The following is a 72,089-nucleotide window of genomic DNA, read 5'->3' as shown; positions in this document are numbered from 1 at the left end:
TATGATTAAAGTATTGAATGCAATAATATGTGCTCAAATATTATTTTGCACATTTTCACACAAAGTCTAGCATACTCAATTTCCAAACCAAACGTTTCCAAACCCACTTTCCCCACACTTAATTCATGAGCACTTTCACTAGTCTAAGCAAATCAAGGATTCAAATTAAGGACATTATTATTTTTCGCTTAGAGTTAGTGATGAGCTAAAGTAAAGAACAAAGGGGTATAATAGGCTCAACATTGGTTTGCAAAGGATAATGAAAGGGTAAGGCCATATGGGTATGTAAGCTCAGTGAAATAAGGCTTCAATCATATAAGTGCATGCATACATCAAACAATAGAAATATAGAATTAAGCAAGACAAAGATCACAATTTTAGAGAGAAAAACACAAAAAAATATAATATATTGGTTGATAAAATGCAACCAATCAAATAGGCTCAAAATCTCACTGGTTTTGTGTGTTCGAGCTCTAAACCATGTTCTAATATAATATTTATTCAAACAAGTTTTTCAAAAATTTTAATTCAAATTAGTGAAATGCTATAAAAATTTTCTTGAAAAAGAAAATGTTACTTCAACCAAGTGCTAAAATATGCACAAAATAAAACAGACATGCAATCAAACATGCAAATGCAACAATGAAAAACAAAAATTGGTGTTGAAAAGGGACTAACTAACCCGTGGAGATCGGTATCGACCTCCCCACACTTAAAAATTGCACCGTCCTCGGTGCATGTAAAGATGTGCAGGTGGGCGGGGGTTGTGGTTCCTCAGCCGGTGCTCGTTGTAGAGTCTTTCTCTTTACTCTTCCTGGTGGCCATCCTGAAAAAGGGAGAAGAGAAAGGGACATGAAGTCAAAGGGATAGAGCAAGGGAGAGGGCAGTACTAGTAAGAATCATGCCAAAATAAAGAAGAATGTCGTTAACACATGGTCGCGATTCCATTAAATTAGGACATCAATGGAAGCATAGCATGATAAATTAAGGAAATTAAATGCAAGATGTTTATTGGCATGCTGGCAAAGGCATGTGTAGCGTAAATCAAGCATTAAAAGCCTTAATGTATTATTAGTCCTGAGAAACTAACAATAACGTTTGTATTGACAATTATATTTAATTAATAAAATATTGAAAAGGGTTTTATGAAAAATAGGCATTAGAGTAGAAGGATAGAATAATTAAGAATGCACAATGCCATATGGGCTTTTTCACAAACACAAAGCATGCATATTAAATAAGGTATAGAAAGTATTAAATTGAACATGCAAGCACCCTTAAAAAAAATAATATATAATTGTCAAGCAATTTCTTAACAATCCACAAGAAAAATAATGACCCAAATAAATTTCTAACACCAATTGAAAGGAAAAAAGAAGAAAAAGAAAGGAAGGAAGAAAGAAATAAGAAGGGAAAGAAAAGATTTAGATTTGGGGAAGAAAAGATAAGATATTTAGCTGATTTGGATAAGTTGTGCGGCGGAGGCGACGCGAGTGCATGGAGCACGCGATCGCGTGGGTCGCACTTTGATGAAGTGACGCTAACACGTGTGGCATGCGGACGCGTGACTCGATATGTGCTAGGGGCGCGAGTGTAGCCTCGTGTTCGCACAACTCTCTGTTTAAATGCATTTTGCCAAAAATCTGGGTGGCGCGGTCGCGTGGGGGACGCGATTGCGTGGATGGCCTATTTTGAAAAATAACGGGTACGCGTGGGGCACGCGTTCGCGTGGTAGGGCTTGTGCTTCTAGTACGAGTCCAGCCCGATTCCAGCTCAACTTTCGGCCATACACCCTTTTTACGTCGATTTTGAGACACGCGTTCGCATGGGTGACGCGGACGTGTGGGAGGCATTTTTCCCACATGACGCGGACGCGTCAGCGACGTGGTCATGTGGACCAATTTGTGCCAAAGGCACGCCTCCAGACGCTTTCGCGTGACTCTCTGTTCACTTTTCTTTTCATCCCAACACACATATGACACGGACGCGTCAGCGACACTGTCGCGTCGCGTGCAAAATTTTTTTTTATTTTTCTTTTCTAATAGATGCAAAAATGCAGAATGCAATGCTAATATGAATGTTATGCATGTTTCCAGGTCCAATCAAAACTCAAAAACAAACAAAACAGACTAGAATTAAAACTGAAAAGGGACAATTATACCATGGTGGGTTGTCTCCCACCTAGCACTTTTAGTTAAAGTCCTTAATTTGGACATTCTAGTGAGCTCCTTGTTATGGTAGCTTGTGCTTGTATTCATCCAAGTATCTCCACCATTGTTTGGAATTCCCACAGCCTCCGGGATCCCAAACTAGGCGCAAAAAGCCTTCAAGCAAGCTAAAGCAAGTGACAAGGCCCCACGAGTATTGATTTCTAGATTGAATTCCGGGGTCCCAAACTTTGCTTTTGCACCCATCTTCTTGTTGATCATTAGTGTTCCAACCGGGTGGCAGGCAATCTGAATTCTCACTAAAGCGGCCAAACAACTTCGTAGATCCATTCAGTTGAGCTTTACACTAACCTTTGCGTTTAAATTTTGAGCACACAACCATGTTGAACCTTGCAGGACAACTCTTACCACTAACCATCTTCCTCTTACTCTTGATTCCACAGAGAGCTCTAAGTTGACCATCCGTCTCCAGTAGCCCATATTCAAGTGGGAAAGTAAAGGTCAAGGATAAGAATTTTACCCACTTGAATGTTGTGTTGGACGGTAATGGCCTTGGGAGAGGTGTTTCTAATGATCTTGCAAGCTCCACTCCCTTGTGCTTTACTTTGACAACTTCCACCTCTTTGCAATCTCCTTCAATATCAACCTCTTCTTCTTGGTAGATTTCTTCCAATTCAATCTTTGCTTCATTATTCACCAAGGGCTTGGGAGGTTGTGCTTCTTCTTCTTTCATCTCCATGTCAATTCCAATGGGAGAGGATTCAAATGTAGATAAGAATTCATTAATGATTGAATCCATCTCTTGATCATCCCCTTTAAAGTCTTCAACCATGATATGCCTTGGAGGTTGTACACACTCCTAAACATTAGTTTGAAACTTCTTTGAAGGAGGCTCTATAACTTGACTTTTCCAAGGAGGTTCAACATCTCCTAAGTCTTGAACCACTGCCTCCTCTTCTTCTTTAATAATTCCGGCTTCCTCCACTTGTTCCAATACCAAATCGTGCTGCTCACTATCCACCGGAGTGCCTAACTTCTCCTTCCTGCTACGTTCTTCAGTAGATTCTCCACATGAAGCCATGGGGGTTCTTTGAATGTCCGAACGTCGGAAAGGTAATCGATTTATTGCTTGATCCAGGTGTTTAAGTATGAAATCATATTCATCCTTGATGATTTCCTGTTCAACTATTTCTTAATCTTCAAGTACAAAATCCTCCTTGTTGTCTTCCTTCACTAGTTCTTCAACCGCGCTGTCAACTTCAAGGGTCTCTACTACCTTCACCTTTAGTGCCTCCTCTAGCTCCTTATGAAGTATGGATTCGCGAAGATGATCCTCTCTCTCTTGTTCCATGTCAATAGTATCAGTGGGATCATGTTGCTCTTGGATTGATGGATGTTGGTGCTCTTCCATGGATGGTGGTGATGGGATTGGTGGATCATTATGTGGTTGAGATGTAAGTGCATTGGAGCTTGAGGGTTGAATATTGGGGGTAGAGGGTTGGTCCATGCCGGATATAAGTGCTTGAAGAGTAGAGGTGAGACTAGTGATAGAGGTAAGTGTGCTCTCCATGGAGGTTTGGGGGCGGGTATGAGGGTTCATTTGTTGGGAGAAAAGGCTCATAACACGGAGGTGGTTCCTCTTGATAAGGATATGGAGATGTTGTATATTGAGGTGGTGGTTCTGGGTATGGTTCATATGGTGGTTGGTGTAATGAATAAGGATTGGGGTCATATGGAGGTGAATGGTGGAAAGGGGCTTGTGAGTGTGGTGGTTCAAAGTTATGTTGTGAGGATGGTCTCTGAGCATACGGTGGGGCTTGTTGGTAGCTACTAGGCGGTCCACCATATCTATCAGCTTGGTATGCATTGTAGAATGGTCTTTGTCTGTGATATCTAAGATTGTGTTGTTGCCTAAAGGGGTGATCAGATCCTCTTGGCTCCATCCATCTTTGATTGCTTAGACCTTGATGCATAGTCCTGTTATAGCTTCCATTCCTTGCAACAAAAGTAGAACCAAACTCAAAGCGAAAGGGGTGAGAATTCATAGTAGCTATCAGAAAGAAGAGGGAAGAGAAGAAACAAATAAACAAGTAAAAGAAAAATATTTACAATAACCAATAGTAAGGCACACGTTTGTAATTCCCCGGCAATGGCTCCATTTTGACATTAGGATTTTTGCTAGTAAGGAATTTTGTAAAAATATAGTCGCATTGTGAGTATAGATTCTAACCCAACAGAAAATCCCTTCGTACAAACGTTTTGGTTGTCACAAGTAACAAAACCCAATAAATTTATAAATCGAAGTATTCAAACATCGGGTCATCTTCTCAAAGAATTGTAGGGAAGTATGATTTATTATTGGTTATGGAAAAACAGTGTTTGGGTTTGTAAATGGTTTTAAGCAAGAGAAATAGATTGCAAGAATTAATAAATTAATAACTAATAAAACTCTTGGCAAGGTATGAAAACTGGAAGTCCTATCCCAGTTATCCTTATCAATTGTGATGAGAATTGGAGTTTTCTCCCACTAAGTTAACATCTAACTATGAAGGTAAGTAAAGTGGATGGAATAAATTTGGTTCCTCAGGTCCTAGTCTTTCCTTGGAAAAGGCTAGAGTTATTAGAACTCGAGTTAATTCTTGAGGAATTCCAATTTTCAGTCGACAATGAGTTTGACAACTCAAGAGTTACCAATTAATCAATTAAAGCCAAGAATATAAAAAGCTAAATTGAAATCATAAATATCCGGAATACCTCAAATTATATTGAATGAAGATGTCAATTCTAACATGGACAATATTCATAAGCCAATCGGACAACATAAATCAAACACAAATAAAAGCTTCAGAGTAAACAAAAATAGAAGAGAAACATAAATTATTAAACCTGGTATGAAGAAACAATCCTAATCCTAATAGAAATCCTAATCCTAAATCCTAAGAGAGAGGAGAGAACCTCTCTCTCTAAAAACTACATCTAAAACCTAAAATTGTGAGTAATGATTGAATGATCTGATTCTGCTCCCCACCCAGCCTCTAATTGGTATTTTCTGGGCCGAGAACTGAGTCAAAAACAGCCCAAAAGACACTCCCAGTGCTTTCTGGTCCGTACAGGTCGCGGCAAAGTGACGCGGAGGCGTCGTCCACGCGTTTGCGTGGATTGAAGTTCGCAGATGCGATGCGGGCGCGTCATCCACGCGTTTGCGTCACCTAACTTTGAGGCAGCTATGGCAAATTATATATCGTTGCGAAGCCCCGGATGTTAGCTTTCCAACGCAATTAGAACTGCATCATTTGGACCTTAGTAGCTCATGGTATGGTCGTTTTTGTGCAAGAGGGTTGGGCTGACAGCTTTGCAATTTCTTCAACTTCTTGTATTCCTTCCACTTTTGCATGCTTCCTTTCCATCCTCTGAGCCATTCATGCCCTGTAATCCCTGAAATCACTTAACACATATATCACGGCATCTAATGGTAATAAGAGAGGATTAATATTAGCAAATATAAGGCCAAAGAAGCATGTTTTCAATCATAGCACAAAATCAGGAAGGAGAATGTAAACCCATGCATTTTGTATGAATAAGTGTATGAAAGATTGATAAAATCCATTCAATTAAGCACAAGACAAACCATAAAATAGTGATTTATCAACCTCCCCACACTTAAACATTAGCATGTCCTCATGCTAAGCTCAAGAGAAGCTATAAAGGAGTGAAGATGAATGATAGAATGTATGAAATGCAACCTATCTATATGAATGCAACTACATGCAAAGATGATTCTACCAACTTGGTGAAAAAGTAAATAAATCTTTCAAGAACAAATATGAACTGGATTTCACTAATTCAAATCACAAAATACAATACAAATAACTTGCAAGAAGAAGATAGCTCATGAAAGCAGGGAACATAGAATTAAGCACTGAACCCTTACTGGTAGTGTATATCATTCTAACTCTCAAGTGTCTAGGGTCAATTCTCTCAATTCTCTATTCTCTACTAATCTTGCTTCCTATAGCTTACTCTTCATCTAACAATCAACAAAAATTTAATGCACCAATACACAAATCAAGAGGTCTTTTAAGGGTTGTAATGGGGTTAGGGTCAAGGTAGGATTGTATTTGGCCAAGTAGACTAAAATATGAATCCTTAATTAACATAAACTTTCCATTTAATTAACATAAACTTCAGACAATCCATTTAATTAAAATACAAAATCTAACTTCCCATTAACTGTGTTTTCCATATATTCATGCATCCTAAATTTGAGTTCAGTACATATGCATTGATACCAACACTTACTTTGGGGCATTTTGTCCCCTTTTATTATTTTCTTTTTTCTTTTCTTTTTCACTTTTTTTCTTTTTTTCTTTTTTTTTTATTCTTCTCAATGCATATGATTAAAGTATTGAATGCAATAATATGTGCTCAACTATTATTTTGCACATTTTCACACAAAGTCTAATATACTCAATTCTCAAACCAAACGTTTCCAAACCCACTTTTCCCACACTTAATTCATGAGCACTTTCACTAGTCTAAGCTAATCAAGGATTCAAATTAAGGACATTATTATTTTCCGCTTAGAGTTAGTGATGAGCTAAAGTAAAGAACAAAGGGGTATAATAGGCTCAACATTAGTTTGTAAAGGATAATAAAAGGGTAAGGCCACATGGGTATGTAAGCTCACTGAAATAAGGCCTCAATCATATAAGTGCATGCATACATCAAACAATGGAAATATAGAATTAAGCAAGACAAAGATCACAATTTTAGAGAGAAAAACACACAAAAATAAAATATATTGGTTGATAAAATGCAACCAATCAAATAGGCTCAAAATCTCACTGGTTTTGTGTGTTCGAGCTCTAAACCATGTTCCAATATAATATTTCTTCAAACAAGTTTTTCAAAAAGTTTAATTCAAATTAGTGAAATGCTATAAAAATTTTCTTGAGAAAGAAAATGTTACTTCAACCAAGTGCTAAAATATGCACAAAATAAAACAGACATGCAATCAAACATGCAAATGCAACAATGAAAAACAAAAATTGGTGTTGAGAATGGACTAACTAACCCGTGGAGATCGGTATCGACCTCCCTACACTTAAAGATTGCACCGTCCTCGGTGCATGCAAAGATGTGCAGCTGGCGGGGGTTGTGGTTCCTCAGCCGGTGCTCGTTATAGAGTCTTTCTCTTTACTCTTCGTGGTGGCCAGCCTGAAAAAGGGAAAAGAGAAAAGGACATGAAGTCAAAGGGATAGAGCAAGTTTGAGGGCAGTACTAGTAAGATCATGCCAAAATAAAGAAGAATGTCGTTAACACATGGTCACGATTAGATGAAATTAGGACATCAATGGAAGCATAGCATGATAAATTAAGGCAATTAAATGCAAGATGTTTATTGGCATGCTGGCAAAGGCATGAATAGCGTAAATGAAGCATTAAAAGCCTTAATGTATTATTAGTCGTGAGAAACTAACAATAACGTTTGTATTGACAATTATATTTAATTAATAAAATATTGAAAAGGGTTTTGTGAAAAACAGGCATTAGAGTAGAAGGATAGAATAATTAAGAATGCACAATGACATACGGGCTTTTTCACAAACACAAAGCATGCATATTAAATAAGGTATGGAAAATATTAAATTGAACATGCAAGCACCCTTAAAAAAAATAATATATAATTGTCAAGCAATTTCTTAACAATCCACAAGCAAAATAATGACCCAAATAAATTTCTAACACCAATTAAAAGGAAAAAAAAAAGAAAAAGAAAGGAAGGAAGAAAGAAATAAGAAGGGAAAGAAAAGATTTAGATTTGGGGAAGAAAAGATAAGATATTTGGCTGATTTGGATAAGTTGTGCGGCAGAGGCGACGCGAGCGCATAGGGCATGCGGTCGCGTGGGTCGCGCTTTAATGAAGTGACGCTAACGCGTGCGGCATGCGGACGCGTGACTCGATATGTACTAGTGGCGTGAGTGCAGCCTTGCGTTCGCACAACTCTCTGTTTAAATGCATGTTGCAAAAAATCTGGGTGACGCGATTGCGTGGATGGCCTATTTTGAAAAATGACGCGTACGCATGGGGCACGCATTCGCGTGGTAGGGCTTGTGCTTCTAGTATGAGTCCAGCCCAATTCCAGCTCAACTTTCGGCCATACACCCTTTTTACGTCAATTTTGAGACACGCGTTCGCGTGGGTGACGCGGACGCGTCAGCGACGCAGTCACGTAGATCAATTTGTGCCAAAGGCACGCCTCCAGCCACGCTTTCGCGTGACTCTCTGTTCACTTTTCTTTTCTTCCCAACGCATATATGACGCGGACGCGTGCGAAATTTTTTTATTTTTCTTTTTTTAATAGATGCAAAAATGCAGAATGCAATGCTAATATGAATGTTATGCATGATTCCAGGTCCAATCAAAACTCAAAAACAAACAAAACATACTAGAATTAAAACTGAAAAGGGACAATTATACCATGGTGGGTTGTCTCCCACCTAGCACTTTTAGTTAAAGTCCTTAAGTTGGACATTCTGGTGAGCTCCTTGTTATGGTGGCTTGTGCTTGTATTCATCCAAGTATCTCCACCAGTGTTTGGAATTCCCACAGCCTCCGGGATCCCAAACTAGGCGCAAAAAGCCTTCAAGCAAGCTAAAGCAAGTGACAAGGCCCCACGAATATTGATTTCTAGATTGAATTCCGGGGTCCCAAACCTTGCTTTTGCACCCGTCTTCTTGTTGATCATTAGTGTTCCAACCGGGTGGCAGGCATTCTGAATTCTCACTAAAGCGGCCAAACAACTTCCTAGACCCATTCAGTTGAGCTTTACACCAACCTTTGCGTTTAAATTTTGAGCACACAACCATGTTGAACCTTGCAGGACAACTCTTACCAATAACCATCTTCCTCTTACTCTTGATGCCACAGAGAGCTCTAAGTTGACCATCCGTCTCCAGTAGCGCATATTCAAGTGGGAAAGTAAAGGTCAAGGATAAGAATTTTACCCACTTGAATGTTGTGTTGGACGGTAATGGTCTTGGGAGAGGTGTTTCTAATGATCTTGCAAGCTCCACTCCCTTGTGCTTTACTTTGACAACTTCCACCTCTTTGCAATCTCCTTCAATATCAACCTCTTCTTCTTGGTAGATTTCTTCCAATTCAATCTTTGCTTCATTGTTCACCAAGGGCATGGGAGGTTGTGCTTCTTCTTCTTTCATCTCCATGTCAAGTCCAATGGGAGAGGATTCAAATGTAGATAAGAATTCATTAATGATTGAATCCATCTCTTGATCATCCCCTTCAAAGTCTTCAACCATGATATGCCTTGGAGGTTGTACACCCTCCTTAACATCAGTTTCAAACTTCTTTGAAGGAGGCTCTATAACTTGACTTTTCCATGGAGGTTCAGCATCTCCTAAGTCTTGAACCACTGCCTCCTCTTCTTCTTCAATAATTCTGGCTTCCTCCACTTGTTCCAATACCAAATCGTGCTGCTCACTATCCACCGAAGTGCCTAACTTCTCCTTCCTACTACGTTCTTCAGTAGATTCTCCACATGAAGCCATGGGGGTTCCTTGAATGTCCGTACGTCGAAAAGGTAATCGATTTATTGCTTAATCCAGGTGTTTAAGTATGAAATCGTATTCATCCTTAATGATTTCTTGTTCAACTATTTCTTCACCTTCAAGTACAAAATCCTCCTTGTTGTCTTCCTTCACTAGTTCTTCAACTGCGCTGTCAACTTCAAGGGTCTCTACTACCTTCACCTTTAGTGCCTCCTCTAGCTCCTTATAAAGTATGGATTCACGAAGATGATCCTCTCTCTTGTTCCATGTCAATAGTATCAGTGGGATCATGTTGCTCTTGGATTGATGAATGTTGGTGCTCTTCCATGGATAGTGGTGATGGGATGGGTGGATCATTATGTGGTTGAGATGGAAGTGCATTGGAGCTTGAGAGTTGAATATTGGGGGTAGAGGGTTGGTCCATGCGGGATATAAGTGCTTGAAGAGTAGAGGTGAGACTAGTGATAGAGGCAAGTGTGCTCTCCATTGAGGTTTGGGGTGGGTAGGAGGGTTCATTTGTTGGGAGAAAAGGCTCATAACACGGAGGTGGTTCCTCTTGATAAGGATATGGAGATGGTGTATATTGAGGTGGTGATTCTGGGTATGGTTCATATGGTGGTTGGTGTGGTGAATAAGGATTGGAGTCATATGGAGGTGAATGGTAGAAAGGGGCTTGTGAGTGTGGTGGTTCAAAGTTATGTTGTGAGGATGGTCTCTAAGCATACGGTGGGGCTTGTTGGTAGCTACTAGGCGGTCCAACATATCTATCAGCTTGGTATGCATTGTAGAATGGTCTTTGTCTGTGATATCTAGGAGGGTGTTGTTGCCTAAAGGGGTGATCAGATCCTCTTGGCTCCATCCATCTTTGATTGCTTAGACCTTGATGCATAGTCCTGTTATAGCTTCCATTCCTTGCAACAAAAGTAGAACCAAACTCAAAGCGAGAGGGGTGAGAATTCATAGTAACTATCAGAAATAAGAGGAAAGAGAAGAAACAAATAAACAAGTAAAAGAAAAATATTTACAATAACCAATAGTAAGGTACACGTTTGCCATTCCCCGGCAACGGCGCCATTTTGACGTTAGGATTTTTGCTTGTAAAGAATTTTGTAAAAATATAGTCGCGTTGTGAGTATAGATTCTAAACCAACAGAAAATCCCTTCGTACAAATGTTTTGGTTATCACAAGTAACAAAACCCAATAAATTTATAAACCGAAATTTTAAAACCTCGGGTCATCTTCTCAAGGAATTGCAGGGAAGTATGATTTATTATTGGTTATGGAAAAATAGTGTTTGGGTTTGAAAAAGGTTTTAAGCAAGAGAAATAAATTGCAAGAATTAATAAATTAATAACTAATAAAACTCTTGGCAAGGTATGAAAACTGGAAGTCCTATCCTAGTTATCCTTATCAATTATGATGAGAATTGGATTTTTCTCCCACTAAGTTAACCTCTAACTATGAAGGTAAGTCAAGTGGATGGAATAAGTTTGGTTCCTCAGGTCTTAGTCTTTCCTTGGAAAAGGCTAGAGTTATTGGAACTCGAGTTAATTCTTGAAGAATTCCAATTTTCAGTCGACAATGAGTTTGACAACTCAAGAGTTACCAATTAATCACTTAAAGCCAAGAACATAAAAAGCTAAATTGAAATCATAAATATTCGGAATACCTCAAATTATATTGAATGAAGATGTCAATTCTAACATGGACAATATTCATAAGCCAATCGGGCAACATAAATCAAACACAAATAAAAGCTTCAGAGTAAACAAAAATAGAAGAGAAACATAAATTATTGAACCTGGTATGAAGAAACAATCCTAATCCTAATAGAAATCCTAATCCTAAATCCTAAGAGAGAGGAGAGAACCTCTCTCTCTAAAAACTACATCTAAAACCTAAAATTGTGAGTAATGATTGAATGATCTGATTCTGCTCCACACCCAGCCTCTAATCGGTATTTTCTGGGCCGAGAACTAGGTCAAAAACAGCCCAGAAGTCACTCCCAGCGCTTTCTGGTCCGTACAGGTCGCGGCAAAGTGACGCGGAGGCGTCGTCCACGCGTTTGCGTGGATTGAAGTTCGCAGATGCGACGCGGGCACGTCATCTACGCGTTCATGTCACCTAACTTTGAGGAAACTACAGCAAATTATATATCGTTGCGAAGTCCCGGATGTTAGCGTTCCAACGCAACTGAAACCACATCATTTGGACTTTTGTAGCGCAAGGTACAGTCATTTTAGTGCAAGAGGGTCAGGCTAACAGCTTTGCAATTTCTTCAACTTCTTGTATTCCTTCCACCTTTGCATGCTTCCTTTCCATCCTCTGAGCCATTCATGCCCTGTAATCCCTGAAATCACTTGACACACATATCACGGTATCTAATGATAATAAGAGAGGATTAATATTAGCAAATATAAGGCCAAAGAAGCATGTTTTCAATCATAGCACAAAATCAGGAAGGAGAATGTAAACCCATGCATTTAGTATGAATAAGTGTATGAAAGATTGATAAAATCCACTCAATTAAGCACAAGACAAACCATAAAATAGTGGTTTATCAATAACATAACCATACATCAACAACTAAAGCTCATACTATACCAAACCATAAGGATAAAGAGGTTCCTTACCTTACCCAACGAGATTAGGGATAAAATTCATCAATTACCCATTACTAGAGATCACCTAAACAAGCAAAACCACAAAATCTACTCAAAATCATAACCCAAAAACGTGCAGAACTTAGGGCTGGAAACTGGGAATTAGAACGCAATTCCTTACGAGATTTCTTTAGATAGAAAGAAAGAGCTCGTCGAGAGCTTCGCATGGCCACAAACGGCTCGTCAATCGGAGGTCCGTAGCTCAAGTTATGATCAAAACAAGGTTTGGGTGAATAGTAACCCCAAATCTCTTCTCTTCTCTCTTCTCACCGTCTCTCTCTCTTTCATTTCTGAAAATGAGGCTAAATGCCTCTTAGTTGGGGAATTTATATGTTGGACTTGGACCCACTTGGGTTCGATCCAACCCGCTAAGTATTTTTGATCCATTTGTCTCACTTTGGGCCAAAACTTTTAAGATTAGTGCCCGGTTTTCAATTCTTAATTATTTTTACCTTTTAAAATAATAAACCAATTTTCCAAAATATTAATTTTCTCAAAACACAGTACCGGACAGAGTTAAACCGGTTTGACCGGTTCGGCTACCGGTTCACAGCTTTTCTCGGTATTTCTCAGAAAATACATTTTCTGACTTAGAAAAATTCACTGAAACCAAATTTCACCTTTATATTTTCAAATTAAAACTTCTAAATTTTGAATCCATCTCGGGCACTTAAAATTATTTTTAAAACAGTTTTACGTGAAAATGCGGGTTCTTACACACCTCCAGTTTGATCCAACAAGATGGCGTCCCATACGCCAATTTTTAAAAAGTACGAAGCTTGAAATGCATTCAACATTTTGTACACCATTTTGAAGTGTTTGGTACACCACTGGTGAGCGGATATTTTATACGCTTTTTGGCATCATTTTTATATAGGTTTTAGCATGTTTTGTTTAATTTTCATTAAGTTTTCATAGGTTTCGGTGTTAAATTCACATTTTTTGATTCTACTTTGAGTTTGTGTGTTTTTGTGCAATTGCAAGTATTTTTTGGCTAAAATTGAGAAGTTAGAGCAAAAATCTGATTCAGAGACAGAGAAAGTACTGCAGATGCTGTCCGGATCTGACCTCCTTACACTCGGAAGAGCTTTTCTAGAGTTACAGAAGTCCAAATGGAGCGTTCTCAACGGCTATGAAAAGCTACAGAAGTTTGAATGACCGCTGACCCGGCGTTTGATCTGAAGCAGAGAAGATTAATGACCGTGGCCGTACGGCGTTGATCACATATAGTCTGCCATAGAAGAAATCATTCATAATTGAAGAAAACAGTAATACCAGAGCTAATCCAGAAGAACAAAGCATCTCCAAGCCTTAACCACCTTCTTATCATAGTTTACACAACTTCTGAGTTCTGATTACCCTTTTTCATTCCTTTTATGATTTTAACCAAATTGAAACCAATAACTCTTCTATTCGCCTAACTAAGACCTGCAAGATAACCATAGCTTGCTTCAAACCACAATTCTCGTGGGATCGACCTGACTCGCTCAGGTATTACTTGGACGACCCATTGTACTTGCTGGTTCAGCTGTACGAAGTGTGGATATTCATGCACTAGCCACCAAAGATGCAACCTCTAAGACTTCATTTTGAGCAAGAGTTTGAGTATTATGCACATCACTTTTGGGACTTAAAATGCCAAGTTAATTTACATAAAGCCCAGAGGATTGAAGCCCATAATTCTCAAGTCAAAGTTCCCACCAACGCAGAGGTTCTAATTGAAGAAAGGAAGATCATTAGTGATAGCTAGTTAGAAAGTTGAATTTGATTGTAATTTGAATTGCATTTGAATTTGAATTTGAGGATAGTTAGACTAAAGTATAAAAAAAAACCCCAAAGAAAGACATTAGAGGGGGATCAAAACTTTCAATTTCATCACTTCACTTTTTTCTTCTCTCACTTTTCATACCCATTTTGTAATTCTCTGAAATATGAGTAGCTAATTCTCTCTTTGTTGAGGAACGGAGCTCTATTACTTCTATTGGATTGATTATTCTTCATCTCTATCTTGAATTCATGCTTTATTATTTCTTCAGGAAGAGTTTTTGTTCTTCATCACAACGATCCAAATCTATTGGAAGATAGTTTGGATCTAATTTGGATTTTATGATCACATGGAAGGGTGAATCATAGAGATCAAGCTTGAAAGCTCTTTCTCTTAATTCTTATGATCTTAGATTTGAATTTGATAAGTGACATTGAATCAATCTTATCTAGATCTTGAGAATTGTGTGGCTCTAAATCAGAGGACATGTTTCATCTCTTCTCATGAGCAATTGATCAAGGAATTGGTGATTGATTAGGTTAAGAAAAATTGAATTACCAAGGAATTAGGATTTAATTACCTAAGATTGCCTGAGATCTATAATTGCATGGTTGAGATAGAGGTGAAATTCATTAATCCAAAGGATTTAATATCTCTGATCCTTAATACTCTCTCTCATCTTATCTTCTTAATTTGTTTATTATTGCTTGCACTTAATTCATCGTTTAATTCTTAGTTCCTTTATGAGCTTTATTGTTATTTCTTTTCTATTTCCAATTAGTTCATTTGTAGTTCATTTATTTCATTGCTACGTCATCTAATTCTCTGTTTATGTTCTTCGATTACCTTTAATTACTTTAATTCCTTTCATTTTATTGCTTTCATTTACTTTATCGTCAAGTTATTTAAATTCTAGTTTACTTTTCTTGATTAATCATCATTCAAATATTAATCGTCTAACTAGAATAATCAATTGATCATTGCTTGCTTAATCCATTAATCCTAATGAGAATGATAACCCACTCACCATGATATTACTTGATGTGATTCGGTACACTTGCCGATAGTTAGGCATGAATCTAATTTTATGCTATCAAAAACCACTTCCAGTTGGATTTATTCTCCACATGTACAACAACCCAGGAAATTGGGTATATATGATTGTTTGCATCCTGACCCATGGCGCACAACAACCAACCTCCATGATAGGTCTTCAGAAAAGCACCATCTAATCTTATCAAGGGTCTATGGCCACTCACAAAACCCTTCTTACATCCATTCAAATAGACATAAAACATTTCAATATACCTACTCCATTGGGTGTCGAGTTGACACCTAACTTGACAATTGAACCAAGATTAAAGCTCAAAACTCCTCTATATACTCCCTTAGTTTAGCATATTCTGCAGCTTCATCACTTCTCACGATCTTTCTAATATCATCCAAAGCTCTTGTAATTGTTGTCCTAGACAATTATATTCTAGTTTTTGTCTTAAAGTAATTAAAAACTTCACAATATCTAAAAGTGGGCAACTTCCTAACCTTCTTAACCAGTATATCAGTCACCCAAGACCTAGTTGTTCATGTATTCTTGAAAGTTTTCTCACATGTATATCAGTCAAGCTTTCTTAATATGCCAATATCCATTCTTTTTGTTATAAGATCAAAATACCAACTAGGGATATTCCACATTCTTGCATACCACTTTACAAATTGTAGTATCATTCTTCTTGTACTTAACAGCTCTACCCTCTTGCAATGTATACTAATAGTAAACTCTATACCAAGATCTAACCTCACATGTCCAAACTTGGCAACATCATTAAAGATGAAATTCACAGCTGGGTCTGCTTCATCTTCAGAATCTGGTAGAGTCTTTAGTTCATCAAATTTTGAAGAGTCATCAGAAAATGACACTACCACACAAGTTCATGCATTACATCAATGGGAAAAAAACAAATAAATGCATAATTAAATAAAGTTAGCTATAATTTACATACACTATAGGTCTTTCCTCCTCGTCATCTATCTCTTTCTCATAATCAGATGCATCCACAGGGGAGGGAGATCATTAATGCGTGAGCATCTTGTACCCATTTTACCGTTATTTTCTAGTCATTTTTAGTTAGAATATATTAATTTTTTATTATTTTTAGTACAAAAATCTTCTTTGGATGCTACGTTGAGTTGTTTTGGTGTTTTTATTATTTCAGGTAAAATTCGGGTGAATTTGGCAGAGTTTTATGCAAAAACAAAGAAAGAAAGTAGATGTTGTCAACCCTGACCTCCCTGTGTTCCAACGAGCATATCTTGAGTTAAAAAGGTCCAATTGACGCGGTTCTAATGGTGTTGAAAAGCCAAATTCTAGAGCTTTTCAATGATAGATAATAGTTTATACTTATCTACTGAAATCACTGCCAAATTTGGTGCTAAATGCCAAGCCTGGTGTTTAGCGCCCAAAGAGGACAGAAAAACACTAGAACTTCCCCTTGCCAGCGCTAAATGCCAGAAAAATGCCAGTAAATGCCAAAATACGGATCAAACTCACCCAAGGGAGTATCTTTAGTGGGATTTAGCTTTTAATTATTATCTTTTATCTTATTTTTGTAACGTTTACTTACAAATGAAATCTTTTAGATTTAGAATTGAATATTTTATTTTAGTTTCAAAACAAATTAGATTAGATATAAAAGAGAAAAGATTCACCCTTTAGGGGGCCTCTTAGATCTTCTCTCTTCTGCACGTTTCACTTTTGGAAGAACCCTAGTTTTCTCTGTAAGTCATGAGCTACTAAACCTCTTTGGTTAAGGTTAGGAGCTCTCTTTATCTTCTATGGATTAAGATTATTGCTTTTCTATTTTAATTAATGTATTGATTCCGTTTCAAGGATTGTTTTGTTCTTAATCTTATGAATCTGGGTGGAACGAGAGTATGACCCTTATTTTACATGAGTTCTTGTGATTCTCGAGAGAGCTATCTCACTTGAACAATAGCTTGAAAACAAATTCCTTCTAAATTGCTAATTACATGAACTAATTGGGATATGCGACATATAATCCTGTTAGCTTTGGGTAATTAGGATTTTTGTGGCCATAAACTAGTTTCGCACTTAACCCTCTAATCGGAATTAAGTGACTACAAGGGTGGCGGTTAATGAAGGTTAGATGAGGCTAAATGACTAAGAGGTTAGAGTTTAGTCATTTACAGTTTGCCATGGAATGAATCATGCATTGTTAAAATAGTTGGTAAGAACTTTTAATCTAAAAAAGTAAACATCTCCGAAGCCTTAACTGTTTTCTCTCATTATTTTAGACCAAACCTTTTAATTGCTTTATTTACTCTCTTATTTACTGTTTTATGTTATTTCAACCAACAAACAACCTTTTCTGTTCACCTAACTAAGTCAATTGGATAACCATTGTTGTTCAGTCTGACAATCCTTGTGGGATCGACCCTCACTCACCTGAGGTATTACTTGGATGACTTAGTGCACTTGCTGGTTAAGTTGTGCGAGTTCACAATTTGCGCACCAATTTTTTGGAACCATTTCCGGTATTGTTTGCGATTGACAATTACTAGTTGTCTGGTTACTTAGATTAGGTATTTTTCTTAGTTTGTTTATTTACCTTTTCTTTTCTTTTTTTATTTTTAATTTTTTTATTTCCCTTAATTTCTGCTTTTAAATTTGGTATCCATTTAGTGTTTTTCTCTTTTTTATTTATTTTATAAATTTTCAGTGTCTTTTACTTTTTAGTTTTCAAAAATTTTTAGGTCATTTTCTCATTCTTATTTTTGAATTTCTTTGTTTAATTGCTTGCTTTGTTTTCTTTTATTTCATATAGGATATCTCACCAGGAGCTCTTTATACTTTGACATAGAGACTCCCACTTTTCTATGTCTCTTGTTTGTTTATGAGAAGGAACAGGGATAAAGAACCCCTTCTTGAGTTTGATTCTGAACCTGAGAGGACCTCGAGGCGACATTTGCAATAAGCTAGAGCTTACAAAGCCAGAGAGAACCTCGGGAAAACTTTTGAGAAGGAATCTATGGAAGCTAATGGTGGAAACCCGAACACTAATGAATATGCAAGGAGACAAATAACTTTGCCGTTGGTGCAAATAACTTTGAACTTAAGCCTCAACTGATCACTTTGGTACATTAGAACTGCCAGTTTCATGGACTCCACAGGAACATTCAAACCTATTCATCTCTAACTTCCTACAAATCTGTGACACTGTAAAAACAAATGGAGTGAATCCTGAGGTCTACAAGCTCATGCTCTTCCCATTTGCTGTGAGGGACAGAGTAAAGCAGTGGCTTGATTCTCAGCTCAAAGAGAGCCTGACACGTGGAACAAGGTGGTCACTGGATTTCTGACCAAAATTTTTCCACCTCAGAAATTGATTAAGCTTAGGGTGGATGTCCAGACCTTCAGACAGAAAGAAGGAGAGTCCCTCTATGAGGCCTGTGAGAGATACAAGCTGATGATTAGGAGGTGTCCTCCTGACATATTTTTTAATTGGACCAGGCTATATAGATTTTACGATGGCCTCTCTATGATGGCCAAAATGTCATTGGACAACTCTGTAGGTGGTTCTTTCCACATGAAGAAGACGCCTGAAGAGGAGAATGAGCTTATTGAGATGGTTGCCAACAATCAGTATCTATACACTTTTGAGAGGAATCCTGTGAACTCTGGGACTACTAAAAAAAAGAGTCATGGAGGTGGACACCCTAGATGCCATTTTGGCTCAAAATAATATCATGTCTCAGTAGATTAATATGATCTCTCAACACTTAAGTGGAATGCAAGTCTCAGCTGTAAATATTTAAGATGCAGCCCATGACATGATTGGAAGCTACAACCAAGAGGACACTTATGGCTATGCTCAACCCACCACTGAGCAAGTAAATTATATGGGAAATTTCTCCAGAAGTCCCAATAATGATCCCTATGCCAATACATTCCATCAAGGATGGAGGAATCACCCTAACTTTGGGTGGAAGAAGCAGCCACAAAGGCCCCAACAAAGCTTCAACAACAACCAGGGTGGATCAAATCAGAACAGGATTAACAACCGGTAATTCTAGCCCTCCCAATAGCAACAAGGACCCTCTCAGAGCCAAGACACTCCTGACTTAGCCACACTAGTTTTTGAACTTTCCAAGACTACTCACAGCTTTATACAAGAGACAAGAGCTTCAATACAAAATTTGGAAGTACAAGTGGGTCAGTTGAGTAAAAAGATACCTGAGAGACCTCCTAACACTCCTCCCAATAACATATAGGTAAATCCATGAGAAGAGTGCAAGGCCCTTACCATGGCCTAGGAAGTCGAGCCTAAGGAGGTGCATGTTGCTAAGGAATTGCAAGAAGAAAAGGCTAGGAGCACATTGTTACATACCTCACTAGTGGCACAGGAGCCTGAAGTACCACACCCTCAGAAACTTTTAAGAGGAGACCAAAGATGAGCAGATCTCTCAGTTCTTGGAAATATTTAAAAAGTTGTGCATCAATATTCCTTTTACTGAGGTGTTGGAGAAGATACCTCCCTATATGGCCTTCATGAAAAGCTTACTCTCTGAGAAGAAGGCCTTTCAGGGAGATGAAACTGTAGTCTTGACCAAGGAGTATAGTCCACTGATTCAGAAGAAGTTGACCAAGAAGATGCCAGACCCTGGAAACTTCTTGATTCCCTGTACCATTGGGAATATCACTTTTGAGAAAGTACTGTGTGATCTTGGTTCAAGCATAAATCTGATGCCTCTGTCCGTAATGAAGAAGCTGGGAATCCATGAAGCACAGGCAACAAGGATAACCTTGCAAATAGCTGACATGTTTCTGAAGCAGGCATATAGGCTAGTGGAGAATGTACTGGTCAAGGTTGGAGAGCTATTCCTCCCTGCAGATTTTGTGATACTTGACATGGGAGAGGATACAGATGACTGCATCATCCTAGGAAGGCCATTCCTAGCCACTGGAGCCCTAATTGATGTAGATAGAGGCAAACTGGTGCTGAGGTTACATGAGGATTGGATGGTTTTCAAGGTTTTCAAACCTCCACCACTCTCTGACAAAGGAGGTACTTGCATACAGAGTGCACTGCTAAAGCCTCCTCCCTTGGTTAGAACTAATTCTATTCTCCCTAACATCAAACCTAAGTTTGGTATTGAATGTGCACTGTCCAACAATGAAGGAAACCCCAAGAAAAAAGTACGCAAAGGCTAGAGGAACAAGAAGATTCCTACTGAGAACTTCTCACCTGGCATGAAGGTAGTGTTCACTAGAAGTCCAGTCATACTACATACTGTGAATAGGATCCTGTCCCTAGAGCATGTTTAGATGATTCATGAGAGCACAGGAAAGAAGTTCACAATGAAAGGTGAAGATCTGAGCCCCTATGATCCTCCTCCTTAGAGGAGCTGACCGTCAAGCTAGTGACGGTAAAGAAGCACTTGTTGGGAGGCAACCCAACCATAAGTATCCTTAAATTTATTTCTGTTTTACTTAAGTTATATTTTAGTTTGATTTCATATTTTCATTGATCTTTAGAGTTTTCTTAGGTTTTCTAATGTTTGTGATCATGTACAGCACTTAGAACAAGGATAGGAAGAATTAGACAGAAGAACAGAACGCCTTGGAGCAAAACAAGCTTAGGCGCTAAACGCCAGGGAGGGCGTTTAGCACCAGAAGAGGAGCAGAGCAGGGAGCTAAAACGCCAGGGAGGGCGTCTAGTGCCAGAAGGGGAGCAATGACTTGGGCGTTTAACGTCCAATTTGGTCGTTTTCACATTTTTGGCACCCCCTTAGGGCACTAAACGCCAGCCCCAGGGTGCTCGTCCTCTAAAAAAAGAAAATATATATTCTGATCCACTACTGGCGCTAAATGCCAGAACCAGCGTTTAGCACCCAGATAGCAGATTTCGAGAATGAAGAGAGGTTTTGACCAATGGTTAAACCCCAATACCCCAACCACCTTCACCGTTCAAACTTATCCCTTTTTCTCTCCCCCTTATCCACTTTTTCATCCACATTCATCCATCCCATCACTCATCATTTTCCTTGATTCTTTCAACTCACCTCCGACTCCACCTAATCCACTCTCATTTATCCCATCTATCTCTCCTCTCAAAAACCCAAAATTCAAATTCAATTTCCCCTACTCATACCCATTAACTGAACTCCCCCCCGCCACCTATAAATACCCCACTTCACTTTCACTTTTACCACATCTCCAATTACTATCCCTTCTTACTTACTCTTCACTATACATACTCCCCATTTTCCTTTTCTTTCTCCTTCTTAGCCAAGGCCGAAGCCCCTCTTCTCAACTCTCTTCTCTCTTTCTCTCTATTATTTCTAGTTTATTTTCCTCTCCTTATTTTCTTTTTTTACTTGCTCGGAGATGAGAAAATCTTTTAAGTTTGGTATTAGGTACTCCACTTTTTCTTCATTTTACTATCTCTATGGCATCCAAGACTGGAGAATCCTCATCAAGAAAAAAGAAAGAGAAGGCTCCTACCTTCGACCCATGGGACTTCACCCGGTTCTCGTCTAAGAAACATAAGGACCATTTTTATGAGGTGGTGCACAAGAAGAAGGTGATTCCCGAGGTCTGCTTCGATTTGAACTTGCATGAGTATCCGGAAATCCAATACCAGATTCTAAGACGGAGTTGGGAAGTTCTGGCCAACCCCGTAAGGAGGTTGGAACATTGATGGAGTGAGAGTTTTACACCAATGCATGGGTTACATACAAGCATGTCAGAGGTGTGAACCTGGAGCCAAAGAACTGGCGTACCATGGTCAGAGGGCATATCATGGATTTTAGCCCGGAGAGTGTGAAGGTGACACTATAGTTACCACCATCCGAAGAGGACCCTCATTCATACATTCGAAGGGTCAACACTAACCAGAGTTTGGATCAGATTCTTGATGACATTTTCCTTCCCAGAGTTCAGTGAAGGATGGACTCTAGAGGTCATCCATACCTGCTGGGTAGGTATGACCTCAAGCCAGTTACTCGAGAATGGTTAGAGTTCATCCAACATTCCATTCTCCCTTTGAGTAACCGTTCTGAGGTTACAGTTGAGCGTGCAGTGATGATCCACTGTATTATGCTCATCAACGAGGTAGAGGTGTATGAGGTGATCCCTCAAGAGTTCTATAGGATGGCTGACAAGGCCTCTACCTCTGCGAGACTGGCTTTCCCTCACCTCATCTACCGCCTATGTGCAACAGCTGGATCTCACATTGATGGAGATACCCCGATCAACATTGATAGGTTGATCACTAGGAATGGTACGGAGCATGTTCACACTAGAAAGCTCGGACATGGACCACAGCAGAAGCCAGTTCCACCGCCTCCGCAGGATCTTTTGGAGATGCCTCAGGAAATCTATTTCTCTCTCTGTAACTACTTGGACCAGTTGACCACATCCATAAGGGAGCTGACATCATATGTCGATCAGCTGTGGATAGAGCATCAGGATCATGCTGCTCTCCTCCACTAATTGGTGGAGGAGCAGAGGAGGCACGGGTACAACATAAAGGAGCTGAAGTGCAAGAGAGAGCAACAACCACCATGATTGAGGTGGTTGAGTTTTATTCTCCTCTCCTTTATCTTATTTCTATTTTTCAGTATTTCATTCTATTTTCTATTCTCTATTCTGAGTTGTATGATGACTAGTAGGATTTTCTTACTTTCTAGTTTAGTTGTTTATTTTAATACTTTATATTTATCTTTAAAAGATGTCTCATGTATTGTTCACTGAGCTTAAAAAAATCAAAAGAAGAAGAAGTAGTAAGATGCATGAAATTTTGAGTTATATATTATGAGTTTTCTAGTTACTTTGATGTGATGGCACTATCTTTATCTCTGAATGTATGAATTAATAGTGCTTATTTAAAATTGGAGTTAAGAATATTGGTTCTTTAGGAATGGAACTTAGAAAAGTATTATTGATTCTCTGAAATAAGAAAAAGATTGATTCTTGAAGCAAAATAAATAGCAAAAAGAAAGAAAAAGGAAAAGGAAAAATAAAAAGAACAAGGTCCAAGGCTTTGAGCATCAATGGTTAGGAGGTTCAAAACTGATCTAAAGCTCAAAAGAGTAGTTTTTCCTAACCATATGCTTATGGTGCTGTCAAGTAACCATTGAGACAAAGCACCTAAAGTTGTGACCTATTGCTATTACAGAGTATGCCTAATGCTCTGAGCACCACTGTCTGGGAAGAATAAAAAGAAAAAAAAACTTTAGACTCAAGGAGTTCCCCAGTTAAGTACTTATAGTGTTCTTGTTTCAAGTTAAGCTTGAAGACAAAACACTTAGACATGGCTAGGCGCAAGGTGCAAAGCACCAAAGAAAAGAAAAGAAAAAGTTGTGTTCAAGGACTAATCATAGCTTCAAGAGAAAGAGAATCCATAATATCATTCGAGTTTAGTTCGGGAGAATATCAACATCCCTGAGCTTCAAAAGAAAATAAGATGCCGAACTCATTCGGAATTATAGTGTCATTAGCCCCACTCAGTGAATGGGTATGCGCTTCAATGAACACTCAAATCCTAAGCATTTTCTCTTCTCAGTCCTATATTGTTTTTGGTTGCTTGAGGACAAACAACAGTTTAAGTTTGGTCTTGTGATGTGTGAGCATCTTGTACCAATTTTACCCTTGTTTCAAGTCATTTTTAGTTAGAATATATTAACTTTTATTATATTTTAGTGCGAAAATTCTCTTTGGATGTTACTTTTAGTTGTTTTGGTATTTTTATTATTTCAGGTGAAATTCGAGCGAATTTGGCAGAGGTTTGTGCAAAAACAAAGGAAGAAAGTAGATATTGTCAACCCTAACCTCTCTGTGTTCCAACGAGCATAACTTGAGCTATAGAGGGGCAATTGATGTGGTTCTAACAATGTTAGAAATACAACATCTAGAGCTTTCCAACGATATATAATAGTCTATACTTTTTTCTAGAATCATTGCCAAATCTGGCGCTAAATGTCGAGCCTGGCGTTTAGCGCCCAAAAAGAACAGAAAAATGCCAGAACTTCCCCTTGCCGGAGCTAAACGCCAAAATACGGGTCAAACTCACCCAAGGGAGCATTTTTAGTGGGATTTAGCTTTTAATTGTTATCTTTTATCTTATTTTTGTAACTTTTACTTACAAACAAAATCTTTTAGATTTAGAATTGAATATTTTATTTTAGTTTTAAATCGAATTAGATTAGATATAAAGAGAAAAGATTCACCCTTTAGGGGGCATCTTGGATCTTCTCTCTTCCGCACGTTTCACTTTTGGAAGAACCCTAGTTTTCTCTATAAGTCATGGGCCACTAAACCTCTTTGGTTAAGGTTAGGAGCTTTGTTTATCTTCTATAGATTAAGATTATTGCTTTTCTATTTTAATAATATATTGATTTAGTTTCAAGGATTGTTTTTGTTCTTAATCTTAAGAATCTGGGTGGAACGAGAGTATGAGCCTAATTCTACATGAGTTCTTGTGATTCTCGAGAGAGCTATCTCGCTTGAACAACAGCTTGAAAACAAATTCCTCCTAAATTGCTAATTACATGAACTAATTGGGATATGTGACATATAATCCTGTTAGCTTTATGTAATTAGGGTTTTTGTGGCCATAAACTAGTTTTGCCCTTAACCCTCTAATTGGAATTAAGTGACCACGAGAGTGGCAGTTAATGTAGGTTAGAGGAGGATAAATCACTAAGAAATTAGGATTTAGTCATTTACAGTTTGCCATGGAATGAATCATGCATTGTTAAAATAGTTGGTAAGAACTTTAAATCTGGAAAAGTAAACATCTCCGAAGCCTTAACTGTTTTCTCTCATTGTTTTTACACCAAACCTTTTAATTGCTTTCTTTACTCGTGATTTCAACCAACAAACAACCTTTTCTGTTCACCTATCTAAGCCAATTGAATAATCATTATTGCTTAGTCCAACAATCCTCGTGGGATCGATCCCCACTCACCTGAGGTATTACTTGGATGACCTGGTGCACTTGCCGATTAAGTTGTGCGAGTTTACAATTCTCACACCAATCATCTTCATCACCAATAACTTTCTACTTGTCTTTATCAATATTATTGACTGTCTTCATTTTTCTCCAAACATTCGGAAGACCAACATCATCATCATTGTCACTGCTTGAGTCCACATATCCAAGTGGCATATTTGGCTTGTATAAATTGCCCTATGCAAACTCATAAGAGTTAGTGCACCAGGTTTTTTGGTTTTTACATTCTTGGTTAAGGGATTGGGTTGAGAGAGTGATGGTCGTAAAACCAACTCGGCAAGTGCATCGAATCGTATCAAGTAATACCATGGTAAGTGGATAGCATTCCCACGAGGATTAATGGACTAAGAAATAATGATCAATTGATAATTATAATTAGACAAATAAAAAACAGAATAATAAGAATTGAACGTTGAATAGAGGCAGAATAAATAGCAAAGTAGTGAATGAAAACAATGATGATGAGAATATTAAGGTTTTAGAGATTTTCACTCTCTAGGAAAATCAATCCTTGTGTTATTTATTTGAGGCATGTGGCGATCAATCACGACAAATCATAAGTAATTAAACACCAATTCCTTGGTAATTCAATTTCTCTTTAACCTAATTAATTGTTAATCCCTTAGTCAATTATTTAAGAAAAAATGTTAAGCACAATTCTGATTTATATTCACATAAGATTCAAGTGTGATCCTAGGTTGAATTATATGTCACTTATTCAAGCTAGTTCTAATCCAATTGAAGATTAATAGAATTATAAAGTCACACTTTTAACTCACTATTCCTAGTTAAATAAAAAGTCATGTGAAAGAGTTTTCAAGCTAATTCCAATATTAATTTTTCCAAAGTAATACTAGAATCCAAAATAGAGTTAGAATATTTTCCAATAATTCTAATCTTTAGAGATGAAGAACGTAAACTCAATCATGAAATAGATCAAAGCATAAATCTCAAATAAAATAAACAGTTAAATTAGTAATCCATAAACAGATGAACAGAGCTCCTAACCTTAATAGAGGAGATTAGTTGCTCATGGTGCTGAGAAAACAAAAACAAAGATTGTAAAGTGTGATAATATCTAAAACCTGATAAAAAGTCCTCTGATGAATTCCATAGACTTTTTATATTCTAACCTAAACCTATCTTTCAAATTCAAAACAAAATAAAATAGAATCAAAGTTAATCAAATAAAATATTTTCCTAATCAATGGAAAACTAGGAGTGAACTTCTCATTGTAATTAGGATTCAAAGCTTGGTCGTTGCTTCATCAAAACCATAGGCTTGCAACTTAATCTTGGGCTTCAAAAGTTGGCTTGACACTTAGGTGAAGTGGTGTGGCACATGGAGGCATGGAAGTGGCATGCATGATATTTGGAAGTTAGCCCAAGAAGATGGATTTGGGCGTGTGGCACTTGAGACTGGCGTGTGGCACTTGAGTGGAGTTGGAAGGCATGGAGTCCCTGGGCAGTGCCACGCAAAGGAATAGTGTGGCAAGCCCATGAAGGATGATCGCAGGCGTGTGACACTTGAGGCTGGCGTGTGGCATGCCAGTTTGAAGAGGACAAAGGCATGTGGAATGGCATGTTGCATGGAAATGGCGTATAGCACACCCCTGGGTGGAAGGTTGCAGGCGTGTGGCACGTTGTTGGCTATTGGAAGGTGAGGCACGAAGGCGTGCCATAGTTGTGGCTGGTGTGTGGCACGCCAAGTTGATGTGGTACTTGGGGCGCTGTTTTTGCAAGTTGAAAGAATGGTGGTGTGTGGCCTTCAAACTTAACGTTTACTATAATATCATTTTGAAACCTTGGATGTTAGTTTTCTAACGCCACTCGAATAGCCTCATTTGGACCTCTATAGTTCAATCTATAATCAATTTAGTGCGAAGAGGTCAGGATTGGGCGTGGAATGGTGTGGCATGCCATACTTGATGTGGGGCATGCCAGTTTTGGGAACTACTTTTACGAGCAAAAAGGTGAGGGTCTTTCATGGCCCAAACTAAACATTTACTATAGACATATGTATATCATTTCAAAGCTCTTAATGTTAGCTTTCTAACATTGCTAAAATTGACTCATTTGGACCTCTATAGCTCAAGCTATACTTGTTAGAGTATGAAGAGGTCATGATTGACAACATCTACAAATTCTCTTTGCACTTTCCTAGAGCTTGTCTTTAATTCTTGGTTTCCTAGGAGGTTGCTTCCTTTTGCATGCCACCTTTTTTGGTTCTCTCAAGGACTTCTTTGGTTGTCCTTCTCCTTATTTGTTCTTACCTAACATATTAAAGTTTAGCTCAACTCTAGAAACATTGATTAAAGCACAAAAATATCAATTGCAATAAAAAATCACTAACTTTATTCAAAGAAACAATAAAAAAAACAACTAAAGATACTCATGCATCAGAGAGTGCTTTGCGGGCAGTGGAGGTTGGGTTGGGATAGGGGCTTGGAAGCAATGGAATTAGGTTGGGATAAAGGTTTTGACCACTATCGCCTATCATGCAAGCAGTAGATTTTGACTTAACAGAGGTGGATTTGGCCTATGAGCTGAGTTTGGGGACATTTGTCATTGGTGCACTGCACCTGGGAGTGCATTAGGTTTTAGTGCAATAGACTTAAAATTGGAGACAGTTAGAGATTGGGTTGAATCAGAATTAAAATTTTATAAGTGAGATAATCTAATAAGATTAAAATTGAAGTTACGTTAGGTTAGAGGGTGATTTGAGAAATTTATCTTTATAGGCATAAGATTATTTTTATTTTTCCGTGGATGGATTTATCGACGTTCTGAACATTTATGGACAGAAATAATAGTTTATCCTTATTTTATAAAAATAACTACATATAAAAATTTTAAAATACTATCCCAATTAATTCTCAAATTTTTGTAAAATTTATGCCATAAACATAATTATTTAAATTTACTAAAAATAATTTTGAAGATAGAAAAAAATAAGGTGCATATATGTTTACTTATAAGGCAAAAGGGATTCGTTTGATTCTAATGAGTACTCCATAATTACAATAAGTATTTTCTACAAGGATTTTTCTCTTTTGTGGCAATTTTTTTAATTGTGACAGTTTAAAATTTTCACAAAAAGAATTGTGACAATTTAAAAATCTCCAAAATTTGAGGTGTCACGAACTCTTTTGTGCCAATTTTTTAAAATCGCTAAAACCTTAATTAGTGACCTTTTACTCCTTTTGTGGAGGTTTTGTACTGGTATTATAACGATATAAATTAATTAACTTTACAATTATCTTATATGTATAAATACTAGAAAAAACAACTAATCAATCACCCATATAGAAAAACAGATTCATATTTATATATATAATCAAATTTTATAAGCGATATAATCCAATAAGATTAAAATATATAGACAAATGTTATTTACATTTATAATCAAATTCCATAAATAATACATTTAACCTATACTCACATTTATAATTAAAATAAAAATAAAAGTACAAAAACAAGGTGGTAATTGTTTTCATGTCTTTGTAAAAGAGTTGATTATTTTAGCAAAAAAATTACTTCTAATAGAATTATAACATAAAAAATCAGTTTACAAATATTAAGAGTTGGAATCTATGGTAGAGAGTGATACATATGGAATATTTAACAGAGAGCTAATTGGGCCAAACTTCAGCCGTGCAATGTGGGAGCCTGACCATGCAACGTGTGGATCAAAATAGAGGGCAATTTGCCAAAGACTCCATGCGTGCAATGTGGGGAGATGGGCCGTGCAATGTGAAGCATGAAACAGAGGCTAGATAGGCTAAGGAGGGGCCATACGTTGCACGCATGAAGCCATATGTCCCACACTCCAATTGGTCCACTTCCAGGGGGCCTTAATTCACTCACTTAAGTCCTCTAATTCTTTAACACTTAAGTGATCGACTTAAAGGTCAACCTAAGCCCATGAAGTCAAGCATTAATTGTCAATTGTAAAGAAGATCAAAGGAGCTTATCTTGAAGGAAAGACTCTAGGAGAAAACTTAATTAATGAAATTTGAATTGATTTAGTTCTTATTTTGAATTAGTTTTGAATTTGGAATTTGTTTTTGGGTTAGTATAAAAGGAAAAGAAGCCACATATGTGAGTCTTCTTCGGCAGTTTTTACAATTCATAATTCTAGGTTTCCTTTTAAAGCATGAGTCATTAATCTCCTCGGTTAAGGTTAGGAGCTCTATTGATTCTAATGGATCAATGTTATAGTTTTTCTATTTTTGACCAATGCGTTGATATTTTCTTAAGGAAGAGTTTTTGTTCTTCATCTAAAGGGTTTGAATGTGTTGGAAAACAATTCTAAATCTGACTTGAATTCTTTTGATATCTTGAAAAAGTTATTTATTTGAGTTAAGCTTGAAAACTCATTCTCATAATTCTTATCTTTTGAGCATTGACTTGATAAGTGACATCGAATCAACTAAGTTTGGTTCTTGAGAATTATGCGGTTTTTAAATCAGTGAACGTGCTTAACCTCTTATCACAATCAACTAATCAAGGAAGTGATAATTTATTAGGATTAGAGAAATTAGATTACCAAGAAATTGGAGTTTGATTATTTATGGTTTGCCAAAGATACATCTTTGCATAATCAAGGTAGAGAGTGAATATTACTTTCTCAACAATTACTGTTTCAATTTACTGTTTTTATGCAATTGTTCTTAAAACCTCAAAGTTTGATTGTCTGAATAGAATAATCAATTGACTATTTCTTGCTTAGTCCATTAATTCTTCTGGGAACGATAATCCACCTTCGTGATATTACTTGATACGATTCGGTGTACTTGCTAATAGTTTGTGGTTTTATAAAATCTACATCACTGATACGATATTGTGTTAAGAGATACATTAATGAAAGATAATCAGAGAAAGTTAGATAGAAATTCCTAGAATTAGGGCCAAAAAAATAGAGTTTCCAACTAAAATAATGTATATCTACTGTATTACCTCTTATTCCTATTTATAGCATAATTATCTAAGTGAGCTATAGGCCCAATACTAATCTTAACATTACTCTCTCCTTCAAAACAACCTCGTCCTCAAAGTTGCAAAAAAAGTATATATTCTAATTAAAACGGTAAATCCTAATTACAATTAAAAAATGTTTAATTCTAAAAATAATATTTTTTACGCTGCTGCTCAAAATAAAAAAAATTACCACTGAAATCCCATTAATTAAAAACAATCCTAGTAAAGACCCCATATGATTGTTGTTTTTCCATAAATAAGCTCAGTCTAGTTTGGAAGACAAAATTCAATGCAAGCTCATATTGGTCAACTTTAATATGAGTTTGGGCTTGGACTATGCCCATAGTGAAGTCCAACTCTAGGAAAGGGGGTAAATGCTTTTTCACTCTAAGTCTTGATATTATTGAATTGTTGTATGGTTGATATTTTTATTTGGAAATTGCTTCTTTCAAATCAATTTCTAAATCGGAAATGTTGTTTTGAATCATTTCTGGTAAAACTTGTTGAAAATTTTCTTGGTAATGATGCAGGAATGGTATCTCAAAGGTTAGCCAATCAACTGTCATATTGCATAGCCGCTAAAGCCAGAACCATGTCAGATTGTGGCCGATCAGTATTTCCGGTAATCTCTTGAAAATGTTAAGCTTCAGATGTTCCTTTAGCATTCCACAACTTCCAAGTACAAAGAATCCACAAAGATCATCATGCCAAGGAATGTGGCTTGAATCCGAACCACCATGGGAATGGTTAATCATTGCCAGCATGGTGTTTAATGAAAGCACCATTTGATATGGTATTGATCAAGAGATATAGAAAATGAAAAATAATCAGATAGAAATTCCTATAATTATGGCCAAGAGGAAAATTAAAGTTTTTAATTAAAATCATGTATATACACAATATTACATCATATTCCTATTTATATCATAATTCTTTAAATGAGATATAGGCCCAATACTAATCCTAATAATTATGCAATTGTCATCTGGATTCTCTAAATGTGTTAAACAATGTCATCTTGGGCAATATGTAGGCAATAGGTTCAAAGGAGGTTGAGAGAGTCATATATAGATTCCTATTAGCGTTGCCTAGTAGAGAGTTTCTTAATAGGACATTTCGAGTCACAAATGATAAAGAATGTTCGATATACATTTTATGGTGGCAGAGGAAGTGGTGGCTAAGAGTGACCAAGAGTTGACTAGTCTATAAAAAAAGGACATGTGGTGATTCAATAAATTGAAGACGAATTTAGGATGCTCCAGTTCTCTAGAGGTCTACCGTGCTCCATATGCTCAAACTCTGCCAAGTGTCAAATTTTTATGTAAAAAATTTCTAAAATACTTAGAATGAGATTCGAACCCTTCCCCTCATGGATACAACAAGGGTGATTAGCCACCATGCTAGAACACTTCTTATATAGACAAATTATTTTTCTTATATTCAATTTATTAAAAAGAACACTTCTTATATAGAACACTTATATATATACTTTTACTTATATTCAATTTATTTTAATTTTAAAGTCACTTATTTTTAAATTAATTATATTTTATTTAACTATAAATTTATTAAATATATAAAAATTAAAAAGATAAACAAAAAAATTTATTAATCACAATTTATTTTTTTCAATAAATACTTATAGTATATAATAATAGGTAAAGGCTCACATGCAGTTGTTTTCATATGAAGTTAATAGTTGAAAAATTTTAGATGATATTTAAACTCATGCAAATTATTGTGCTCCACACCAGTCTAATGGACGTCAGAACCGAACCAGTGTAAGGCTACTGGGTCACTCAATTATTGGTTCAATCGGTGAGTCACTGGTCGAACCGGTTAATCCGGTATAATTAAATAATTATATAAAATGTAATTATTTTTTATTATAAAGTATTTGTTTTTATAAAAATAATTATCATTTTCAAATTTTAATACTTTATTAATTAGTTTACATTTATTGTATTATTATAGGTGAAAACTCAGATACAGTTATTTTCATGTGAAGTTGATATTTAAGAACCATCAGATGATTTAACAAATTTGACTAAATATCATCTAAAAATTTTCAACTATTAACTTCTTATGAAGACAACTGCATGTGAGCCTTTACCTATTATTATATACTACAAGTATTTATTGAAAAAATAATATTAATAGATATCATATAATCATAAAAAATAAATTGTGATTAATAATTTTTTTGTTTATATTTTTAATTTTTATATATTTAATAAATTTATAGTTAAATAAAATATAATTAATTTAAAAATGAGTCACTTTAAAATTAAAATAAATTGAATATAAGTAAAAGTAAATATTGTTATATATATTATAATTTGTCTATATAATAATAAAAAGTGTTCGATCATAGTGGCATGATCACCTTTTTTTGTATCCATGAGGGCAAGAGTTCGAATCTTATTTATAAAGCATTTTAGAAAATTTTTAACATAAAAGCTTGACACTTAGTAAAGTTGGAGCATATGGAGCACAGTAGACCTCTAGAGAGCTGGAGCATCCTAAATTCGTCTTCAACTCATTGAATTATCACATGTCCTCTTCCTATAGGCTAGTTAATTCTTCGTTACTCTTAGCTACTACTTTCTATGCCACCATAAAACTTCCCTATATATATATATATATATATATATATATATATATATATATATATCGTTCAAAACTACGATTTTTATCTATTTTGAGCGCGGGTTTTTCTAGCCCAAGTGTTCATCCGTGAGGCGAGCAAATGGAGTCCTGAATTAGCTGCTGCTTGTGATCGAGAAAGATTTCTTGTTCTTATTAAAAGATCGTGATTGGATCCCTACGGGCCAAGGGACAGTCTCAGGTAGACAGTTTCTATGGGGCGTAGGCCTCCCAAAAGGTAACGGAGGCGTGCAAAGGTTTCCTCGGGATATATATATATATATATATATATATATATATATATATATATATATATATATATATATATATATATATGTATGTTACGGTGGGTAACCGGAGATTAATGGATTGGATGGCGTTGGTTGGCCCAATTGTTGGAAAGAGGAGGCCTTCGAGTGGATCGGCACCTGGGGGGCCTCCGTCCGACTTGTGTGCGTGAAAGAATAGGGGGTGGTACCTGCAAAGACACTCCAATGCCTAAGTCAGCGAGAGTGTGAGCAAGTCTAGAGAGTATTGGGACTTAGAGATACCTGAGGAATGTCAGTGTATTTATAGTGATGAACCAATAACCACCGTTAAGGTAGTGCCACTTTTTTAGGGTGTTAACCGTCCCTTTATCTTGGGGAGGTTAAGATATGGATACTAGAAGTGGTTAGAGAGATTTTAGGGGCAGTTACTCATTCGAATGAGTGCTTATCTGCCAGCTAACCCCCGTCCCCGACTTCTTTAGAACAAGTCGTGGTGAACACCGACTTCGTAAGACGAAGGTCGGTGCCGAGTGAGGCTCAATCCGTGGGATTAGGCCTTTTGTTTGGACCTGGGCCTTTACTGTTGGGCCAGGCTATGAACAGTGCCCCTACTCGAGCCCAATTTTCTTTTCAAGATTTGGGTTCGACTATTCTACTCGGGGTCGTAACCGACTTGTTGGAGGATCGACGTGATGGTCTGAAACCGACGTGACTTTTCGTAACCTTTTGGTTCTGACAGTTATGTCTAATCAAGCGTCGTGTCCGTTAGGGATGTGCGTAGGGATTGATGGCCTTGGTAACGATGCATTCTCATTAATGACTGCCTCGCTTTTACCATTATGCCCCTAGCATGTTTATAAATACTTTCCCTCTCTTTCGTTGTTTCGTTTCTGCGATTTTTCAAATTTCTTCTTCCTTTGTTCGTGCTGCATTCTTGTGTTCGAAGGCTTTTGCTTCCTCCAATCCTGATTTTCAGATAAAGGTTAGCTTTTTCTTCTTCTGTAACATGCCTTATATTTGCATGCCCTTATTTTGTAGATAAGTAGGTTGGTTTGTAGATTTCTGTTTGGTTCGTATCCCCTCCCTTTAGAGACCGTATTTTTTTATTTTTCTTTTCTTTTTTCCTTGTAGGTTTTTGTCACCTTTTTTAAGAAAAGAAATGGCTTCCGTAGATATCCTTTCCCAGTGGGTTGATGTTACAGTCTTAGGGGAGGAACCTTTGGTCGATACTGAGTTTATCACCCACCTTCGTACTCGCCACAGAATTTGTACTTCTGATGAGGATGAGCCAAAGTATGAGTTGGTAGTCCCGGGCCCAGAAGACCGGGTTTGCTTTGGGAGGGCCAATGAAGCGGCCCCTCATTTTTTCTTTATGTATGATTGTATGATCACCCGTTTGGGTGTTTTTCTTCCTTTTTCAAATTTTGATATGTCTGTGTTGCGTCACTGCCGAGTTGCCCCTACTCAGCTTCACCCTAACTCTTGGGGTTTTTTGAAAATTTATCAATTTATCAGCCAGACTTTGGAGTTCCCGACTTCTCTGAAGATTTTTTTCTATTTTTTTCATATGACCAAACCCTTTAGTGGACTAAACAATAAGCAACAGTGGGTGTCTTTCCGGGCCATACAAGGTCGGAGAGTTTTCACCCTCTTTGACGAATACTTCCATGACTTTAAAACTTATTTTTTCAAAGTTCAAGCTGTAGAGGGTCACCACCCCTTTTTCTTGGACGAGAGTTCTTATCCTCGCTTTCCCCTGTATTGGTTGGAGGCCTCCCCTTGTGAGAAATATGGTCTGGATGACCTAGACGAAGTGGAGGCGGCCATTGTGGGGTTCCTCCGAGAAGTGTAAGGGAGGGCCCCATATCTGGACACTAAGAAATTCCTCCAGGGGTCTCCGACTTTTATCCAGGTGCAACTAGGTAGCTTTTGTTTTTCTAATTTGCTTCCGACTCGTGATTTTTAGTTACTACTTGTTTTTGCAGAGATGGCGAAGAAGAACGCTTAGGAATCTTTCCAGAGAGTCCAGGAGGCCAAGGCGAGGTCTCGAGCCAGGACTGGTGGCACCAAGGTGATTATCTCTCCTCCTCCTCCTCCTCGGAACATGGGGACTCCTTCTCAGCCCATTGTGATTTCTTCTTCAGCTTCATTTCGGCCGCCCCCTCCGCCCAACCTCTTCCTGAGCCAGAGAAGAAGAAGCGCAAGACTTTGGAGTCTGGTTCTTCTTTTGAAGGTGAGGTTAAAGCAGATGCCCTTGCATTCGTCCAAAAGTACATCTACCCCAATGCTCGTATAAGTATGGATGATGTTTCTGTTCGGAACCACCTTACCACTCTGGCTGAGGAGGGTCTTAGGGCGGCGGGTGTTTGTGGTAAACTCTTAGATATTTTTGAGAAAACTCCTCTCAGCTCTTTGGGTTTAACCTCGAGGGTTGAAGAGCTGGAAGGAAGGCTTCTTATATATCAAGAGCATGAAAGGGAGTTGAAGGAGGAAGTCGCCAAGCTGAGGGGGGAGAGAGATAGCCTCCGGGAGAAGGAGAGTAAGTTGCAGGCCCAATGCAACATGGAGGTGGGCTTGAGGAAAATAGCACATGAGAGTTATCAAAGTTTATTTGAAGATCTTGTGTCTGTGAGGAAGGATCTGCTAAATTCTCGGAATGCATATGCCGAGTTGGAGGATTCGATTGCTGACGGGGCCGAGGAGGCTTGGAGGATTTTTAAGGAGCAAGTCGGAGTCATCGCTCCTGACTTGGATCTTTCTCCTTTGGATCCTGATAAGGTTGTTATCGATGGTGCCATAGTGGATCCCCCTGCTCCCGTGATCGTTTCCGAGTCAGAATTGAAGACTCGGGGGCAGAGGATTATTGAGTCCCCTCCTCACCCAAAGGATGCTCCGAGCACTTCCGTAGTTCCTCCGACTTCCTCTTCATCTCCTATGGATGCCTCTCTCCCTGGTCCCGATGCTGCTCCTACTACTCCTTCTGGTGGTGATCCGTCTACTCCTTTGAAAAAATGATTTTGTTGGCTATATAGGGGCCCGGCCTGTGGGTTCCCCCCTTTTTAAACTCTTTTATTTGTTGTTTGTTTGTGGTTTGCTGAACAATTTTCTTTTTGGCATTTTAAGGCTGTAAGCAAAACATTTGATAATACCCTTTTTTGATAAGGGTTTTAAGTTAACAAAAAATAAATACCCTTTTTGGATAAGGGTTTAAGTTACCTTTCGTGTGCATGCTTTTCTGTTTTTGTTTGGTACTTTAGAGAATTTTTCCGACATTTTTCTTGGAAAACCTTTTCTTTGGCTTGTCTTTATGAGCTTGACAGTCTTTTGGGTTTAGGTTTTTTCGATCTCTCTTTTCCACTATTCCTTTATGCTCAACTTTGTGGTTTATTGAGCTTTTATGTGTTAGGTTATTTTTGCGATGCGTTTTTCTTCTACTCGGTTCTTCATTCCGATTTACGGGTCGAAGTGTTTCCGAGTTTTTCTACTCGGGTTTTCATTTCGACTTATGAGTCGGATTGTCTCCGAGTTTCTTACGATCAACTCATATAACCTCTTTACACCGACTTGTACCTCGTCATTTTATCCTGACGACCATCTAGGTCGGTTCATGGGATTTTCACGTTTTGTCGAGCTTAAGTCGACGCGTTTCGTAGAGAGAAAAAAAAAAGAGAAAACAAGAAGGAATTCATAAGAGATATTTGTAAAAAGATCTTTATTTATTGGGGGAGGGGGTACCTTACTGCTACTAAGGGCTTTTGACAACCTATTTCCCTTAGCCACTTCTATGATCCCTCGTTAAAAACCCTTCTCCAGAAAAAACCCTTTTATTTTGGGAAAAAATCATGAAGTTGGGAAAAGAGTACATCAGGAAGTAGAGTTCGCTTTTAACTGTAGTACCTTTTCATATTACAAGCATGCCACGACTTCGGTAACTCGGGGCCGTTCAGGTCGGTCACTTTATAATAACATTTTCCTAAGATCTCATTGACTTTGTATGGTCCCTTCCAATTAGTAGCGAGTTTTCCTTCCCCTGATTTTTTGACTCCAATGTCGTTTCTGATCAAGACCAAGTCATTCGTGGCGAATGTTCTTCGAATGACTTTTTTGTTGTACCTTGTAGTCATTCTTTGCTTCAACGCTGCTTCCCTTATCTGGGCTTCTTCTCGGACTTCGGGGAGAAAATCGAGCTCCTCTTTGTGCCCCTGTATGTTTCTGATCTCGTCATGGAGAATCACCCTTGGGCTTTGTTCATTGATTTCTATTGGTATCATGGCTTCTACGCCATAGACTAGTCGGAAGGGCGTTTCTCCAGTGGCGGATTGGGGGTTGTTCTGTAAGCCCATAGCACTTGTGGGAGCTCCTCAGCCCAGGCTCCTTTTGCATCTTGTAATCTTTTCTTCAGTCCTGCCAGTATGACTTTGTTGGCTGCCTCGGCTTGTCCATTGGCTTGCGGATGTTCTACCGAGGTGAACTGGTGTTTGATTTTCATACTGGCTACTGGGCTTCTAAAGGTAGAGTCGGTGAATTGGGTTCCATTATCTGTAGTAATGGAATAAGGTATCCCATATCTTGTTATAATATTTTTGTAGAGGAACCTCCAACTTCTCTGGGCTGTGATGGTGGCCAATGGTTCTGCTTCTATCCACTTTGTGAAGTAATCTATTCCCACGATCAGGTATTTGACTTGTCCTGGCGCTTGGAGAAAAGGACCTAACAAATCCATTCCCCATTTTGCAAAGGGCCATGGAGAAGTGATACTGATGAGCTCTTCCGGGGGAGCCACATGGAAATTTGCATGCATCTGACATGGTTGACACTTTTTCACAAATTCTGTGGCCTCTTTCTGCAAGGTCGGCCAGTAGAATCTAGCTCGGATCACTTTCCTGGCTAGTGACCTTGCTCCGAGATGATTTCCACAGATCCCACTGTGAACTTCCTCTAACACCTCGGTGGTTCTTGAGGTCGGTACGCACTTTAACAATGGCGTTGATATCCACCTTCTGTAGAGAATATTTCTCACCAAAGTGTAATATTGTGCTTTCCTCCGGATTTTCTTAGCCTATTTTTCCTCTTTGGGAAGGATGTCGAATTTCATGTATTCGACCAAGGGGTTCATCCATCCGAGGTTTAAACCGGCTACCTCAAGGACCTCTCGTTTATCTTCTACTTTTACCACGGAGGGTTCCTGGAGAGTTTCCTGGATCAGGCTTCTGTTATTCCCTCCTGGCTTGGTACTTGCTAACTTGGATAGGGCATCTGCTCTACTATTCAGATCCCGAGTTATGTGTTTGACCTCGGTTTCTGCAAAGCGCCCAAGGTGTTCCAGAGTTTTTTCGAAGTACCTCTTCATATTTGGGTCCTTTGCCTGATACTCTCCACTTATCTGTGAGGTCACCACTTGTGAGTCGCTGTATATCATCACCTTTGTAGCACCGACTTCTTCTGCTAGCTTCAATCCAGCAATCAGGGCTTCATACTCTGCCTGATTATTTGAAGCTGGGAATTCAAATTTGAGGGAAACCTCTATTTGGGTTCCTCTTTTATCCACCAATATTATGACTGCACCGCTTCCTATTTTATTTGAGGATCCATCTACATAGAGTTCCTATGTAGTTGGCTTTTCCTCTTGATCTCCTGCGTATTCTGCGATGAAGTCGGTGAGGCATTGGGCTTTAATCGCCGTCCGAGTTTCATACCTCAAGTCGAACTCGGAGAGCTCTATTGCCCATTGAACCATTCTCCCTGCGACATCCGTTTTTTAGAGGATTTGCTTCATGGGTTGGTTCGTGCGGATTCTTACTGTATGAGCTTGAAAGTAAGGCCGTAGCCTTCGTGAGGCTACTACTAAGGAGTAGGCAAACTTCTCTAGCTTGTGGTATCTTAGCTCGGGTCCATGTAGAACTTTGCTGATGAAATATACTGGATGCTGGTCGACCTCGTCTTCTCTTATCAGGGCTGACGCGACAGCCTTGTCTGCTACAGATAAATATAGGACGAGGTCTTCTCCAGCTACAGGTCGGGTCAGAATCGGAGGTTGGCTCAAGAATCTTTTGAACTCCTGAAATGCCTCCTCGCATTCAGGAGTCCATTCGAACTGACATCCCTTTCTCAATAAGGAAAACAGTGGAAGGGATTTTAGTGCTGATCCTGCCAAGAATCTGGAGAGGGCTGCAAGTCGGCCATTTAGCTGCTGACCTCTCTTAAACAGATCGGACTTTTCATTTCCAGGATAGCTCTACATTTATCGGGATTGGCTTCAATCCCTCTTTGTGTCAGCATGAACCCTATAAATTTTCCCGCCTCTACCGCGAAGGCACACTTTGCGGGATTTAATCTCATCCCGTGTAACCTTATGGTGTCGAAGACTCAAGAGAGGTCTAACAAGAGGTCGACTTCTTTCTTAGTTTTCACCAGCATGTCGTCGACGTATACTTCCATTAGGCTCCCAAGGTGGGGGGCAAACACTTTGTTCATCAGCATTTGGTATGTGGCCCCTACATTTTTTAATCCAAATGGCATGACCACATAGCAAAAATTTGCTCTGGGCGTGATGAAGGATGTCTTTTCCTGGTCCGGCTCATATATCAGGATTTGGTTATACCCCGAGTAGGCTTCTATGAACGACAAGTATTGATACCCCGAGCTGAAGTCTACTAGGGTATCAATATTTGGTAGTAGATAAGGGTCCTTGGGGCATGCCTTATTTAAGTCGGTATAGTCGACGCACATTCTCCATTTGCCATTTTGTTTTTTGACTAGCACTACATTGGCTAGCCATGTTGGGTACTTGACTTCTCTGATGAAGCCGGCTTCTATGAGCGCCTGTACTTGTTCTTCTACTACCAGGGCTCGTTCTGGGCCGAGCTTGCGTCTTCTTTGTTGTACAGGTCGGGACCCCGGGTAGACCGAGAGCTTGTGGGACATGAGCTCGGGGTCTATTCCAGGCATATTGGAGGCCTTCCAGGCAAAGAGGTCGGAGTTGTCTCTTAGGAGCTTAGTCAATCCTTGTTTTAGGGTTTCCCCTAGGTTGACTCCTATGTGAGTATTTTTTTCCTTCCTCTTTACCGACCTGTATCTCCTCGGTTTTTCCTCCCGGTTGTGGTCGCAGCTCTTCTCTAGCCCTTGCGCCACTGAGCTCAATTGTGTGAACTTCTCTGCCTTTTTCTCTCAAGTTTAGGCTTTCATTGTAGCATTTCCTTGCCAGTTTCTGATCTCCCCTTACCGTTGCTATTCCCGCTGAGGTCGGGAATTTCATACAAAGGTGGGGAGTGGATACCACCGCTCCGAGTCGATTAAGGGTAGCTATGCCGATTAAAGCATTATATGCTGACCCTACATCGATGACTATGAAGTCTACACTCAGAGTTTTGGATTTTTCCCCTTTTCCAAAGGTAGTGTGTAAGGGTAGAAATCCTAGTGGTTTTATTGGTGTGTCGCCTAGTCCGTATAAGGTGTCGGGGTAGGCTCTTAATTCTTTCTCATCCAACCCTAGTATGTCAAAAGCGGGCTTGAAAAGAATGTCCGCTGAGCTCCCTTGATCTACTAGGGTTCTGTGGAGATGGGAATTGGCTAGGATCATAGTGATTACCACTGGGTCATCGTGCCCAGGAATTATTCCTTGCCCATCTTCTCTTGTGAATGAAATGGTTGGGAGGTTGGATGATTCTCCTCCGACCTGGTAGACTCGCTTGAGGTGTCTTTTGCGAGAAGAATTGGTGAGTCCCCCTCCCGCGAATCCCCCTGAGATCATATGGATATGTCTCTCCGGAGTCTGCGGTGGTGGATCTCTTCTATCCATATCATCTCGCTTTCTCTTCCCATGACTGTCCGACCTTTCTATGAGATATCTGTCAAGCCGACCTTCTCTAGCCAGCCTTTCTATCACATTTTTAAGGTCGTAACAGTCATTTGTGGAGTGCCATATATTTTATGGTACTCGTAGTAGTCGCTGCGGCTCCCTCCTTTTTTATTTTTAATGGGTCTAGGAGGTGGCAGCCTTTCAGTATTGCAAATTTCTCTGTACACATCCACTATAGAAACCTTTAGAGGAGTATAAGAGTGATATTTCCTTGGTCTGTCGAGACCGAGTTCTTCCTTTTTCTTGGTTTCCCTGTCCCTCTCTTTTGTTGAGGGAAGGTGCCCAGGTCGCCAACTCAGATCTCTCAGCTTAGCATTTTCCTCCATATTGATGTACTTTTCAGCTCTTTCCTGCACATCACTTAAGGAGATGGGGTGTCTTTTGGATATGGAGTGTGAGAAGGGACCTTCTCTAAGCCCATTGACTAACCCCATTATGACTGCCTCGGTGGGCAGGTCTTGGATCTCTAAACATGCTTTGTTGAACCTTTCCATATAGGCTCGTAAGGATTCTCCGACCTCCTGCTTTATTCCCAGGAGGCTCGGCGCATGTTTCACTTTGTCTTTCTGGATAGAGAACCTCATCAAAAACTTTCTTGAGAGGTCTTCAAAACTGGTGACCGACCTCGGAGGGAGGCTGTCGAACCACTTCATCGCCGCTTTCGATAGGGTCGTCGGGAAAGATTTGCATCGGGTAGCGTCGGAAGCATCAGCCAGGTACATTCGACTTTTGAAATTGCTTAAGTGATGCTTCGGATCCGTGGTTCCGTCATAGAGGTCCATATCGGGGCTTTTGAAGTTCCTTGAAACTTTTGCCCTCATTATGTCTTCGTCCTCCCCTCCTAAGGGCGGTTCTTCTCGTTCGTCACAGGAGTTCCGATCTTTGAGGAAGGATTCTAACTTTAAGAGTTTTCTTTCTAACTCTTTTCGTCATTCCATCTCCTCTTTTAGGTTCTTTTCAGTCTCCCTTTGTCGCTCCCGTTCTTGTTCTAACTGTTCCAGGCGACTTTGGTGCACGTGGACTAATCCCATGAGTTCAGTTGCATGGGATGGTCCATCTTTCTCCGATTCGCGCCCTTCTGAAGAATTCACCTTCGGATTTTTGACTCCGGAGGTACCTTCTCTGTGCTGATCATTGGTTTCCTGGTGAAGGGTCAAGTCTGCGTCATTGTTTCCGGTGTCCAGATTCTCTTGTTCAGAATCTGATTCTACATGACCCTCTTCGGGGGATCTGTCCGCCATCACTGGTTGATCTCTCGGGTCCCTGGCAACGGCGCCAATGTTACGGTCGGTAACCGGAGATTAATGGATTGGATGGCATTGGTTGGCCCAATTGTTGGAAAGAGGAGGCCTTCGAGTGGATCGGCACCTGGGGGGCCTCCGTCCGACTTGTGTGCGTGAAAGAATAGGGGGTGGTACCTGCAAAGACACTCCAATGCCTAAGTCAGCGAGAGTGTGAGCAGGTCTAGAGAGTATTGGGACTTAGAGATACCTGAGGAATGTCAGTGTATTTATAGTGGTGAACCAATAACCACCGTTGAGGTAGTGCCACTTTTTTAGGGTGTTAACCGTCCCTTTATCTTGGGGAGGTTAAGATATGGATACTAGAAGTGGTTAGAGAGATTTTAGGGGCAGTTACTCATTCGAATGAGTGCTTATCTGCCAGCTAACCCCCGTCCCCGACTTCTTTAGAACAAGTCGTGGTGAACACCGACTTCGTAAGACGAAGGTCGGTGCCGAGTGAGGCTCAATCCGTGGGATTAGGCCTTTTGTTTGGACCTGGGCCTTTACTGTTGGGCCAGGATATGAACAGTGCCCCTACTCGAGCCCAATTTTCTTTTCAAGATTTGGGTTCGACTATTCTACTCGGGGTCGTAGCCGACTTGTTGGAGGATCGACGTGATGGTCTGAAACCAACGTGACTTTTCGTAACCTTTTGGTTCTGACAGTTATGTCTAATCAAGCGTCGTGTCCGTTAGGGATGTGCGTAGGGATTGATGGCCTTGGTAACGATGCATTCTCATTAATGACTGCCTCGCTTTTACCATTATGCCCCTAGCATGTTTATAAATACTTTCCCTCTCTTTCGTTGTTTCATTTCTGCGATTTTTCAAATTTCTTCTTCTTTTGTTCGTGCTGCATTCTTGTGTTCGAAGGCTTTTGCTTCCTCCAATCCTGATTTTCAGATAAAGGTTAGCTTTTTCTTCTTCTGTAACATGCCTTATATTTGCATACCCTTATTTTGTAGATAAGTAGGTTGGTTTGTAGATTTCTGTTTGGTTCCGTATCCCCTCCCTTTAGAGACCGTATTTTTTTATTTTTCTTTTCTTTTTTCCTTGTAGGTTTTTGTCACCTTTTTTAAGAAAAGAAATGGCTTCCGTAGATATCATTTCCCAGTGGGTTGATGTTACAGTCTTAGGAGAGGAACCTTCGGTCGATACTGAGTTTATCACCCACCTTCGTACTCGCCACAGAATTTGTACTTCTGAGGAGGATGAGCCGAAGTATGAGTTGGTAGTCCCGGGCCCAGAAGACCGGGTTTGCTTTGGGAGGGTCAATGAAGTGGCCCCTCATTTTTTCTTTATGTATAATTGTATGATCACCCGTTTGGGTGTTTTCTTCCTTTTTCAAATTTTGAGGTGTCTGTGTTGCGTCACTGCCGAGTTGCCCCTACTCAGCTTCACCCTAACTCTTGGTGTTTTTTGAAAATTTATCAATTTATTAGCCAGGCTTTAGAGTTCCCGACTTCTCTGAAGATTTTTTTCTATCTTTTTCATATGACCAAACCCTTTTAGTAGGCTAAACAATAAGCAACAGTGGGTGTCTTTCCGGGTCATACAAGGTCGGAGAGTTTTCACCCTCTTTGACGAATCCTTCCATGACTTTAAAAATTATTTTTTCAAAGTTCAAGCTGTAGGGGGTCACCACCCCTTTTTCTTGGACGAGAGTTCTTCTCCTCGCTTTCCCCTGTATTGGTTAGAGGCCTCCCCTTGTGAGAAATATGGTCTGGACGATCTAGACGAAGTGGAGGCGGCCATTGTGGGGTTCCTCCGAGAAGTGTGGGGGAGGGCCCCATATCTGGACACTAAGAAATTCCTCCAGGGGTCTCCGACCTTTATCCAGGCGCAACTAGGTAGCTTTTGTTTTTCTAATTTGCTTCCGACTCATGATTTTTTGTTCCGACTTGTTTGACTTTTAGTTACTACTTGTTTTTGCAGAGATGGCGAAGAAGAACGCTCAGGAATCTTTCCAGAGAGTCCAGGAGGCCAAGGCGAGGTCTCGAGCCAGGACTGGTGGCACCAAGGCGATTATCTCTCCTCTTCCTCCTCCTCGGAACACGGGGACTCCTTCTCAGCCCATTGTGATTTCTTCTTCAGCTTCATTTTGGCCGCCCCCTCCGCCCAACCTCTTCCTGAGCCAGAGAAGAAGAAGCGCAAGACTTTGGAGTCTGGTTCTTCTTTTGAAGCTGAGGTTAAAGCGGATGCCCTTGCATTCATCCGAAAGTACATCTACCCCAATGCTCATATAAGTATGGACGATGTTTCTGTTCGGAACCACCTTACCACTCTGGCTGAGGAGGTTCTTAGGGCAGCAGGTGTTTGTGGTAAACTCTTAGATATTTTTGAGAAGACTCCTCTCAGCTCTTTGGGTTTAACCTCGAGGGTTGAAGAGCTGGAAGGAAGGCTTCTTATATATCAAGAGCATCAAAGGGAGTTGAAGGAGGAAGTCGCCAAGCTGAGGGGGGAGAGAGATAGCCTCCGGGAGAAGGAGAGTAAGTTGCAGGCCCAATGCAACATGGAGGTGGGCTTGAGGAAAACAGCACAGGAGAGTTATCAAAGTTTATTTGAAGATCTTGTGTCTGTGAGGAAGGATCTGCTAAATTCTCGGAATGCATATGCCGAGTTGGAGGATTCGATTGCTGATGGGGCCGAGGAGGCTTGGAGGATTTTTAAGGAGCAGGTCGGAGTCATCGCTCTTGACTTGGATCTTTCTCCTTTGGATCCTGATAAGGTTGTTATCGATGGTGCCATAGTGGATCCCCCTGCTCCCGTGATCGTTTCCGAGTCAGAAATGAAGACTCGGGGGCAGAGGATTATTGAGTCCCCTCCTCGCCCAAAGGATGCTCCGAGCACTTCCGTAGTTCCTCCGACTTCCTCTTCATCTCCTATGGATGCCTCTCTCCCTGGTCCCGATGCTGCTCCTACTACTCCTTCTGGTGGTGATCCGTCTACTCCTTTGAAAAAATGATTTTATTGGCTATATGGGGGCCCGGCCTGTGGGTCCCCCCTTTTTAAACTCTTTTATTTGTTGTTTGTTGGTGGTTTGCTGAACAATTTTCTTTTTGGCCTTTTATGGCTGTAAGCAAAACATTTGATAATACCCTTTTTTGATAAGGGTTTTAAGTTAACAAAAATAAATAACCTTTTTAGATAAGGGTTTAAGTTACCTTTCGTGTGCATGCTTTTCTGTTTTTGTTTGGTACCTTAGAGAATTTTTCTGACCTTTTTCTTGGAAAACCTTTTCTTTGGCTTGTCTTTATGAGCTTGACAGTCTTTTGGGCTTAGGTTTTTTCGATCTCTCTTTTCCACTATTCCTTTATGCTCAACTTTGTGGTTTATTGAGCTTTTATGTGTTAGGTTATTTTTGCGATGCGTTTTTCTTCTACTCGGTTCTTCATTCCGATTTATGGGTCGAAGTGTTTCCGAGTTTTTCTACTCGGGTTTTCATTTCGACTTATGAGTCGGATTGTCTCCGAGTTTCTTACGATCAACTCATATAACCTCTTTACACCGACTTGTACCTCATCGTTTTATCCTGACGACCATCTAGGTCGGTTCATGGGATTTTCACGTTTTGTCGAGCTTAAGTCGGCGCGTTTCGTAGAGAGAAAAAAAGAGAAAACAAGAAGGAATTTATAAGAGATATTTGTAAAAAGATCTTTATTTATTGGGGGAGGGTGTACCTTACTGCTACTAAGGGCTTTTGACAACCTATTTCCCTTAGCCTCTACTATGATGCCTCGTTAAAAACCCTTCTCCAGAAAAAACCCTTTTATTTTGGTAAAAAATCATGAAGTTGGAAAAAGAGTACATTAGGGAGTAGAGTTCGCTTTTAACTGTAGTACCTTTTCATATTACAAGCATGCCACGACCTCGGTAACTCGGGGCCGTTCAGGTCGGTTACTTTATAATAACCTTTTCCTAAGACCAAATTGACTTTGTATGGTCCCTTCCAATTAGCAGCGAGTTTTCCTTCCCCTGATTTGTTGACTCCAATGTCGTTTCTGATCAAGACCAAGTCATTCGGGGCGAATGTTCTTCGAATGACTTTTTTGTTGTACCTTGTAGTCATTCTTTGCTTCAATGTTGCTTCCCTTATCTCGGCTTCTTCTCGGACTTCGGGGAGCAAATCGAGCTCCTCTTTGTGCCCCTGTATGTTTCTGATCTCGTCATGGAGAATCACCCTTGGGCTTTGTTCATTGATTTCTATTGGTATCATGGCTTCTACGCCATAGACTAGTCGGAAGGGCGTTTCTCCAGTGGCGGATTGGGGGGTTGTCCTGTAAGCTTATAGCACTTGTGGGAGCTCCTCAGCCCAGGCTCCTTTTGCATCTTGTAATCTTTTCTTCAGTCCTGCCAGTATGACTTTGTTGGCTGCCTCGGCTTGTCCATTGGCTTGCGGATGTTCTACCGAGGTGAACTGGTGTTTGATTTTCATACTGGCTACTAGGCTTCTAAAGGTAGAGTCGGTGAATTGGGTTCCATTATCTGTAGTAATGGAATAAGGTATCCCATATCTTGTGATAATATTCTTGTAGAGGAACCTCCGACTTCTCTGGGCTGTGATGGTGGCCAATGGTTCTGCTTCTATCCACTTTGTGAAGTAATCTATTCTCACGATCAGGTATTTGACTTGTCCTGGCGCTTGGGGAAAAGAACCTAACAAATCCATTCCCCATTTTGCAAAGGGCCATGGAGAAGTGATACTGATGAGCTCTTCCGGGGGAGCCACATGGAAATTTGCATGCATCTGACATGGTTGACACTTTTTCACAAATTCTGTGGCCTCTTTCTGCAAGGTCGACCAGAAGAATCTAGCTCGGATCACTTTCCTGGCTAGTGACCTTGCTCCGAGATGATTTCCGCAGAACCCACTGTGAACTTCCTCTAACACCTCGGTGGTTCTTGAGGTCGGTACGCACTTTAACAATGGCGTTGATATCCCCCTTCTGTAGAGAATATTTCTCACCAAAGTGTAATGTTGTGCTTCCCTCCGAATTTTCTTAGCCTATTTTTTCTCTTTGGGAAGGATGTTGAATTTCATGTATTCGACCAAGGGGTTCATCCATCCGAGGTTTAAACCGGCTACCTCAAGGACCTCTCGTTTATCTTCTACTTTTACCACGGAGGGTTCCTGGAGAGTTTCCTGGATCAAGCTTCTGTTATTCCCTCCTGGCTTGGTACTTGCTAACTTGGATAGGGCGTCTGCTCTGCTATTCAGATCCCGAGTTATGTGTTTGACCTCGGTTTCTGCAAAGCGCCCAAGGTGTTCCAGAGTTTTTTCCAAGTACCTCTTCGTATATGGGTCCTTTGCCTGATACTCTCCACTTATCTGTGAGATCACCACTTGTGAGTCGCTGTATATCATCACCTTTGTAGCACCGACTTCTTCTGCTAGCTTCAATCCAGTAATCAGGGCTTCATACTCTGCCTGATTATTTGAAGCTGGGAATTCAAATTTGAGGGAAACCTCTATTTGGGTTCCTCTTTCATCCACCAATATTATGCCTGCACCGCTTCCTGTTTTATTTGAGGATCCATCTACATAGAGTTCCCATGTAGTTGGCTTTTTCTCTTGATCTCCTGCGTATTCTGCGATGAAGTCGGTGAGGCATTGGGCTTTAATCGCCGTCCGAGTTTCATACCTCAAGTCGAACTCGGAAAGCTCTATTGCCCATTGAACCATTCTCCCTGCGACATTCGTTTTTTGGAGGATTTGCTTCATGGGTTGGTTCGTGCGGATTCTTACTGTATGAGCTTGAAAGTAAGGCCGTAGCCTTCGTGAGGCTACTACTAAGGAGTAGGCAAACTTCTCTAGCTTGTGGTATCTTAGCTCGGGTCCTTGTAGAACTTTGCTGATGAAATATACTGGATGCTGGTCGACCTCGTCTTCTCTTATCAGGGCTGACGCGACAGCCTTGTCTGCTACAGATAAATATAGGACGAGGTCTTCTCCAGCTACAGGTCGGGTCAGAATCGGAGGTTGGCTCAAGAATCTTTTGAACTCCTGAAATGCCTCCTCGCATTCAGGAGTCCATTCGAACTGACATCCCTTTCTCAATAAGGAAAACAGTGGAAGGGATTTTAGTGCTGATCCTGCCAAGAATCTGGAGAGGGCTGCAAGTCGGCCATTTAGCTGCTGACCTCTCTTAAATAGATCGGACTTTTCATTTCCAGGATAGCTCTACATTTATCGGGATTGGCTTCAATCCCTCTTTGTGTCAGCATGAACCCTATAAATTTTCCCGCCTCTACCGCGAAGGCACACTTTGCGGGATTTAATCTCATCCCGTGTAACCTTATGGTGTCGAAGACTCGCGAGAGGTCTAACAAGAGGTCGACTTCTTTCTTGGTTTTCACCAGCATGTCATCGACGTATACTTCCATTAGGCTCCCAAGGTGGGGGGGGGGGGGCAAACACTTTTTTCATCAGCCTTTGGTATGTGGCCCCTGCATTTTTTAATCCAAATGGCATGACCACATAGCAAAAATTTGCTCTGGGCGTGATGAAGGATGTTTTTTCCTGGTCCGGCTCATACATCGGGATTTGGTTATACCCCGAGTAGGCATCCATGAACGACAAGTATTGATACCCCGAGCTGGAGTCTACTAGGGTATCAATATTTGGTAGTGGATAAGGGTCCTTGGGGTATGCCTTATTTAAGTCGGTATAGTCGACGCAAATTCTCCATTTGCCATTTTATTTTTTGACTAGCACTACATTGGCTAGCCATGTTGGGTACTTGACTTCTCTGATGAAGCCGGCTTCTAGGAGCGCCTGTACTTGTTCTTCTACTACCAGGGCTCGTTCTGGGCCGAGTTTGCGTCTTCTTTGTTGTACAGGTCGGGACCCCGGGTAGACCGAGAGCTTGTGGGACATGAGCTCGGGGTCTATTCCAGGCATATCGGAGGCCTTCCAGGCAAAGAGGTCGGAGTTGTCTCTTAGGAGCTTAGTCAATCCTTGTTTTAGGGTTTCCCCTAAGTTGACTCCTATGTGAGTATTTTTTCCTTCCTCTTTACCGACTTGTATCTCCTCGGTTTTTCCTCCCGGTTGTGGTCGTAGCTCTTCTCTAGCCCTTGCGCCACCGAGCTCAATTGTGTGAACTTCTCTGCCTTTTCCTCTCAGGTTTAGGCTTTTCATTGTAGCATTTCCTTGCCAGTTTCTGATCTCCCCTTACCGTTGCTATTCCCGCTGAGGTTGGGAATTTCATACAAAGGTGGGGAGTGGATACCACCGCTCCGAGTCGATTAAGGGTAGCTCTGCCGATTAAAGCATTATATGCTGACCCTACATCGATGACTATGAAGTCTACACTCAGAGTTTTGGATTTTTCCCCTTTTCCAAAGGTAGTGTGTAAGGGTAGAAATCCTAGTGGTTTTATTGGTGTGTCGCCTAGTCCGTATAAGGTTTCGGGGTAGGCTCTTAATTCTTTCTCATCCAACCCTAGTTTGTCAAAAGCGGGCTTGAAAAGAATGTCCGCTGAGCTCCCTTGATCTACTAGGGTTCTGTGGAGATGGGAATTGGCTAGGATCATAGTGATTACCACTGGGTCATCGTGCCCAGGAATTATTCCTTGCCCATCTTCTCTTGTGAATGAAATGGTTGGGAGGTCGGATGATTCTCCTCCGACCTGGTAGACTCGCTTGAGGTGTCTTTTGCGAGAAGACTTGGTGAGTCCCCCTCCCGCGAATCCCCCTGAGATCATATGGATATGTCTCTCCGGAGTCTGCGGTGGTGGATCTCTTCTATCCATATCGTCTCGCTTTCTCTTCCCATGACTGTCCGACCTTTCTATGAGATATCTGTCAAGCCGACCTTCTCTAGCCAGCTTTTCTATCACATTTTTAAGGTCGTAACAGTCATTTGTGGAGTGCCATATATTTTATGGTACTCGCAGTAGTCGCTGCGGCTCCCTCCTTTTTTATTTTTAATGGGTCTGGGAGGTGGCAGCCTTTCAGTATTGCAAATTTCTCTGTACACATCCACTATAGAAACCTTTAGAGGAGTATAAGAGTGATATTTCCTTGGTCTGTCGAGACCGAGTTCTTCCTTTTTCTTGGTTTCCCTCTCCCTCTCTTTTGTTGAGGGAAGGTGCCCAGGTCGCCAACTCAGATCTCTCAGCTTAGCATTTTCCTCCATGTTGGTGTACCTTTCAGCTCTTTCCTGCACATCACTTAAGGAGATGGGGTGTCTTTTGGATATGGACTGTGAGAAGCGACCTTCTCTAAGCCCATTGACTAATCCCATTATGATTGCCTCGGTGGGCAGGTCTTGGATCTCTAAACATGCTTTGTTGAACCTTTCCATATAGGCTCGTAAGGATTCTCCGACCTCCTGCTTTATTCCCAGGAGGCTCGGCGCATGTTTCACTTTGTCTTTCTGGATAGAGAACCTCATCAAAAACTTTCTTGAGATGTCTTCAAAACTGGTGACCGACCTCAGAGGGAGGCTGTCGAACCACTTCATCGCCGCTTTCGATAGGGTCGTCGGGAAAGCTTTGCATCGCGTAGCGTCGGAAGCATCAGCCAGGTACATTCGACTTTTGAAATTGCTTAAGTGATGCTTCAGATCCGTGGTTCCGTCATAGAGGTCCATATCGGGGCTTTTGAAGTTCCTCGGAACTTTTGCCCTCATTATGTCTTCGCTGAAAGGATCCTCCCCTCCTAAGGGCTGTTCTTCTCATTCGTCACGGGAGTTCCGATCTTTGAGGAAGGATTCTAACTTTAAGAGTTTTCTTTCTAACTCTTTTCGTCGTTCCATCTCCACTTTTAATTTCTTCTCAGTCTCCCTTTGTCGCTCCTGTTCTTGTTCTAACTGTTCCAGGCGACTTTGGTGGACGTGGACTAATCCCATGAGTTCAGTTGCATGGGATGGTCCATCTTTCTCCGATTTGCGCCCTTCTAAAGAATTCACCTTCGGATTTTTGACTCCGGAGGTACCTTCTCTGTGCTGATCGTTGGTTTCCTGGTGAAGGGTCAAGTCTGCATCATTGTTTCCGGTGTCCAGATTCTCTTGTTCAGAATCTGATTCTACATGACCCTCTTCGGGGGATCTATCCGCCATCACTGGTTGATCTCTCGGGTCCCCGGCAACGGCGCCAATGTTACGATGGGTAACCGGAGATTAATGGATTGGATGGTGTTGGTTGGCCCAATTGTTGGAAAGAGGAGGCCTTCGAGTGGATCGGCACCTGGGGGGCCTCCGTCCGACTTGTGTGCGTGAAAGAATAGGGGGTGGTACCTGCAAAGACACTCCAATGCCTAAGTCAGCGAGAGTGTGAGCAGGTCTAGAGAGTATTGGGACTTAGAGATACCTGAGGAATGTCAGTGTATTTATAGTGGTGAACCAATAACCATCGTTGAGGTAGTGCCACTTTTTTAGGGTGTTAACCGTCCCTTTATCTTGGGAAGGTTAAGATACGGATACTGGAAGTGGTTAGAGAGATTTTAGGGGCAGTTACTCATTCGAATGAGTGCTTATCTGCCAGCTAACCCCTGTCCTCGACTTCTTTGGAACAAGTCGTGGTGAACACCGACTTCGTAAGATGAAGGCCGGTGCCGAGTGAGGCTCAATCCGTGGGATTAGGCCTTTTGTTTGGACCTGGGCCTTTACTGTTGGGCCAGGGTATGAACAATTATTATTATTATTATTATTATTATTATTATTATTATTATTATTATTATTAGCCAAACAAAACGAAATAACGGAGAAATCACACTATTTATTGTTGACAATTTATTTTACATACAGGTACATGATGAATACGTATTATTGTGGTCTCCAAGAAGACTAAGTCACTAAGCAATGCACACATTTAAGATTCACAGAATATAATACAACAATCAGATCAGACTTTCAATGGAATAAGAGTAACTAGTTGTTGTTTTTTTTTTTTTTGGTATTGATAAGGGTACCTATTTATTTATTTATTTATGATAGACTATATGATTTCGGGTCCAGAGTGATGTTTTTCGTATTAGCTTATTTAAGCTGAAGTCCAGTGTCATAAGTCATTTTGGGCTTCCAATCAGCAGGGATAGGTTTCTTTGGTATTTGCCAATAAGTTCCATAACAACCAATCACTTGGAACCTCAAGAAGAGTTGACCCTTTGGTGGGTTAGCATAGTCAAACACTGCCCCATAAACCCTACGCAATGGACTCCATTGTTTGCGTGAATCCTGCAAAATTAGAGAGGTAACATATAAATCTGTAACTATATTGATGTTATAGCTCCAAAATTGAAAATAACTTATATAAAAACTAGCTAGCCAATAATATAAATGAAAAAAGTTATTAGAATCTCATTATAAACTATATGTTTGTACCTCCCACAATTCAACATTAGTGACATCGTATGATCCACCAAGGTTTTGAAGAACCACAGCAAAGTATCCAGGGTTGCTGCTACTTTCTTGAACCTTAACAACAATGTTGCGGCCAGGGTATGTGCAAGGGACTCTTTTGTATGCAATATCAAGAGTACCGTATTTTTTTAGCTCTTTAGATGCATCAGGGCTCACACCCAAACTATTAAAGGCCCGTGGGCTCAATATGAAGTCTGTTCTGTCTCCCTGACCATAATCTGTTGCCACCACTGTTACCCCGTTGACATTGCATAATTTTGGTACTTTACATTTAACCTGAATCATCATTATTTGTTATATGTATTTGATAAATAAAGAAGTATAATTGAAAAAGAGTAAACACTCAATTTGATTCTTAAAATATGAAAAAATCTAGGGGCCAGCAGTTTTATTGAAATCTAGCCAGCACTTAACCAGCAAAAGTAAAGTGAGTAATTTTCTACTTTTGGATGAAATCTTACACCATTAAAATCACCAATAATGACTAATTGATAGTTACAAATCACAAAATTTGTAGATCTCCTAACACTCCTCTTAAAATATTTTAGATTGGACATTTTAGTCTTTAATAAATTTTTATTCTCTAAGAATCCTTAAGAATTATTCTTCTTAAACAGATTCATCAGAGTCATTTTGAATCAATTCTTTTATGCATGTTGGACAAATAAAATAGTCCGTTAAAAATAATTTTTGAAGACTTTCATAGAATAAAAATTTGCTAGATATCAAAAGCATCTGGTTTGAAATTTTTTAGGAATCAAGTTGGGTATTTATTCATTGAGAAATTAAAATTACTTTGCAATATACTTTGTTTTCTTGATTTCTTTTGTTTTTCTTTTATTCTGTTTGGTTGAGTAATAAAAGTGAGAACGTACTTTACCGTAAACTAAACATATCTTAAGAGTGTGTCTTGCAAATTTTGGTAAAGGAGATCGAATCATTTGAAAGGATAGAAAGGAAAAGAAATGTGAAGAAATAATGGATAAAGATGTTTAAACTTATTTCTTATTTAAAAGTTTAAAATAAATAATGATATCTACATGCCATCATTCACAGTCCTTCCGTATTCGCCAAATCCACATGCTCCTCCTAATATATAGAGAGAGAGTGCATGACAAAAAAATAAGTTCACAATATATATATATATATATATATATATATATATATATATATATATATATATATATATATATATATTCTTAGAGAAATGAAAATAGACACCATATATTAGTTATAATTACCATGGTACAAGCGAAACTAAACATGTAAAATGTGCAAAAGGAAAATATACATTATTGGTATAAATAATAACAAAAATACTTTTATAAAAATAGATGTTAATCAGTATTTTTCCTTTGTATAATTTAATTTGTCTTGTTATTTTAGTCAATATTAACCAATTTTTTTTCTAAAAAAATAATGTTAGATAATGACGACGTACAAAATAATTAAAGGAGGGTAATAATTAACATACTTGGAGTCCCATAACCATCACGGGTACCATAATAGGTTGCTCTAGAGTTCTTATAAGGATTCCAAGGGCAGTAGTCTTTATTAGTGGCACTGCTTAGTGCTGGTAAAAGCAGTATAACGCAAAGAAGACCAAGTTGGTGCTTAAGCTCCATATCTAAAGAGGTAAGAAATGTAGCAAGTAAATGTAGTAAACCAAAGTGTATGAAAGAATATAATTAACTAATAATATATATTATGGAAAGAAGCTTTTGTGAGATTACAAGCATAGATATGGAGTCATATTTATAGTGGTGCCATACGTATAGATACCAGTGGTGTTAGCCCAATTGGGACCATAGGAATAATATGTTTTAGGATTGGATTGATGATGTGGACCAGTACACATTGACCCTACCTAACCCAGAGAATAAGCGACTTAGTCTACACACAATATCAGTACAGCAATACAAGAAAAAATTATTCAGTATTTAATGTCAAAAGTTTGTTTGTTTTGGATTAAAACTCATTCAACAATAGAAACCAGAGGGAGAAGTTCAAACATACCATGCACAAAGGAAATAAAGTAGCGGTCAAACTTATTACAAACCTTGGCATGCATCGAAGGGAATTTTGATTTAATAATTTGGGAGTCCTCCAAAGAAGGTTGCCACGGAAATGTTGAAGTAGATATGGCAGCAGTGACAACTCCTCATGGTAATAAAAGAGATTAGGGTGATGTGAGTTTTTTGTTTTGTTTTTTTTTTATGGGCTTAACCCCCTCTTTTCTGACCAAAAATAAAATTTGAAAAAGTTTAGGTCAGCCACTTTTGTATTTTGTGACCAGTACTTAATTATTAAAAGAAAAGTGAATGATTTCTCACAATTGAATGTAATTTCATATTATTAAAAATACTATTAATAACCAATTAATGATTACAAATCATAAAAATTACTGCTCCTAACACTCCTCATAAAATTTATCTTAATTATATACTTTGGATTGCTACTATCCAACACTTTGGTCTAGTGGTCATTATCCATACCTAAGTGCATTTAAGTTTAAAATTTGACTCAGACCAAATAATATGGATAAAACTCTTTTTTAGTATTATATATATGTATGAGGATAGGATGAGTGAATTTATAACACTTAAAATTAAGAGTGGTCTAATTTATATGACTAAAAAAGAAAATATTTAGAGTTTGCATAATAGTAAAACTACAATGTTGTAGAAAAAAAATTGTATTCGGAAGACTCTAACTCCAAATTTTTTTTACAAAGAAAATATTAGCTAAAAGAATAAATTTGACTATATTTAAAAAGAAAATTAACTTTTATTATCCTCTTATAATATATAGGAGAAAAATATATTTGAGAAGTGAAAAAGCATTAAATTCTTATGCTATTTATTGTTTTAACTATCTACAGTATTACAACTATCTACAGTATGATTCTGTTGAAGACTGTACATCCAATTAAAATATTGATTGTACATCCACATATCATTATTATTATTAATTAGTACATTATGATGACCTCAAAAAATTTAGATTGATGAATTAAATGCGGCTCGATACCCAGGTCATACAGATGAAACATCTTAAATTTTATATATTTAATAATGTTAGGAGTGAGCATATTTTATAATTTGTAGTGATTAATTAATTATTATTAATATTTTTAATAATATAAAATTATATCTAATTAATAGTATAAGATTATATTTTTTTATAATAAAATATTAGTTAAATTTTAATGACAGTACTGACTTTTAAGATTTTTTCTTATGAAAAAACGTTGTACAAGCTAAGAAAAGCACTGGTAATAATAATAATAATAATAATAATAATAATAATAATAATAATAATAATAATAATAATAATAATAATAATAAATTATTATTATTATTATGAGGTTCCTTCCTTCATACTTCATCTCAGGTTATTATTTCTTAGCTAGGATTCCTCTTTTTTCGAAGTAGATCAGACTTGTGATCACTATTTTTTATGTAAGTTTCGTTAGATTAATTGTCAAAGGTTTGATTAATTAGTTGGTCAAAACGAACAAACAACTAGTATTAAGCTGTTGCTGCTGATTGAATTTTGTTATGAAGCTCCCACGGATTGAGAATTTTCATGACATCAGAAAAATTCTATTCAATTGCATATATGCTCGGTCAGGTAATTAAAGAAAGATAATAGTACAATAATGGATCGGACAGCCAACGTTTTCTTTTTTCGTAATTAGATAGATTCTGCATGTCTAGTTTTCTTTGTACAAACCAAGTCGGTAATAATTAAGAGAAATGTTATATAACTTATCAACATTTTTTAATATTTACTTTATATTTGAATTAATATTAATTAATTTTTATTTTTTTTCATTATAATTTTTTAATAATTCATGAAGAGGTAGAAAATAGTGATGAATAAAATAGAACAAACTTACACGTTATCTTCGAATAGTATAATGTACATGGACTTTTAAGCCTAGTGTTAGTTCTCATCTCTTTAGAAGCAAAAATGTGTAAGTTTCTTTTCCAGAATTTTTTAGAATAAAATAAAGGATTACGGTTGGATTCCCTTAGTATTCGGTATAATCCCTCTCTCTCTTTTCAAAATCCTGATGTTTTAAAGTTCTCTCTATCCCTCCCAAACGCAGTAGTGGTGGAATAAACAGAGGAAGAAGGCGATGAACATTCAAAAAGGCGAGATGAATTATAATAGGACGGAGAATGGTTCGATGGGATATGATTTCTTTTCCTGAGGCAATAATTCTCTCTCCCAAATGCAGCAGCAGTGAAATGAACAGAGGAAGAGGGTGCTGAGCACTACAAGAAAAATGTTGAAAATCGTCAAATTTAACGTTAAACATTAGCAGCAAATTTTTCGTCAGATTTATCATTGAATTTGGCAATAAATTTGTCACCCTAAAATATTACCGTCGCAGTTGATGTTCTGACGGTAAAAATTAGAGAGAAAAAAAAATAAATTTTGCTGTGCTAGCTGCTATCAGATTTATGGGCGAGTAAATCCGATGCTGAACCTTATTTAGTAAAACGTTTCGTTTCGGTTACACGCACCACGTTACTCTCGGATTAATCCGTACGTAAATCCGACAATAATCATGCCCTAAATTCGAGTTGCGAACTCTCTTCTCATTCATTTCGAAATTGGTTTCTCTCTCTAATCTCTCACCTTCTTCTCTCTCTCTCTCTCTCTCTAATCTTTAATCTCTCACCTCTCTCTCTCTCTAATCTTTAATCTCTTACTTCTCTATCTCTCTCTAGCCCTTACTCTACTGCAAAGGCCATCATTGCTGCTCCAACCGCCGCTAATGCCCTGCCCTGCCGTCGCTAGAAATACCGTCGCCACCGCTGCTCGAAATGCCCACTTCTCTGTTTTCTGTTCCCGCTGTTGCTGCCCTGCCGTTGCTGGAAAGGCAGTCATTGCCGCTGCTCGAGCCCCCCATTTCTGTCTTTTCTCTTCTAATTGCTTTGCATTCTAGGTTTTCATTGAATCTGTTTTTCATTCTGTTTAATTTTTGCTTAGTTAATCTTAATTTGATTTAGTTAGTTAATTTTTAGTAATTAGTTTAGTTAGATTAATTTCTGTTTTAGTTGATTTTAGGTGGTTAGGGGTTTTCATTGAATCTATTTTTCACGCTGTTTAATTTTTGCTTAGTTAATCTTAATTTCATTTAGCTAGTTGAATTTTAGTAATTAGTTTAGGTAGATTAATTTCTGTTGTAAATTGATTTTAGGTGGTTAGGTTAGGATAATTTAGTTAGATTGATAGGTTTTGATCTCTGCTCAATGTATATAGATTATTATTTGAGATTGCAGATTCTTGTTGCTGGAATTATTTGAATTGATCTGAATCGTTAATTATGCGTTTTCCAGTTAATTTGGCTAAAGAATTGTTGCTGAATTTGTTTGAGCAATATTTAACTATTTTGATGATTCGTTGGTTGTTGTTGCTTTCTTAAAAAATTACTATTTTAATGCTTATTTTGCTGATTCATATTGCTGTTGGAACTGTTAGTTTATGCTGATTAATTATAATGTTTTGCTGTATGCATTTCTAGCGATGTTTCATCATGTTATTTTGTACTTTCTTGAGTTTGCCTTTCAAATTTTTGGATTGTTAGAATGCTTCGAAAGTTAGAATATTTTAAAAAATTGTTAACAAAGTTAGAATTCTTTGAGAGTTAGAATGCTTTGTTAGAATGCTATGAAAGTTAGAATAGTTTGAAAAGAAAATAAGACAAAAAATAAGATAGAATAAAGTTAGAATGTTTTGAAAGTCTAATTTAATTATTTTAAAACTAAAATACTATGTAATTTCTTTTTCTTTTACTAAATTAAACCACTTTTCAAATTATTTGTTATTTCTTGAGTTTCTTCTTATGTTATTATTTGTTGGTGTTTATTATGTTATTATTATATTATTAATATATTTGCTGTAAAAACATGACAACAAGCAGTAGAGGTAGGTCGAGTGGGACATGTGATCGTGGTAGAGGGCAGGTTTTCATCGAATTCCCCAAGGCTGCTTAGTCATCGCCGCCCTTTACCCTAACTACTCCTTCGACCCCTATAACATCACAGGTAGGTCCATCGGACCAGCAATTTATCATGGTCTCAAACCCGAACTGGGTGCCTCCTTCTGCTACACCTCCTATATGTGTAACGACCCAAGTTTTCAAAATTAAATAAGGAGTTATTTATGATTTATTATGATTATTGAGAATTTTATTTTAAAAAAAGTTATTTTACTAAAAGTAATTAAACTAATTAGGAGATAAGTTGATTTGAAATCAATCAAGATCATTATGTAATTTTATTATAATTGAATATTTTGTATAATTTCAGCAATTGAGAAATAAGGAAGAATTGTATCGTTCAATTTAAGTAAATTTTATTATGAATAAATTATATTATATTTTATTAATTTGAACTCTTAGAGATTATTTTATTAGAAATGATTAGATTAATTTTTATAAATACTTTAAGTTTAAGTTAGTTAATATGTAGAATTTTTATCATAATTAGTTATTTCATATAAATTGAAATTAAATTTTTGGTGATGGAAAAATAATAAAAGAGTATATGATTTAATTAGATAGTTGATATTTTAGATTTAAATTATACTATATAAAATTTTATTAATATATTTATTTTTTAATTTAAATTAAAAATAATTAATTGAATTTGACAATATATTGATGAATACTGTTATTAAATATTTTTAATAGAGTACATTTGATTGTAAAATTATTCTACCCTCCAATTTTATTAAAATATCTATTCATATCTATCTTTATCCTTTTACAAGATTCCTAATTTCTAACTCTAATTCCAAATTGAAAACCTTAAATTCCTAATCAGAAACCCTAACCAACCCATTTTCTCCTCCCTTCAGCCGTCGAACCCCACTTTTCCCTTCACACACTCAACGCACAACATACACACACCTGCACCAGTCATAGAGAGGAAGAGAGGGAGCTACGCCACGTTGTCGTACATCCACTGTCTGGCTCGCCGTGCCGTCTGGGCTATGTGCCGCCGCTCGCCACGTTGTCCATGTCACTTGAGCTAAAGGAGAGAGAGAGAGAGAGCGCACACGAGGGAGAGAACGAATGCGAGAAAAGAGGGAAGACTCATGCTTGCCGTCGAAAGAGACTCCATCGTCGCACCCAACCGCTGTCCAGCTCGCCATCACCAGCGTCTCACTATCGTCACTGTAGAGACCGAACGTCGTCGACCTTCCTGCTACCACCTTGGGAGTTCGCCAATGACATCGAGCAAGACGGAGATGAAGGAGAAGGAGCTGTGTTCCATGCCGCCGTCACCACTGATCCACGAACACCACTGTGAGGGTTCCATCACCGACGAGCCGCCACCACGCCAGTTGCCGCCGCTGTTGTCGTCGTGGGTGGAGCCCACCGTCTGAGCCATCAGAGGAAGCTGCTGCTGCCGTGACTACCATTAGCTCCACACTGTCGTTGAAATTGCTGATGAGGTTGCCACCGCGGGAGTCATTGCCGGAGGGGAGTAGCTGGTGTGACCACCATTCTGCCATACCTGTCACTGTCGTCGTCGTCGGAATGGTTCAACGGGGCTGCCCAAAACCAATGTTGTCATTGCCGCAGGAATTGGTGCTGCTGCATTTGTCCCGGTTGTGTTGTCATTGCGACATTAAGGTACGAAATTTTATTTTGAAATTAACTGTTTTAATTTATGAATGTTATTGGAGTTTAGTGAGTAACCATAAATAATTTATAAATATTTTGTGTAATTAATTGGTAGAAATAAGCTTGATTTGAAGTTGTAAAATTTGGATTAGTTTGGTATTGAGATGATGTTCTAGTATTTCAATTATTTTTATTGAATTTAGGTTACGGCTGTGAATGTGATTGGTTTTATTGTTGTGAGTAATTAATTGACAAGATTAATTTTGGTTTGAGGATGTGATTGATATTGACTTTCTGATTTCGATAGAATTGTTGAAAATAAGTGCTTGCTGTTGATTTTAGTTATTTGATATATCAGAACGACCGTAAAATTGACTTGCGAGTGGTTGGAATTGGTTTTGGTGGTTATTGAAGAATTAGAACTTAAAGGATCAAACTGTACTTGATAACCTGATTTTCTAAAATAATATAGTAACTTTAAGAGTACATAAATAATTCTATAATGACTGGAATTGTGTGTGGCTAAATTCTGAATTTAGTTGTTTATGCCGAATCGATTGTTATTGAATTGTTTGCTTGAAGGTGGTTGTTAATGTTGATTCATGATTAATTAGAATTAAGTTTGAGAACTGTTAAAAGATTGAAGTTTGATTATTAAATCAATTTTTTATGAAATCTGAATTTTAAGATAAAACAGTAACTTTAAAAAAAAGTATAAGGATAATTTGTAACAATTAGAAACTATATGGAGCTGAATTTTTGGGTGAACATAATAGCTAATTTTAGGAGAACTGGAATTTTGTGAATAATGCATACGTTGTGTGTTTCGGTATCAATGTTGCCGAAATTTTGGTTAAGTTGGGTGATAATGTGTTTGGATATTTGGAAAGTAAAAAAACTGTTAATCCTTTGGTTGAAATAATTTATGAATTGATCAAATTGAAGTTGGATTGATGGATTATGTGGGAATTGCGAATTATGATTGAATTTTTAATTATTGCCAATTTTGGATTTTTTATTTTGATTGGGAATGTTCTGTTTGATGAGTTGTTGAGAAAGAGAAAACACGTAAGGGTGGCTAAGTCCTATTTTTAGGGAAGATTATGTTTGAATTTTTATAAAATATAAGGGTTTAATTAAATTAAATGCTGTGAAAAGTGCTTTGAATGCACACTTAATGAATTTGATGTTCGATAACCAGAAATGAATATTCAAGAGCTTTTTTAGGATGGTTAACGACTAATTATAATATTGAAAAGTGAGAATTCTTTAAAGGCGTTTGATTAAACCCAAGGTACCTGAAATTGGCTTAAAAGAATGTTTGAGAAAAAGTTAAGGAAAGAGAATCGAAAGTCAATTTATTGATTATGAATATAGTCTCATGAGGATAGCGATGAGAACGGTTTAGTAAGGACGGCAAAATGTAGCGCTTACCTAAGACCAGAAGTGTAGTTTTTCCATGAGGATGGCGAATACGACACGCTCAAGGAGGGAAAGATTTGGTTTCCCTATGAGGACGGCGAATACTGAATGCTCTTAGAGGGATAGGTGTTGTACTTGAGTTTTATTTTATTTTTTATGTATAAAATTTATTATTATTACTTGGTGATCTTTGATATATGATTTTGATAAATAAAAACAAAATTTTCAGGAATTTCTTAAAACCTGAAATGCGATATTGACGTAAAGGCTCAATATTAAATAGATAATAAAGGAAAACAGGTCAGTAACGCCTTAGTTTTGGTACGATCATGACATGCTGAAAATTGGGTCATTACAATATGGTATCAGAGTAGTTCATTCTTGTTACAGCCTTGGAAATGGGTTGAGTATGCTTCACTGCATACTCTGAGTGTTTGTCATGCTTTGTGACTTGTTCTAATAACAAGAGTTTAAGTTTTATATGCATGACTATCTGTTAATTAACGTTATTAGTCTACCATTGCATACCTCATGGTATTAGGTCTATCCAACTTAATACTAATGATTTATGTATATGGAAACGCTAATGGGTTATCGCAGACGAAATAGAAGTAATAGGTATGCAAATTATGAGGTTTGGGAGCGTTATAAGTTATGGAGTTAGTTTTGGTCGAAGTATTTGTGCCACGCGAACTCGTGCCATCTATTCCATCATTGTTTTCATTGGAATTTTTTATTTTGGATTCTTCCTTCGAATGTCATTTGATTATTTTTCAATCTTACCTTATTGTTCTTGTGTACCTTTCTTACTTGTGAATCTAATTGCCTACCTAACAACTAAACATTTTTAGTAGATGATGAGCGATGTTCGTTAGGGAAAAGACCACCTAATATCGTGAATCTGTCCAAATATCAAGCGTGACCTGGAGGCTCATTTTAGAGATAACGAGGGGTTCAAGCATCGCCGTCTAACGAACATCGCCAATAGGGCTTCGCCAATGTCGTCGAGGTATATGGGTGGGTTGGCATCCTTCATGAAGATGAAGACGAGCCTGGTAAGAATTTTGTCATTGTTTTATGTTATAGTAGTTACTTGAATTAGGTTTTTAGTTTGTTCAGTTATTTTATAAGTTACTTTTTCTGTTGATATATACTTATATAGTCCTGTATGAACTGAACTGAGCTGGACTGATATAGAATTGCTTCGTCGGTTTAATTTCCTTTTTTATTATCAAGTTACTTAAGTAGTTAGTAGAGTTTAGGGTGTTTAATTTTCAGTTTTAGTGGATTTACGTGGTTAGGATAGGTTAGAATAGGTTAGATTAGGCTGATTCTTACTGTTTGTTGATTCATGCTGCAAAATATTTTTGGAAAATGTTGATTCCTACTACTTAAGTAGTTAGTAGAGTTTAGGGTGTTAGATTATTGAACTGTTTGCTAATTTCTGCTGCTGAAATTGTTTGGAAAATGCTTGACTGTGAAAATAATTATGGATATTTGGTTTGGATGGAACCCTTCAAGGATGGCTAAATCCGAATTTCAGGGGAGACTCTGTCGAAATTTTTATAAGATTTCTAGTGAAATCGAAAAAATTAAAATTATGTTCTCGAAATTAGAATTAAGATTTCTTGCTTCATTTATATTTTTCTGTCATTGTTTAATTTGTTCATTTATTTTATTGTTTGGTTGATATATTAATTTGTAGTCTAAGTCGTTGGATCGTGAGGCGACACTGGCGGAGACCTTTAAGTATACCCATACTTTGAAGGTAAACAAGGAGAGATTTGGTGACGAGCGGTCGGCAGCCCATTATATGAGTTTAAAATAATCCTAAATTTCAACTTTATTTTGTTTAAAGTCAATTATTTAACTATTATCCTAATCACAACTAACGTGTCAGAAGGAGTATTAGTAGAGGTTGGAGGCTATGACCCAACAATCTTAGCTGCCTACTTGAGCTTACAAGGCTGGCTCCGAGACCTCAGTCGTGGAACCCAATAGGATTTGATGCGAGACTGCCTCTGAATCTCACAAGAATCGCCACTCCGGGTTGGACTCGTTCTTTGCCAGTGGCCTCTGCTCCTTTGCGTTGGCGGCTTCCTTTGCCTTTGCCTCTGCCACCAGCCCTGCCGATCCCTAGGAAGTTATCGACATGAGGGAGGAGGTGCAGAAGCTAACACAAGAGCTTCACTAGCAGCAGGAGCAGTCTGCGCAGAAGTATCGAGAGATTCTTGCACGTATTGTCTCCAGCTTGGATCTGATGGAGAAGTTACAGCAGCTCGATCAGTTGCGATAGCAGATGGAAAAGTACAGCCAGCAGATGCGCACTGGAGTCAGCGACGTTGCTGGTTCCAATGGTGACACTTTGGTGGGGCACCGACGGCAACACTTACTCTTCTGCCTCAACAAGGGGTCCACGACGCCGCCACCGTCACCGACGACGATTACCAAGATTTATAGGGGTTAGGGTTTTATGTATTTTTGTTTATTTATGGTATGTTACTCTACTTCTGTGATATTTTATTATATTCATACCATTTATTTTTAATAAAATAATTTGTTGATTTCTGTTAATTTTAGATTTCTGATAACAATTTTGTTAACAAGAGTTTTGATTTGACTGCTAGTTGTAGCTAAACTGTGCCAACAAAATAAAAAACCTACCGGCAGATGTATTGTCGGATCCATTTCGCTCTGTCGGATTAATACAACAGTAATCATCAAAACTTAGACTTGACAATCCATTGAAATCACCAACGAAAAATCCGTCGGTAATTAGTGTCAGACGAAAAAATCTGCAAGTAAAGAGTTTCTAGCTCCATTTATACCGTCAACTACAGGACGAGGATAAATCTGACGGTAATTAACATTTTCTTGTAGTGGAGGAGTGAAAGGGGCGAAATGGACTATAATAGGGTTGGGGAGGGCTCGATGGGAAGGGACTTCTCCCTCTAAGACGGTGAGTGTGACCTTTCGCTGGTGTGTTTTCTCTCTCTCTCTCTCTCTCTCTCTCCTGCTTCTTCTTAGGGTTTTTTTCTTATTGTGTTTCAGGGCCGTGCGAATAGCTTTTGGTTCTAACTCAACCATTGATGAGCGTAATCACTGGGTACTCCATTTAGATTTCTAGCTACTTCTGAAAATCCTAATCCTAGATACATTTGCACCGTATCTTTGCCAAATGATTAAGATTTTCTTTTTGAATTTGGAGGTGAATGATGGGTTAGGATGGATATTGGTTAGGGTTGCTATTGATGATGATGACTCTATCGTCTACTAGATTGTGTTTCTCGATTCTTTCTTGCATTATACCATCCTCTGCTTGAGACTGTCTCTCTCTCTTTCTCTCTCCATGTTTCTCTCTCTCCAAAACCCTAGCCCTTCAACCCGTTTTTCTCCTTCCAGTTCATGTTTCTCTTCAAGTCCGGTTATTCTCTCAATGCTGCTTTGCGATCTCTCTCTCTCTCTCTCTCTCTCTCTCTAGGTATATTGTCGATCTCGATTGATGGATGCTATAAACGGCTGCAGTGACACCGACAACATCTGTGAAGAGGAAGAAAGGATTTCCTTGATTACTCAAAATGCCAGTATATGCCAAGCAGAAACGGAAGCTGGTCCATTCGAAGCGCGGAGGCTGGCGATAGAAGCCCTGAAGGCGAAGGTTACCAAGTTCCATTGCCGTTTTCTACCAAAAACGATCCCTCAAAACAGTTTATAGAGGCATTGCGGTGGCCATGGTGGAAACCATTATGGCGAGTTGTCGATTGAAATGGAAGATGTCAAATAAGGGGTTGAAAAGTGGGCCAAACACAGCAAAAGTCCTTTAATTCCAAATGTTTGCTCACCTAAACAAGTTAGATATCGGATGTATCATCACCATCATCGTGTTTTCTAGGATTTCTTTGATTTTGTTTCAAATAAATGGTAATTTACTATTTTTTATATTGTGATCTGTTGGTACATATGAAGATGTATAAGAGATCAATTAAGGATCCTGCTGGATTCTGATATGAAATTGTATCACAATTCTACTGGAAATGGAAATTGGGTCAAAAAATCTGCAAGAAAGTTAAGTTAAATAAATTTTTTTCTTGCCTATTTTTATACAAATTATATTTAATTTGTTCTTTTTTGTGGTTTTATAACATTTTTTTTTTATTTGAGATAATATATATTTTAATATTTTAAATTGATATCCTTTTTATTATTATTTCAATCACTGTTGTATTTCTTAACAAATATTTTTATATTGTATACTCTAATCAATTTTAAGTATAGTTGTATTTCAGATCAACAATCTGTGTCATATGGCTAATATATTTATTGGTCACTCAGGTGTAAGTTTCAAGCTTTTATGGCTGGGGTTGATCAAATTCTGAGGCCTTTAGGAATGGTTGATGTGTAATTTTCAAGCATAATTTCCTTAAATGCAATTAAGAACGGAAGAATATGTGCCAGTGCTAAGATTTTTCGTATTTAACACTAGCTGTTTGATTGAAGGTTGCTTGGTAGCTTTACATTGGAAGATTGTTGGTTGGGTGTGCGGTGGCCTTTCTATCTTATGTGGCAATGTTAAGATTCATAAAATTTCTTATAGTTTCAGTTCAAACATCAAATTGCATACACCTGATGAAGTCAAAAGAAACACAAATAATTTTTTTCCATTTCATATAACATAATAGGTTCTAGTTTATGTTGTAGAAATAACACCAAAGAATTTATGAGGAGGATTCACCATGGTTTATATAATATTCTCTCAAATATCATTTTACTTGCATCATGTTTAAGATATTTCATGCATTGCCTTATTCTAAATCCTTATTATTATGTTGACAACTTATGATTTATTGTGGGGTATCATTAACTTATCTTATTAGAGCATTTTTAAATTGGAGGATTTTTGGCTCCAGTAATTAAAGCTTCGCTTGGTGCTGCTTGCTTCAGATCACTCTCTATTCACAAAACACACCAACTCAGGCTTCACTGCAATTTTGGTATATGTATATTACCTAATATTAGGAGGTGATGATTTAGCAAAAATCGAACACATTAAGAAGTTGCTCGATGACAAATTTAAGATTAAGGATTCTGGGAGACTAAAATACTTTTTAGGATTAGAAGTTTCCAGGACTACATAAGGAATCTCTCTTTACCAGCAGAAATACTCTCTTCATCTCTTAAAGAGATATGGCTTGGCTGATGTAAAACCTGCATCGACTCCTATAAATTACACCGTAACACTGTCAAAGTCCTCAAAGGTTCGGTTAGATGATCTTCAACTTTATAGGCGATTGATTGGCCATCTCATCTACCTTACTAACATAAAAAATAACATATGTTTTGTGGTAAGAAAGTTAAGCCAGTAGTTAGACTGTGCCACTGACCTTCACTTCAAAGCTAGACTTCATGTGCTTTGTTGCCTTAAACAAGCTCCAACAAAGGGTGTTTTCTTTCCACGCAATTCAGATTATGAGCGCACCGGCTACTCCAATTCAAACTGGGTACATATCCAGATTCACGAAGATCTATGACTGGTTACTATTTTTTGTATTGGGCTTAGCATTAGTGTCATGAAAGAGTAAAAAGCAAGGGACTGTTTCATGTTCCTCTACACAAGCAGAATATCAGGCCTTAGCTGCAACGACTCGTGAAGGCTTGTCGCTCACTCATATCCTCAATGATCTTGGTGTAACTTGAGGAAAATCAATCACTTTCTATTCTGACAATTAGGCTAGTCGACACATCGCTGCTAACACTATGTTTCATGAATGCACAAAACACATTGACATTAACTGCCATATCGTCAGGGACAAGACTCAAGAAGGTATTTTTAAGTTGCTTCCCATCTCCTCCGCTAATCAAGTGGCCGACGTGCTGACTAAATCACTAGCTCCTGGATATTTTTTTACATTCCATTCCAAGCTTGGCATGTTCGATTTCCACATGCCTAGCTTGAGGGGAGACGTTGGTAGATAGCAATACATTGAGACAGTTGGGTAGTGAGAGAAAATGAGGTACTAGTTGTCATAACTAAACTAGTTACACTTGCAGTTTGTAGAAGTTAGTTAGTTAGTAAAAGCAGTGTGAAGTTAGTTAGGTAAGTTAGAATAATTAAGATTACAGTTGTTAAGCTTATGGAAACTGATGAACGGATATTTTATACCATTTTTGGCACTATTTTCTTAGTGTTTTTAGTTATATTTTGTTAAGTTTTATTGTGTTTTAGAAGGTTATAGTGCAAAATTCACATTTTGTATACTAATTTGAGCTTTTGTGTTTTTTCTATAATTTTAGGTAATTTTTGGGTAAAATTGGCAAGTTTTGGCAAAGTCTGACTTAGAAGCAAAGAAAGGATAACATATGCTGTCAAATCCTGACCTCCATGAATTAAAACGAGCCTTTATGGAGCTACAGAGGTCCAATTGACACGCTCTCAACGGAGTTGGAAAGCTAACTTCCAGGGATTTTTAGCAGTATATAATGGTTTATAGTTTTCTTTGGAATTGACTGCCCAAAATGGGCGCTGAACTCCCAACTTACCTTCTTTCTGGCATTCAACGCCCAAGAAGGATCAAGGTCAGCGTTGAACGCCCAAAACTGGCATTCAACGCCACCAAGGGAGTACAAGGTAGCGCATTTACCCCCTAGTGGGAGTTCAACGCCCACTCACTTAAGTTGGACGCCAAGCTCAACACAAACACTCCCCAAGTGGGCCCATAAGTGGACTTTCACACCTTTAGCTTAGTCTATTTCATTTTTGTAATTTCTAATTATTATTAATATCTTTTTAGGTCTAGTTATTAGTATAAATAGAAGGAAGATCACTCTTGTTAAGGATCTTCATCTTCAAACTCTCAGAACTTAACACAGTTTATTTCTTGTAAAATATGAGCGGCTAGACCTCCTAGGTTAAGGATAGGAGCTCTACTCATTCCTATGGATTAATATTATTACTTTTCTATTCTAATATACGTTTGATTCAATTCTATGATGTATTGTCATTCTTCATCATTATGAATCTGGGGTGGAATGAGAGTATGCCCCTTATTCTACATGAGTTCTTTACGATTCCTGACCCGGATAGTATTGAGCTACAGATTGAGAGTACATCATAGGTTCCAACAAGTTATTTGGGCTAATTGGGATATGTGACATGAAATCTCGTTAGTCATAGGTAATTGAGGTTCCTGTGGCATTAAGGCTAGAATACTGAGCATCATTTTCCGACCTGAAAGATCCGACCTTGTCTGTAGCGTTTTGAGTAGGATTACCAAAGACTGAATCGTGTGAGCTTCATCCTCTTCCAGATTGAACTATCACGACTGGTGTTTGGTTTGGATCAGAGGAAATTAATGACCACTACCTCTGACTTAATCACTTACAGCCTTGTCATTGAATGAATCACTCTTTGTTAAAGGGTCAGTAAAAAGTATTAATCCAGAAGAACAAGCATCTCTGAGGCCTTAACTTATTTCCTATCATTGTTTCTACGTCTTTTTGTTATTGTTCTGTTTATGCACCTACAACAAACAACTATCTTTCTATTTGCTTGACTAAGATCTGCAGGATAACCATCGATTGCTCGATCTGACAATCCTCGTGGAATCGACCCTTACTCACCTGAGGTATTACTTGGACGACCCGGTGCACTAGCCGGTTCAGTTGTGTGAGTTTCATTTTTGCGCACCAGGTTTTTGGCACCGTTGCTGGGGATTGATCGAGATTGACAGACTAACGGTTGTCCTGTAGCTTAGATCAGGTACTTTTTACTGTTTTTCTTTTTGTGTTTCTTATTTTCTTTTTTTTTTTAAATTTTTTGAAAATATTTTCATCCATAGTCATCTTTTTCTTTTGTTTGAGTCTTGAGTCAAGTCTTAAGTTTGGTGTCCCTTTGGTTTTCATTTCTTTTCTTGAGTTTTTGAAAATTTTTCTTGTTTTTCTTTTTTGGTGTTCGAAATTTTCTTTACGTTTTAATTTTTTTTTTATTTCAAAATTTTTAACTTTGGTGTCTTTTAGTATTTTTCTTTTACAAATTATTCGAAATTTATGTTCTTTGATCTTAAAATTTTTAAGTTTAGTGTCTGTATAGTGTTTGTTTTTTCTTTTTAATTTTTCAAAAAATAAATAGATAAATAAATAAATAAATAAATAAATATTTTCGAAGTTTTTTTCAATTTAAATTAAAAAATCTTAATTTTGGTGTCTTGATTATTAATCTTGCTTTTCTTGTTTAACTTTTCTATCTTTAAAATTTTTATTTTATCTTTTTTCATTTGATTTTCAAAATTTTGTTATCTTATCTTTCTTTTAGTTTCAAATTTTAAAAATTTAGTATCTGGTTGTTTTTCATTCTTTAAAATTTGAATTTCAAAATCATTCTTTGAGTCTCTCTTTTTAATTTCAATTTTTTTTTCAAAATTAAATCTTCTATCTTAATTTTTTTAAATCTTATCTTATCTTATTTGACTTTTTCTTTTTAAATTTAAATTTTAAAATCTTTAATTGGATCTTTCTCTTTAAATCTCAAAAATGTTCAAAATGAAATCTTTTATCTGATTTTATTTTCAAATCTTGTTAGTTAGTTATTTGTTTGTTTTATTTTAATTTTAAAAGTTTAGTGTCTCTTTATTTCTTCTTTCTCTCTCCTCTTTTTCGAAAATCTTCTACCTCTTTCTCTCTCTTCTTTTTCGAAAATTCTCAATTCTTTTTCTCACCTTCCTTTTCTTTTCTCTTTACCTAAGTCTCTCACAAGGAGCTCTCTATACTCTAACATAGAGACTCCTTTCTTTTTCTCTTTTTAGATTCTTTCTTTTTGTTTATGAGCAAGAATAGGGATAGAGAAACCCTTTTTGATCCTGATCCTGAACCTGAGAGGACCCTAAAGAGGCGTCTGCAGCAAGCTCAAGGAGCAAGAAAGAGCCTCACGGAAGCTCTTAAGCTAGGAGCTGAAAATACAACAATGGTAGCTAATCCAAAAGCTGGAGGAGACGCAAGTAAGGTCCTTGGATCTTATACTGCACCCAATTTTGACTTCTATGGGCGCAACATCTCCATACTTGCCATTGGCGCAAATAACTTTGAGCTGAAACCTCAACTGGTTACTCTACTACAACATAATTGCCAGTTTCATGGACTTTTGCAAGTAGATCCCAACAAATTCATATATGACTTACTACAGATAGCTGACACTGTCAAAACTAATGAAGTAAATCCAGAGGTTTACAAGCTCATGTTCTTTCCCTTTGCTGTAAGAGATAGAGCAAGGCTATGACTGGATTCTCAGCCTAAAAAAAGCCCAAACACCTGGGAGAAGGTAGTCAATGGATTTTTGACCAAGTTCTTCCCACCTCAAAACCTGAACAAGCTTAAGGTGGAGGTTCAAACCTTCAAAAAGAAAGAAGGTGAATCTCTCTAAAAAAACTGATAAGGAGATGTCCTCCTGACATGATTTCAGATTGGACCATGCTAGATATCTTCTATGATGGCCTATATGAGCCATCCAAGATGTCATTGGACCACTGTGCAAATAGATCCCTCCACTTTAAGAAGATGCCTGAAGAGGCGCAGGAACTTATAGACATGGTTGCCAACAACCAGTATATGTACACTTCTGATAGGAACCCTGTGAACAATGGGGTAGCTCAGAAGAGAGGAGTCCTGGAGGTGAACACCTTAGACGCCATCTTGGCTCAGAACAAGCTCATGTCTCAGCAGATCAACATGATCTCTTAGCACTTGAGTAGGACTGGTGCACGAAATTGCAATCACACCTTTGCAACTCCGCACAACTAACCAGCAAGTGCACTGGGTCGTCCAAGTAATACCTTACGTGAGTAAGGGTCGATCCCACGGAGATTTCTGGCTTGAAGCAAGCTATGGTTATCTTGTAAATCTAAGTCAGGAGATTAGTGATAAAAGTGATTTTGTTTATGAAAAGTAAATAACATGAAATAAATGATACTTGTGATTCAGTAATGAGGAACAGGCTGAGGTTCCGGAGATACTATGTCGTTTGAATCTCTGCTTTCCTACTGTCTTCTTCTCCAAACACGCATGGCTTCCTTCCATGGCAGGCTGTATGATCCTCTCAGTGAAAATGGTCCAAGTACAGTTTCTGCACGGCTAATCAACTGTCGGATTTCTCGTCTCGGATGAAAAATACCAGGCACAGCTACCGCACGGCTAATCATCTGTCGGTTCTCACTTGTGTTGGAATAGGATCTCTCTATCCTTTTGTACACTGTCACTGTGCCCAACATTCGTGAGTTCGAAGCTCATCACAGTCATCTCCTTCTAGATACTCATGGTTCTAGTCTCTACCACGAAGATTCTAATCTCACGGACTCGGTCTGTGGATGAGAGACCCAAGAGATACGCACTTAAGCTGTCGCCTAATGACTATGTTAAGCTCAGATAGAACGGGAG

The 72,089-nt window shown here is 38.3% G+C and overlaps 1 protein-coding gene across 2 annotated transcripts; it reads right to left on the bottom strand.

Moving 5' to 3' along the window:
- Positions 1–51,933: 51,933 nt before the first annotated feature.
- On the bottom strand, positions 51,934–54,322 carry LOC112802200 (expansin-like B1). 2 transcript variants are annotated; one of them, XM_025845309.2, is made up of 3 exons: positions 54,072–54,322; positions 52,559–52,873; positions 51,934–52,411 (listed from the first exon to the last, which is right to left on the bottom strand). In XM_025845309.2, exons 1-3 carry the CDS (start codon positions 54,099–54,101, stop codon positions 52,214–52,216), a joined length of 543 nt encoding a protein of 180 aa, XP_025701094.1. In that variant the 5' UTR covers positions 54,102–54,322; the 3' UTR covers positions 51,934–52,213. The 2 variants fall into 2 exon arrangements, with proteins under 2 accessions (XP_025701094.1, XP_072053607.1); XM_072197506.1 differs by having other exon boundaries at positions 52,096–52,411; positions 52,559–53,686.
- Between the last annotated feature and the right edge of the window lie 17,767 nt (positions 54,323–72,089).

This window comes from Arachis hypogaea, chromosome 1 (assembly GCF_003086295.3).
Source record: "Arachis hypogaea cultivar Tifrunner chromosome 1, arahy.Tifrunner.gnm2.J5K5, whole genome shotgun sequence".
Classification (NCBI taxonomy): Eukaryota; Viridiplantae; Streptophyta; class Magnoliopsida; order Fabales; family Fabaceae; genus Arachis; species Arachis hypogaea.
The sequence above is the reverse complement of the archived record's forward strand: the minus strand, read 5'-3'. Positions and strand labels throughout refer to the sequence as shown.

Excerpts from the sequence above, each read along its gene's own strand:
- LOC112802200 (XM_025845309.2), bottom strand. The coding sequence starts at position 54,101 with ATGGTACCCGTGATGGTTATGGGACTCCAA. Across the intron at positions 52,874-54,071 it reads TGATGGTTATGGGACTCCAA|GTTAAATGTAAAGTACCAAA; the intron begins GTATGTTAATTA and ends ATGATGATTCAG. Across the intron at positions 52,412-52,558 it reads CTAATGTTGAATTGTGGGAG|GATTCACGCAAACAATGGAG; the intron begins GTACAAACATAT and ends CTAATTTTGCAG.